General features: G+C 38.8%; 1 protein-coding gene across 1 annotated transcript; it reads right to left on the reverse strand.

Annotated features, from left to right (window-relative positions):
• Positions 1-54,596: 54,596 nt before the first annotated feature.
• Positions 54,597-57,493, reverse strand: LOC138881968 (uncharacterized). Its single transcript, XM_070162268.1, has 5 exons — positions 57,410-57,493; positions 56,956-57,084; positions 56,300-56,669; positions 56,091-56,252; positions 54,597-55,324 (listed from the first exon to the last, which is right to left on the reverse strand). Exons 1-5 carry the CDS (start codon positions 57,491-57,493, stop codon positions 54,597-54,599), a joined length of 1,473 nt encoding a protein of 490 aa, XP_070018369.1.
• Between the last annotated feature and the right edge of the window lie 14,596 nt (positions 57,494-72,089).

Genomic DNA, 72,089 nt, shown 5'->3' on the forward strand with positions numbered 1-72,089 from the left:
GACCTAGGTAACCTAGTGCTCTGATACCAACTTGTCACGACCCGGAATTTCCACCATCGGGACCATGATGGCGCCTAATATCACACTCGCTAGGCAAGCCAACATTAGAGTTTTACTAACCATTTTCCTTTGCGTTACATTTATTAAAAATTAACAAGATAAAACAAGTAGAAGCAAATGCGAAAGTAAATAAATAACCCTTTTGTCTATATACCATTATTGTTACTACCTAGAATCTGGTGCCTCAATCCACAAACATACTATAAACATTTGCAAACATCGGCCTGAAAGAAATTAGAACTATTTTGGAAGTAGAGAAAAATAGTAATATATAGAGATGTAGAAGGGGACGCTAGGGCCTGCGGACACCAGCAGGACTACCTTGGGTCTCCTAGTCTGAAACGCCGGCAACCGACCTCTCGATCAGCCACTACCAGCTCAAAAATCTGCACAAAAAGTGCAGTGTGCAGTATCAGTACAACCAACCCTTTGTACTAGTGAGTGCTGAGTCTAACCTCGATGAGGTGGTAATGAGGCTGTGGCAGGGCAATAACTATATAACCTACATACAGTGTATAACAAAAGCAGAAAGAAGTGCAGAATAAAATAAAGAAATAACTTGCAAGGAATGAATACGGAACTCCAGTGTCTTATAATTATCCAGCTACAACGAATCCTCAAGTGAAACACAAAACTACATAATAACTTACACATTAGAAGAAAAACACAAAAACACATAACCTGATGCGGTGCGCATCTCGATCCCACCATATATCAATATCAACATAAATATACACCCTTATTACTCCATATCGATCTACCCTTATTCCTCCTGTTGCAGCGTGCAACTCGATCCCACCATACAATAAAAATTCACCCTTATTCCTCCTATATATATCACCTTTATTCCTCATATTGCGGAGCAACCCAATCCCACCATATAATAGAATTTCACCCTTATTCTTCCTCAATATATCACCTTTATTCATCCTAATCCGGAGTGCAACCCGATCCCACCATATCAGTACTAATTTCAAATGCAAGAACAGGAATTTCACAATTTAACTCAAAATTCCCCACAATAAGCAAACGGAAAGCATGTACATTATGAAACTTTACACAAACAATACTCAGCGAGACCAATCCAAAATATACCGTAGAACACCAATAAACCAGCTTAAACCGATAATATGAACCAATGAAACTACGGGATATCCAATACCTTTAGCAATGAAAAGCAATATCTAACAAGTAGCAATTAAACATGGAAATACCAGTAAAACATGTAACAATTAAGGAAGGGAAGACAATATAATAGGAACGGGAAGAAACAGGTAAAACAGGTAAATTGGCGACGCATAGGTACTCGTCACCTCACCTATACGTCACTCACATGAATTTTCACATACCAATTACGTCAAGGATCCCTAATCCCTCTAGTCAAAGTTAGACACAACACTTACCTCGATCCACATGCCACTTACTGCTCAATTGCCGCGTTTCCTCTAGATTCCACCTTCAAACCACTCGTATATAGCCATAATTAACTTAATAACATCAAATATTGCTAAAGAAATTAATTTCAATACATAAATATAGGTTTCACAACATTTCTCCCAAAAAATCAAAAATCGACCTCGACCCCGCTTGGTCAAAACCCGAGGTTCGGACCAATATACATTCATCCATTCACCCCCAATCCCAAATATATAATTAGTACCGGAATCCGACCCCAAATCGAAGTCTAAATTTCCAATTTGAAAAAAAAACCCAATTCTCCCAAAATCCCTAATTTCTACCATGAAAGAACAAGGTTTAGGACTAGAAATCTAATGAATGATGATGGAAATTGAAGGAAAACCTATGATTTGGTTTTGAATTTTCCCCCTTCAAAAATCGCCCTAAGTTGAGTTCTAGTCAAAGAGATATGAAGTTTTTGAAGAAATTCCGTCTGGTTTGTTTTAAAAACACTAGATAGGCCTTCTTCGCGTTTGTATGAGGCCTGTCGCGATCGTGATACACAGCGGCCTAAGGCCTTCGCGTTCGCGAGCCTATCTACGCGTTCGCATAAGGTAGCTCCCCCCTGGCCTTCGCATTCACGAGCCAGGGGTCGCATTCGCGTAGAAGAGAACTAACCCTCCCCTAGGTCTCGTATTCTTCCCGTTCGCGATTGACAGGTCTTGTTCGCGAAGGGTAATACCCCATTGCTACGCATTCACAACCCAGTGTACGCGTTCTTGTAGAGAAAAACCACCCCTGCCCAGTTTTTCCTTCGTGATCGAGAGAGTGCCTTCGCAATCGCGAAGCACAAAGTATCAGTACACCTGACGCAGCTACACATATCAAATTTTTTTCTAAGTCTAAACATCTCGTAGCCTATCGGAAACTCACCCGAGCCCTCGGGTATCCAACCCAAACATGTACACAAGTCTTAAAACATCATACGAACTTGCTCGCGCAATCAAATCGCCAAAATAACACCTAGAACCACGAATTTAGCACCAAATTGAATGAAATTTTTAGGAAAGTTTTAAAACTTCTAACTTTACAACCGGACATCAAAATCGCATCAAAACAACTCCGCTTATCACCAAATTTCACAAATAAGTCTTAAATATCATAATGAACCTATACCGGGCTCCGAAACCAAAATACGGACTCGATACCAACAAGATAGATTATTAATCAAATTCTTAAAACCATTCAATTTTCAATCTTTCAATTTTCATCAAAAATTTATTTCTTGGACTAGGGACCTCAGAATTTGATTTAGTGTATACCCCCACATCCCATACTTCGATACGGACCCACTGGGACTGTCAAAATATGAGTTCAGGTCCGCTTACCAAGAATGTTGACCGAAGTCGACTAAATCAACTTGTAAAGGCAAAATTATTATTTTTCTCAACTTTTAAAATAAAAGCTTTTCGGAAACACGTCGGACTGCACATGCAAATCGAGGAGGGATAAAATGAGGTTTCTAAGGCCTTGGAACACATAATTTAATTTTAAATCATAAGATGACCTTTTGGGTCATCACAGGATGGGAGAAGCTAATTTTTTATGTGTCGGTCCTAGTCTGGTGAAGTGAACCTCGCTTCGCTGTTCGGGACTTTTTGGTTTCTTCTACTTTGTTCCCGGTCTGGCGAAGTGAACCTCACTTCGCTATCCGGGACCTGGATACCAAACTTATGCTTCCTCCAGACTCTTCCATTTTTACTTCACTTTGCGTGCAAACTTTTCAAATCACTTACAATTGATTCCTACACATATAAATACCGTTATTAAGCTCGATTCACAAATATTCACACCGCATTTAACAAGATCAAGGCATAATGTAAGGAAAATTACATGCAAAAATATGGATTTTTAGCCAAACATCACCATCCCACACTTAAGCTCTTACTCGTGCTCGAGCAACCTAATACCTTGCTAACAAAATAATGCAATGCAAGAAATCATACAATGGAGGAACATTTATCAATTCAACACACTACACCTATGACCTTGTGTGATGACCCGGCCGGTCATTTTGAGAGTTGTAGCTCCATTATCCCATTTATTGCTCATTTCATGCTTTACAATTGTTATGTGACTTTCCAGAGTTGTTGGTTCGGGTCCGGAGAAGTTTCGAAATGAGTTGAGACACTTAGTCTCAAGGTTGAAAGCTTAAGTTGAAATGGTTGACCAAATGTTGACTTATATGTAAACGACTTTGGAATGCAGTTTTGGTGGTTCCTTTAGCTCCATTAAGTCATTTTGGACTTAGCGTGTCTGAATTATGATTTGGAGGTCTTTAGTGGAATTAAGCTTGAAATGATGAAAGTTAAAAATTTAGAAGTTTGACCGAGAGTGGACTTTGTATTTACCGAAATCAAATTGGAGTTTCGGGAGTTGGAGTAGGTCTGTGGTGTCATTTGTGACTTGTGTACAAAATTTAAGGTCAATCGGACGTGATTTGATAATTTTCGGCATCGTTTGTAGAAGTTGGATTTCCTTAGTTTCATTAGGCTTGAATTGGGGTGTGATTTGTGTTTTTGATGTTGTTTGATGTGATTTGCAGGCTCGACTAATTTCGTATGATGTTTTAGAACTTGATGGTATATTTGGTTGAGGTCCCGGGGGGCCTCAGGTGAGTTTCTGTCACGACCCAATTCCCCAAACCCGGTCGTGATGGCGCCTCTCGTGAAGACAAGGCCAGCCAGACCAAAATAGGCCACCTTTTTAAACAGTTAAATACCATAAGTAGTTCTAAAACGTGATATAATAACCATAATTTGCGGAATTAATGATAACAACAGTAGAAACCATCCCGACACAGCCCAAACCGGGGTGTCACAAGTCATGAGCAACTAATAGTTCCGGATACCAGTCTACTAGATATGAAATCCGTTACAGAAGTTCAAGAACATGAAAATAGTAAGATAAGGGAGGCACGGGGACTGCGGACGCCAACAGCTACCTCGTAGTCTCCGAAAATACTACCTGGACTTGGAGGATCAGCACTCAGGAGTGGACTCTGCGATGCCTGAATCTGCACACACGGTGCAGGGAGTACTGTGAGTACTCCGACTCAGTGAGTAATAATCATAAATAATGGCTGAAAGCAAGAAAACACGTAAAGGCACAAAGCAATTCTATATCAAGCAGTAAAATCACTTATGGCAGTAAATCCATGAAGAAATGAAATGAAGTTCCTTTAAACCAAGTAAAACAGGTAATTTAGCAGGTGAATAACAAGTAGAAATCCGCCCCTCGGGCACAGTAACAATCACTCAGAATAGTGTCAGCCCCTCGGGCTCACTCTCGGTACAATATCAGCCTCTCAGACTCACTCTCAGTACAGTATCAGCCCCTCGGGCTCACTCTCAATATAGAAGCAGCCCCTCGGGCTCACTCTCAAATCATTATGGGTACCCGCGCTCACTGTGGGGGTGCAGACTCCGGAGGGTCCCCTTACGGCCCAAGCGCAATATCAAGCCATCTCATGGCAATAAAAAGTATCTTAGGCCCTCGGCCTCATATCGCTCAACATATCCTCACATATGTCCCTCGGCCTCACTCAGTCCAAAAATCATCACAAGCCCCTCGGGCATTTGTAAAACAGTAGTTCTCTGCCCAAAACATCATTTAGAAATATAATTTAAGTTCAAATACGAATAAAAGTGGCTGAGTTTGTAAAACAGTAAATATCAATAGGACTGAGTTCAAGTAATAAGTCAGACAGTGAGAAATTAGTGATAAAAATCCCCGGAGGGTTCAAATAGTTGGCACGAAGCCCAAATATGGCAATCAGCCCAAATCATGACGATAACAAATAACTTTCAGTCAAATACGCGGCAAAATCATCAATCGGGACAGACCAAGTCACAATCCCCAGTAGTAAAAGACCCCACGCTCATCACCCAGCGCGTGTCTCACCTCAATACAGCACTACAATGTGCAATCCGGGGTTTTAGACCCTCAGGACATTATTTACAAGCATTACTCACCTCGAACCGGCTAATTCTCTAGCTCGCGACGCCTTTGCCCCTCGAATTAGCCTCCACGCGCGTCGAATCTATCCAAACTCAAAACGAATACGTCACAATATGCTAAGGGAACAAAGCCCAATGAAAACAATCGAATTATCACAAAATTCTAGAAATTGGTCAAACCCGACCCTCGAGCCCACATCTCGAAATTTGACAAAATTCACAAACTGGAATCTTATACTCTCACGAGTCTATCCATACGAATATTATCAAATTTCGATACCATTTGGTCCTTCAAATCATTATTTTATATTTTTGAAGGATTTCATAATTTTCTTCCCAAATTTCATCCCAAATCACAAATTAAATGATGAATGCAATGATAGATTCATGTACTCTAGCCAAATCTGAGTTAGAATCACTTACCCCAATGAATTTCTTGAAAAACCTTCAAAAAATCGCCAAAATCCGAGCTATCTAGGTTAAAATATCAAATAAAACCCAAAACCTCATATTTATAGAGTACCCCACAGATTTCCACCTCCACGGGCCGCACAAAAACGACCGCGGCCGCACAAGCTTTCCTCTGCAGTGACAGGCTTTAGTATTTTAGCCATAACTTTTGCTACATATGTCCAAATTGCAATATCTGTACCTTTATGGAAGTTAGACACGAAGGGCTACAACTTTCATTTTTGAATTGTCTCAAAATTCCCTGTAGATCAAAAGATGTGAGCTTCCGAAGTAGGACGAACGGAATGTTCTTCACCGCGGCCGCACAACATTTTGTGCGGTCCGCACAACACCTACTGCGGCTGCACTTCATTTTGTATGGTCCGAACAGCACATACCGCGGCCGCACTTCTTTTTGTGCGGACCGCGCGGGTGAGTTCCGAGGCCTGCAACCCTTCTGGACCTACTATAGCTATGATTTTCGGCCTAAAACATCCCAGAACTCCCAAAACTTCAAACCAATTGTACCAACACATCCCATGACATCGTTCAAACTTGTTCAAAACTTTGGACTGCTCACAACAACATAAATCACCAATTTAACATAGGATTCAATCCTAAGAACTCCAAGAACTCTTAAATTATGCTTTCGATTAAAAAGTCTATCAAATCTCGTCTGAATGACCTAAAATTTTGTACACACATCCCAAATGACACAACGAAGCTATTGTCACTCTAGGAATTTCATTCCGAACCCTATATCAAAATCTCGCCTATCAACTGAACATCCAAAATATCAACTTCACCAATTTATGCCTAAATCTTCTCTACAACTCCAAAACCCATTCCAATCGTGCTCCTAAGACACAAATCACCTCCCGAAGCTAACTGAACCATAGGAACTCACTTCCGAACCTTCTAACACATAAGTCAACATCTGGTTGACTTTTCCAACTTAAGACTTCTTAAAAGAGACTAATTGTCTCATTTCTTCCCAAATCCTCTCCGAACTCGTACTAATCAACCCGATCACATAAAACACGAATAACGAAGCGTAAAGAAGCTAAAATAGGGGAAAACGGAGCGGTAACTCATGAGACGACTGGTCGGTTCATCACATCCTCCCCAAATTAAACAAACATTCGTCCTCGAACGAGTCAAGAAACATACCTGAAGCCTCAACCAGGTGAGGATATTTGCTTCGCATCTCCCGCTCGGTCTCCCAAGTAGCCTCCTCCACGGGCCGACCTCTCCACTGCACTTTCACTGAAGCTATATCCTTTGACCTCAACTTTCGAACCTGACAACCCAAAATTGCTACTGGCTCCACATCATAGGTCAAATCATCATCCAACTGAACTGTGTTGAAGTTCAAAACATGAGACAGATCCCCAATATACTTCCGGAGTATAGAAACATGAAATACAAGATGCACACTCGACATGCTGGGTAGAAAAGCTAGCTCATAAGCCACCTCCCCAATCCTCCGAAGCACCTTAAAAAGCCCAATGAACTGCGTACTCAACTTTCCTTTCTTCCCAAATCTCATAACACCCTTCATGGGTGAAACCTTCAGCAAGACCTTCTCACCAACCATGTAAGACATATTTCGAAACTTCCGGTCTGCATAACTCTTCTGTCGCGATTGCGCTGTACGAAGCCTCTCCTAAATCACCTTCACCTTCTCTAAGGTATCCTGAACCAAATCTGTCCCCAATAGCCTAGCCTCGCCAGGCTCGAACCAACCAACTGGAGATCTACACCACCTCCCATACAAAGCCTCATATAGAGCCATCTGAATACTCGACTAGTAGCTGTTGTTGTAAGCAAACTCTGCAAGGGGTAGAAACTTATCCCATGAACCTTCGAAATCAATAACACAAGCACGCAACATGTCCTCTAATATATGAATAGTACGCTCGGACTGCCTGTCCGTCTGAGGGTGAAAAGCTGTGTTCAACTCCACCTGAGTACCCAACTCTCGCTGAACAGACTTCCAAAACTGGGCAGTAAACTGAGTACCCCGATCTGAAACGATAGAAACTGGAACACCATGCAGCCGAACAATCTCTTGGATATATAACTCTACTAACCGCTCTGAAGAATAGGTAGTACAGATAGGAATGAAGTGCACGGACTGGGTCAGCCGATCCACAATCACCCAAATAGCATCGAACTTCTTCAAAGTCCGTGGAAGTCCAACAACAAAATCCATAGTGATCCTCTCCCACTTCCACTCAGGAATAACCATCTGCTGAAGTAAGCAACCCGGTCTCTGGTGCTCATATTTCACCTGCTGACAATTGAGACACCGAGCTACAAATCCCACAATATCTTTCTTCATTCTTCTCCACCAATAGTGCTGCCTCAAATCTTGATACATCTTCGCGGCACCCAGATAAATAGAATACTGCGAGCCATGGGCCTCCTCCAGAATCAACTCAATTAGGCCATTTACATTGGGCACACAAATTCGACTCTGCATCCTTAACACCCCATCATCACTGATGGTCACATCTCTGGCATCATCATGCTGAACTCTATCCTTAGGACAAGCAAATGCGAGTCATCATACTGGTGCTCTTTGATGCGATCAAATAAGGAAGACCGAGAAACCACACAAGCCAACACCCGACTAGGCTCCGAAATATCCAACCTTACGAACCGATTGGCCAAGGCCTGAACATCAATTTCAAGGGGTCTCTCCCCAACTGGAATATATGCCAAACTCCCCATACTCACTGCCTTTCATCTCAAAGTATCGGCCACCACATTGGCCTTCCCGGATGGTATAATATAGTGATATCATAATCTTTAAGCAACTTCAACCATCTCTGTTGCCTCAAATTAAGATCCTTTTGTTTGAACAAATGCTGAAGACTGCGATGATCAGGGAACACCTCACAAGATATGTAATACAAGTAATGCCTCCAAATTTTCAATGCATGAACTACGGCAGCCAACTCCAAATCATGAACGGGATAGTTCTTCTCATGGGGCTTCAAATGACGAGAAGCATACACAATACCTCTACCCTCCTACATTAATACATAACCAATCCCAACTCTCGAAGCATCACAATACACGGTATATGAACCTAAAGTTGATGGCAAGACCAATACTGGAGTTGTGGTCAAAGCCGTCTTGAGCTTCTGAAAGCTCTCCTCACACTCGTCCGACCACACGAATGAAACACCCTTCTGAGTCAGTTTGGTCAAGGGCGATGCGATAGATGAGAATCCCTGAACAAACCGGTGATAATAGCCTGCCAACCCAAGAAAGCTACGAATCTCTATGGCTGAGGATGGTCTAGGCCAACTCTAAACCACCTCAATCTTCTTTGGATCAACCTAAATACCCTCGCTGGACACCATGTGCCCCAAGAAAGCCACTAAACTAAGCTAAAACTCACACTTGGAGAATTTTACATAAAGTTTCACCTCCTTCAATCTCTGCAATACAACTCGCAAATGCTCTGCGTGCTCCTCCTGACTACGGGAATACACCAGGATATCATCAATGAATACTATAACGAACGAATCAAGGTAAGGTCGGAACACGCTGTTCATTAAATGCATGAATGTTGCTGAGGCATTGGTTAGCCCGAAAGACATCACAAGGAACTCATAATGACCATATCTGGTCCTAAAAGCAGTCTTAAGAATATCTGACTCACTGATCTTCAACTGGTGATAGCCCGAATGGAGATCAATCTTGGAGAACACTCTCTCTCCCTGAAGCTGGTCAAATAAATCATCAATGCGAGGCAAGGGATACTTGTTCTTAATTGTTACCTTGTTCAATTGCCTATAATTGATGCACATTCTCATTGTCCCATCCTTCTTCTTCACAAACAAAACCGGCGCACCCCAAGGTGACACATTAAGCCGAATGAACCCCTTATCTAGGAGTTCCTGAAGTTGTTCCTTCAATTCTTTCAACTCCGCTGGTGCCATACGATACGGTGGAATAGAAATGGGCTGAGTGTCCGGCACCAGGTCAATACCAAAATCAATATCCCTATCTGGTGGCATGCCCGGCAGGTCTGCAAGAAAAACATCAGGAAAATCCCTCACAACTGGGACAGAATCAATACTAGGAGTCTCAGCTCCAACATCCCTCACAAATGCTAGATATGAAAGGCTACCTTTCCGAACCATATGTGGGGACTTCAAGAAAGAGATCACTCTACTAGGAACATAATCAGTCACACCACGCCACTCGATATGCGGTACACCCGACATAGCCAAAATGACGGTCTTAGCATGACAGTCTAGAATAGCACAATACGGAGATAACTAATCCATGCCCAAAATGACATCAAAATCCACCATGCTCAATAGTAATAGATCCACTCAGGTCTCCAGACCCCCAATAGCCACCACCCATGACCGGTACACATAGTCTACAATAACAATATCGCCCACCGGGGTAGATACATTAACAAGTAAAGCAAGAAACTCACGTGGCATACCCAAATAACGAGCAAAATATGATGACACATAAGAAAAGGTGGAACCGGGATCAAATAATACAGAGTCATCTCTGTGGCGGACTGAAACGATACCTGTAACGACAGTGTATGAAGCAATGGTGTCTGGCCTGCCTGGAAGTGCATAGAAACGGGCTTGACCGCCCCCCGATCGACCTCCCCCTCTAGGCGACCCCTGGCTGCCTGACCTCCACCCCTAGATAGCTGGGCGGGTGGTGAAGTAACTGGAGCAGAAGTCGAGGGATGACCCCTCTGCTGGGACGAACTAGCAACACGACGAGGACACTACCTCTACACATGCCCAAACTCTCCACACTTAAAACAACTCCCAGGTGGTGGAGAAGGGGACTGAAGGGAACCCCTTGCACCGGAGTGACTAGCTGACGCACTCGGCATAGAAGAACCCTGAGCTGATGGGGCACGAGATGAACTCTGAGCTGGGAGGGAACTAAGTGATGACTGGCCCTGCTGAGTGCCGTGACAACCATGACCTGAAGATGCCCTATGATAACCTGGGCGGGCTGACTGGACAAGCCTAAAAGAACAACCTCTACCATGCTGGAACTGGCCCCTCGAAGGAGCACCACTGTAAATGCCAGATCCTCAAGGCCTCTTGTCCTCCCGATCTTGATGGCGAACCGTCTCAACTCGCCAGTGATATCAACCACCTCCTTGAATATAGCACCCAACACTCTCTCTCTAGTCATCAGAATATGGAGATGGTAGTTAAGGCCATCAACAAATCTCTTGATCCTCTCACGATCTGTCGAAACCATCCAGACGGCATGACGAGCCAACTCAGAAAACCTCGACTTATACTGTGACACAGTCATATCCCCATGTCTCAACCACTCAAACTGTCTACGCAGCTCCTCTCTACGAGACTGCGGCACATACTTCTCCAAGAAAAGAACAAAGAACTCATGCCAAGTAAGGGGCGCCGCTCTAACCGTCCTATGCCTCTCATATGCCTCCCACCAAGTGAAGACAGGCCCATAAGACTGAAAGGTAGTAAATGCCACACCACTAGACTCAAGAATCCCTGATGTACGGAGGATCCGCTGGCACTTATCCAAGAAACCCTGGGCATCCTCGCCCTTTTCTCCGCTAAATGTCGGAGGCTGGGGTCTACCAAACCTCTCAAGATGACGATGCTCATCATCCGGCATAACTGGTACAACAAACTCTTGAGCTGGTGCAACTGGCTGGGCTGGAGGTGCCCCCGGCGTCTAAAGTCCCTGCACTACCTGCTCAGGTGTGCGAGTAGCGGGGGTCTGATTGCCTCCCTCGGCCTGTGAAGTAGCTATTGCGGTAGTGGCTAAAACTGCCTGAGCCAGGCCAGTACAAACTGATAAGATCTGTGCCAAGGCCTCCTGAAGACCCGGAATCACGATGGGCACAGCTGGTGCCCGAACTGGTGCTACTGGAGCATCCATAGCTGGAGCCTGATCCGGAGCTAAGGCAGCTGGTGGATCTACAGGTGTTGCCCTCGCTGATCTGCCTCTGCCGCAACCACGACGGTGTCCACATCCTCTGGTGGTCTCAGCTGGTGGCATTGGTGGTCGTCCACCTCGTCCGGTATCTCGTGTCCTCACCATCTGTGAGAGAATGGAATAACAGAAGTTTAGTACTTGGACCAACAAGTTCGCACGAAAAGAATTTCAAGAATATGAAGTTTTTCCTAAAGGTTCTGCAGCCTCTCGAGGATAAATATAGACGTCTCCATACCGATCCGCGAGACTCTACTAAACCTGCTCATGACTCGTGAGACCTAAGTAACCTAGGCTCTGATACCAACTTATCACGACCCAATTCCCCAAACCCGGTCGTGATGGCGCATCTCGTGAAGACAAGGCCAACCAAACCAAAACCGGTCACCTCTTTTAAACAGTTAAATACCATAAGTAGTTCTAAAACGTGATATAATAACCATAATTTGCGGAATTAATGATAACAATAGTAGAAACCATCCCAACACAGCCCAAACCGGGGTGTCACAAGTCATGAGAAACTAATAGTTCCGGATACTAGTCTACTAGATACGAATTCCGTTACAGAAGTTCAAGAACATGAAAATAGTAAGATAAGGGAGGCACGGGGGCTACGGACGCCAACAGCTACCTCGTAGTCTCCGAAAACACTACCTGGACTAGGAGGATCAGCACTCAGGAGCGGACTCTGCGACGCCTGAATCTGCACACATAGTGCAGGGAGTAATGTGAGTACTCCTACTCAGTGAGTAATAATCATAAATAATGGCTGAAAGCAAGAAAACACGTAAAGGCACAAAGCAATTCTATATCAAGCAGTAAAATCACTTAATAGTCACTCAGAACAGTGTCAGCCCCTCGGGCTCACTCTCGGTACAATATCAACCCCTCGGGCTCACTCTCAGTATAGTATTAGCCCCTCGGGATGGGTACCCGCACTCACTGTGGGGGTGCAGACTTCGAAGGGGCCCCTTACGGCCTAAGCGCAATATACAACCATCTCGTGGCAATAAAAAGTATCTCAGGCCCTCGGCCTCATTTCACTTAGCATATCCTCACATATGGCCCTCGACCTCACTCAGTCCGAAAATCATCACAAGCCCCTCGGGCATTAGTAAAATAGTTCTCAGCCCAAAACATCATTTAGAAATATTATTTAAGTTCAAATACGAATAAAAGTGGATGAGTTTGTAAAACAGTAAATATCAATAGGACTGAGTTCAAGTAATAAGTCAAACAGTGAGGAATTAGTGATAAAAATCCCCAGAGGGTTCAAATAGTTGGGACGAAGCCCAAATATGGCAATCAGCTCAAATCATGATGATAAAAAATAAGTTTCAGTCAAATACGCAGTAAAATCATCAATCAAGGCAGACCAAGTCACAATTCCCAGTAGTAAAAGACCCCACGCTCATCACCCAGCAAGTTTTCTCACTCAATACAACACTACGTGTGCAATCCGGGGTTTCAGACCATCAAGACATCATTTACAACCATTACTCATCTCAAACCGGCTAATTCTCTAGCTCGCGACGTCTTTGCCCCTCCAATTGGCCTCCACGTGCATCGAATCTATCCAAAATCAGAACGAATACGTCACAATATGCTAAGGGAACAAATCCCAAGCAAAAACAATCGAATTATCACAAAATTCCAAAAATTGGTCAAACCCGACCCTCGGGCCCATATCTCGAAATTTGACAAAATTCACAAACTAGAATCCTTATACTCTCACGAATCTATCCATACAAAAATTATCTAATTCCGATACCATTTGGTCCTTCAAATCATCATTTTATATTTTTGAAAGATTTCATAATTTTCTTCCCAAATTCCATCCCAAATCACGAATTAAATGATGAATTCAATGATAGATTCATGTACTCTAGCCAAATCTGAGTTAGAATCACTTACCCCGATGAATTTCTTGAAAAACCTTCGAAAAATCGCCAAAATTTGAGCTCTCCAGGTCAAAATATCAAATAAAACCCAAAACCTCATATTTATAGAGTACCCCACAAATTTCTACCTCTGCGGGCCGCACAAAATTGATCGCAGTCCGCACAAAACCAGTGTGGTCCGGACAAAAACAACCGCGGCCGCACAAGCTTTCCTCTGTAGTGACAGGCTTTATTATTTTAGCCATAACTTTCGCTACAGATGTCCAAATTGCGATATCTTTACTTTTATGGAAACTAAACATGAAGGCTACAACTTTTATTTTTGAATCATCTCAAAATTCCTTGTAGATCAAAAGATATGAGCTTCCGAAGTAGGACCAGTGGAATGTTCTTCACCGCGGCCGCACACCATTATGTGCGGAACGCACAACACCTACCGCGGTCGCACTTCATTTTGTGCGGTCTGAACAGCCCATACTGCGGCCGCACTTCTTTTTGTGCGGACCGTGCGGGTGAGTTCCAAGGCCTGCAACCCTTCTAGACCTGCTACAGCTATGATTTTCGGCCTAAAACATCTCGGAACCTTCCCGGAACTTCAAACCAATTGTACCAACACATCCCATGACATCATTCAAACTTGTTCAAAACTTCGGAATGCTCACAACAACATAAATCACAAATCTAACATAGGATTCAAGCCTAAGAACTCCAAGAACTCTTAAATTATGCTTTCGATCAAAAAGTCTATCAAATCTCGTCCGAATGTCCTAAAATTTTGCACACACATCCCAAATGACACAACAAAGCTACTGTCACTCTTGAAATTCCATTCCGACCCCTATATCAAAATCTTTCCTATCAACCGGAACTAAAATATCAACTTCGCCAATTTATGCCTAAATCTTCTCTACAACTCCAAAACCCATTCCGATCGCGCTCCTAAGTCACAAATCACCTCCCAAAGCTAACTGAACCATTGGAACTCACTTCCAAGCCTTCTAACAAATAAGTCAACATTCAGTTGACTTTTCCAACTTAAGCCTTCTTAAAAGAGACTAAGTGTCTCGTTTCTTACCAAATCCTCTCCGAACTCGAACTAATCAACTCGATCACATAAAAAATGGATAACAAAGCATAAAGAAGCTAAAATAGGGGAAAACGGAGCGGTAACTTATGAGACAACTGGCCGGGTCATCATAGTTTCGGATGGTTAACGGATCAATTTTAAACTTGGAAGACTGCGGAAGAATTTCTACTGTCTAGTTCTAATTTCCTTCTTCGCGTTCGTAATGGGAGTCCCGCGTTCGCGAAGGGTAGCTGGTGGCAGGTAAGGATTTTTTCTTCATGTTCGCACAGAGGGAGCCACATTTGCGAAGGTCTGGGTAGTTGGAGCATCGCGAACAGGAGAAGGGGGACGCATTCTCAAAGAGGATAGGATGAAGCTAGGACCCCACGGGTTTGGTCTATGCATTCGTGCAAGGAGGATCGCGTTCGTGAAGCTTGGGGTCAGCAAGTCATCGCGTTCATGAGTGGTGCCTCGCGTTTGCGTAGAAGGCTTTTCGGTAGCAGATTTGATTGTGCCACGCAAATGCGAGAAGAAGGGTTGCATTCTCGAAGAAGGGTCTCCTGGCAGACTTAAATATTTTAAAAATGAGGGTTTGAGTTCATATCACAAAATTGATTTTAGGAGCTCGGTGGAAGATGATTTTTGGAGAGATTTACAAGTGGGAGATACTGTTAAGTGACTCTTACCTAGTTTTGGGTGATTTCCATGCTTATGTCTTTGATTTCATAATTAAATTAGTGATTTGGGGTGGAAAACTAGAAAAAAATGGAAGAAAGTTCTTTGGCCGAATTTTGAGGTTTTGATCGAGATTTTGATATCAGATTTGAGTGATTTTGGACGGGTGGACTCGTGGTTGAATGGGTGTTTGGATTTTGTGAATTTTACTTGATTCTGAGACGTGGTCTCGGTGCCGAATTTTGAGTTGACTTTCTAACTTTTGATTAAGAGCTTAGTCTTTTATTATGGAATTGACTCCTTTAGCTCGTGTTGATTGTAGCCAATTGTTTGTGACTAGATTCGAGGCATTCAGAGGCTGTTTCGCGAGGCAAAGGTGTGTTGGAGTAGAGATTTGAATGGCTTGAGGTAAGTAACAGTTCTAAATTTGGTTCTGATGGTATAAAACCCCGTATTATGTATCATGTAGCTGGTTTAAGGTGACGCACACGCTAGGTGACAGGTGTGTGGGCGTGCACCGTAGAAATTGTGACTTAGTAAATTTCATGGATTTGTATAGTTGAAAAATCTGTTGTTATCCCTATATTCTCCATGTATTATAGAAGTTGAACAACAAATCATGTTTAAACTATGTGTTGGCGCTATAGGGACCCACATAGGTTGTGTACATGTTGAATTATCTGCTAAATTATTATTTTGTACTCAGTCACAGTTTTACTTGCATATTATATCTTAGTCTCTATTGTTCTTCATTGATACATTATATCATTGTTGTTTAGGCTTATTATCATGATTACCGGGAACCCGAGAGATTGGAGATCTTGATGACTGCATGATGCCGAGGGCCTGATGGTGAGTATATTTATGGGATCGGACTGCACGCCGCAAAATGTTTTATTTATTTATGCCATGATTGGCTTGTTGTATCGCTTAGGCTAAAGGAGCTCCTCTAGAGTCTGTACACACCCCCAGTGAGCACAGGTACATAATGAGTGCGAGTTCTAAGCGCGAGTGCCGAGCAACTTGGAGAATTAAGAGACTGTGAGGAATGAGTGATTGTGAGGTTGGAGTGATTGGGAAGACTAAGTGACTGTTGCCCTAAGATTATGCACTTGATTTCATTACTGTTGTACTTCAGCTGGCATATATCACTGTCATGTTATTTTCAGGAGATATTATATCCTGTTTTAATTGAAATTGACATGAATTAACTGTTTTGGCTTTAAATGACAAACTTGGAAGCATGCCTAATTTTTCTATATTATATTGTCTCTAAATTGAACTGCATCTGTGGAGCTCGTCACTACTTTCAGTTTATTATTTAGTCTTGTTACTTACTGAGGTGGTTGTACTCATGCTACACCATGTACTTCGTGTGCAGATCCAACGCAGCTTGATCGTTTGCAGATTTCAAGGTAGATGCCCGACATTTCGCAGACCTTGACGCACCTTCCCTATCTTTCAGCTTTATGTATTTAGTTTCAATTTTTCATAGTTTGTATTCTCAGACTTGTGTTGTATAGACGCTCATGTACTTGGTGATACCCCAATGTTGGGACTTTCTGTATTGGGTTTTGACCTTCTATCCAGTTTTTTTAGAGTTTGATGATTTAAACCTATGTTATTTTATTTTTCATTTAAAAGTGTTGAATATTTAAAAATATCAGCTTGCCTAGTACCACGTTAGGCTCCATCACGATAGGTTAGTTTTGGGTCGTGACACCATGGTTGATACCAATAATTAAACCATTGTATATGCATTCATACCTTCCCCAATTTTCTCATGTTTGAATAGTGATAAATAATTTAAACACTCAAACAACCTACCCATAACCACCCAACCTCAAAGATCGACTCGTTTCCAACAAGCACTCTCAACTCGTGCACTCACCCAACAAGAGATTCTTAATAATTTCACCTAGCCGTAATGGGAGCATGTGCCTCTCCAAAGAATAAGAGAGTATTTCACCCACACATTCAAATATGCATTCGAATATAATTTAAGGACATCACATACATGAACAAAGAATCATTCACTCTCACAAAGAAACTCATGTGTACCCTCTAGTCGTACCATAGGCTTGCTCATAGTGTATATCTCCACTAATCTAAGCTCATAAAGTCTAGGATCAATTAGGACTTTACAGGTTGTAATGGAGGCTGCGAGACAGGTAGGGTCTATTTTGGTATAGACTAATTCTTCTAAGCACTTTAATACACTACTTTTAACTTTCAAGTGCACACTCTTCATGACCAACTCGAGTCATGCCACGAAACCGTACACAAGTTAGCCCTTTCTCTTTAAACAAATCTATACATTTACTAGAATGGATCAACATGGATAGGATCTATATTTTCTATTTTTATTTTTTCTCTTTTTATATTTTGTTTGATTTTTTTTCTTAATGTTCTCCCTAAATTTAAGTGTGTCCGGCTAATGATCTTTCAAAACATGTATGCACCTTTTGGCCTTTCTATGGTTCTACTCAAAAGCTACCCCAACTCTCACCTTATTCTTCAGCAACTTAAGTGACTAAGAAAAAAATGGGATTCGGCTTGTAATGTGGGTGCCAAAGATAAGTTTTATAGGCTCAACCGGGCTATCTAAGGATAATTTTATTTGTGGTGGCATAATAGCTCAATGAACAATCAAAACAACGCCTAGATGATCTCCTAGACTTACCACACTTAATGATTTCACTCTAACTGACACATGGGGCAAGTTCTAGACTAACACAGGATAACACAACATACAATCAATACCTCATCTCACACAATGCACATGACCCATTTAGGACGGTTCCATTCTAACTCCCAAGTCAAAGCAAGTAATCACATAGTAAAGAAATATTAAGCAATAAAACACTACATAAACAGAAAGTCAATAAACTAAGAGAAGACGTTATAAACAAATTGTTCAATTTATCTATGGCATCAATTTCCATCAAAATATATTAGGGGAAGTAATATGCATGCTAGGGCCTAACCATGCTAGCATCAAACAAGTCAAAGGTCACATAGGAGCAATTAAGTTTTCTTCCTTTTATTTCCTAAAAAAATATCCGGGTCAAGATACATCCCTTGGAAAAGAACCGATGCCCAAAGAAAAATCAAGGGAGCATACTACCAACCAATGACTAACTAAAAGAAAGAAAATATGTTCCAATTTTGCATTTGATCTTAATCCCTCAAGAAAGCTGTCCAAGAGATCCATCGTCGGGAAAAGTCCAAAAATTTTCTGATGTTTTTGAATTTTTGATTTTTTTCCGATAAAAGCTAGTAAAACTAGTACTAAAACACTACACTACTAATTCTACTAACTAGGAAATAAAAATAAGAAGTTAAAAATTAAAGACAAGAAGTTAATGTTAATACAACTATACCATTTTAATCTGACAGACCCCAGCCCACACTTAAAAGGGTGTAGTGTCCCCAATGCACAAATAAAACAAAAAATAATGAGGGTGCACAAAAAACTCTTTGAAAGGCCGAAGCAATCGCGACTTACAAGGTACTCATACTTCCCCCAGGTATGGTCCTTTGTGCGGGCACCCCACACTTAGTTCTCACCATCTAGCTCGCTTTTGCACTCATCCAATGTCTTTGCTTCCTATGCTATTAATCCACAAAATAGAAACAAACACTACAGATAAAATATTACAAAAGTAAAAATAAAATAAAGCAGTAAAGTCGGATTGCCTCCTAAAGCGTCTGATTTAATGTTGTCGCACGACTTGAACCACTTTTTGTCTCCATCTCGAACTTGTGAATTGAGCCCCCAATTTGTCTTAAAGCTTTTTGCTATGTTCTCGGGGTGGTGGGACAAACATAATCCAGCCAAGTAACCAATTCCACATTCTACACTTCTTGGCCTTCAGATGAGGTATGTAATTATTTCTCTCTGGCACAATAAATTCCAGAATGTAAGCGCCTTGTTTCTCATCCATTGGCTCCTCGAAATGCTCAGATGACTCATTTTTATGTCACCATCCAAACACAATATTGAAAATTGCATGGAATGAGGACCAGTGCATTCCAATTCTAGAATCGTTTCACTATTTACATCCTCATATGTACATACACTAGAGTCTTCAAATATAACATTATCGAATTCCTCACATGACTTCAGTGTGCTTTCCTCAATATGGACATCATCACTAAAAGTATGGTCGGATGATTGACTCTCCACTTTTAGCTCCACAATTTGGCGTATAAGCTCTTTTTCTGCTTCACACAACTTAGAATTATTTTGTTGGGCGATAGATGCAGCAAACTTTGCGCTAAATTGAGCTTCCAAGTCGTGAATAGCAGTGCCAAATTTTTCGATCTCTTGCCTCAGTTCAGCTCTTCCTTCTATTAAGTCTTTCATCCCATCTGTAATTTTCTCTCGTTGAGCCTCATATATTCCTAATCTCTCAGCTTGTTCTAATAGCCAAGTTTGGATCATAATCTCCTCTTCTTCACAATTTTCTTCTTGCTGGAACTCACTCTCTTGTTCAATTTGAATCTCTTCCTGAATATCTATTAAGTCCGCATCTTGTTGATCATCAAGTGTTTCAACCAGTTCTTCTACTTTGGCCTTCATTCTCTTCATTGTGGCCTTGAGATCTTCCCTGCCTTTTCGATATTATTCTTTTTTCTCCACTAATTGACTCAACATGTCCTTAAACTGAGCATCATATTCCATAGCTTCTATATCGTTGCTCCTATTAAACTCAAAACAATTATCAGAAACATCATAAATAGGGCTCCAAGAATGATAAAAGAATTAGAACAGCCATTCTAATGGTCACCTTGACTACCACACATATTACAAATATTTCACTCATAAGATTAAGTGGTGCACCAAACCCGTTCCCGAAAATAGTTTGGAAATTTTTTCACCAATGGGGTCCTCCACAATATGGACAAGGATCATCAAAGTAAGAACAATCATCATTCAAACAATTTCCATTCCAAGATGCCATGTCAAAATAAGAAAAGAAAATACTAACTAAATGAGAAAATTAAAAACTTGAACAAAAATCAATTAAAGCTTAACTTAGATAAACAATCAATAACTAAGTTCCTGGAAATGGCGCCAAATATTTGTTGGTTCCCCACATATACGCAAATACATGCCTGTCAAGTAATAAAGTGACTCGAAATTCAGATGTCGAACCCACAGAGACTTAGGTTAATCGTTAACTAAGCTAACTAAAATCAATTAACTGTCCATGATAATCAAAAATGTAGTTTACTACTATTGCGAAAATTATACAAGTAATTAGCTAAATTATCAAGGATGCAAATGTATGTTTCTAGATTTTACTCATAGGAGATGAAGACTCCAGGGTTGTGGTCGGTTTATCAATCCTATTATGTTCAAACCACACTTCTTAATCTAGATTATCAATGGTTGCTAATTGACCGGGTTGTTTATATGAATGGCACGTTCCTACAATACTACTCACCAATCATAATATTAATCATATATTCCGATGGTATTTAGTCTATCATGAACGAATATAATACGGTATTCAACTAAGTAAGACTATTAGGTATATTCCTATCCTAATCACGAAGTCATTTCTCGAGCCACTGGTTTAGAAACAAGCTCTCTTTAATTCTATTCTAATCTAAACATGGCTTTCCCAAGCATAGCATAGATACCAGGGTGAATTGGTAGTTACTACAATTCACAAGTTAAAACTAGAATTAAAGAAACAACAAAAGATGATAGTCGGAATTAATGAAGATGTAATTAATAAACGTTAATAATCATGTCAACCACAACCCTAGAAACTAGAGTACTTAGCCACTCATGTTCGTAGTAACAATTTTCAAGTGTTTTGCATAAAATAATTATAATGAAAAGATGAAGGAATGAAGAACGCGATAATTTTCTCTTCCAAAAGTTATCCCACGTGATATTCTTGCCTCTAAATAATGTTCTCAAAGTCTTCCCTCCTTCCAAAATAGTGTCTTCCCTTAAAAAAAAGCACGTTTTCCGATGTATTTATAGCGGCTAGGGTTTGTATAGGGCGAATTGGGCTTATCCTAATTCGGATTGGAGAAGCTAATTTTTCATGCTTCGGTTCTGGTCTGGCGAAGTGAACCACGCTTCGGTGTTCGGGACCTTTCTGGTTTTTTTTGTTCTAGTCCCGGTTTGGAAAAGTGAACCTTACTTCGCTGTCCGGGACCTGGGCACCAAACTTATACTTTTCCAGATTCATCCGTTTTTACTTCACTTTGCATGCGAATTTTCTAAATCACTTTCAATTGACTCCTACACATATTATTATTAAGCTCGAGTCACAAATATTTACATCACATATAACAAGATCGAGGCATAATGTAATAAACATTACATGCAAAAACATGATTTTTAGCCAAACATAATTACATTACATACATAGAAAATAATGTTAATTGACTAGGAAGAACTAGTTTGTATTAATACAAAAAGGCACGAGATATTTTATTACTAATTCTCATGACTTAATATGAATTGATATGAGTTGTTGTAGTTGTTTAACCAAAAAATAAAATTTTAGTCAAAGCTAGAATTTAGAAGAACACGGGTTACTGATAATCAAAAGAGTGTATAGAAAGAAGTAATTTAGGTAACAAGAGAGTAATCAAGAGAAAAACAAGTAAACCAAAGTTTATATCAATAGTCTTTCGTGTCCTTACAATTGATCAGATGTCCCCCTTTTATAGATATCTTGGGGATATACGTTTTGCCTAAATCATAATGAGGCTATTATGAGTAATTAAAGACATTTAATACTACGTTACATAATCATTATATTTAATACAAATTCTCTAACGTATTCCACATTTAATGCCTATTAGATGTTGTATCTGCACTCTTTTTTATTGTCAGATTCATTCCTTTTGATTCTCTGACATAAATGACTTAGATAGGTACGGGTGTTGGGTTATCTGTATTCCTACCTGTGCCTCTTCCTCTGCCATTTGCTCGTATTTGTTGCAACTCGTGCCTCTTGGCTAGTTGTAATTCTTTGACCATTTGACCAGTCTACGTGTTTCGACACGTATTCGATACGTCACCTTTATATTTAAATACAATTTTTTCCAATACAGATAGTCCTCCCACTTTCCATTTATTCATCAGTTGAATATTTGGGAAGTGGATTTCATTAAAAGAGAATTTTTGTCACCATTAATGCTCATACACGTGTCTTTTTTTCATTAGTTCTGCAGTTTTGCAGCCCTTTTTCAAGGCTTTTTACGGCTCCACTATTCACGAAGTGCCAGTTATCATTATTATGGTACTTCTATCACTGCACTTTTACCTTTGGCGGTGGCGTATTAATATAAATATAACTTCTCTCCTTGTCTTTTACCACATAAAGCTTATTGAACACTTAATTCCTCACATTCTTCTTCTTCGCCATGTCTTCACCAAATCCTAACCCTATGTGAGATCCCATTATTGATACCTTCCCTAACGCCCCCATTAGACATAGAAGGGGAGGTAGACTTCGTAGCTTAGGATCTACTCGCGGTGGTAGTTCATCTATACCTTCACCTAGTTCTGGTCCTTCTTCCAGAACCAGAGGTTCCCTTTCTCACAGATCTTCTTCTAGGGATAAAGAACCTTCTGAACCATTACGTGAACCTTTAGTAGATGAAATAGTACCTACAGAATTATCTTTTTACCATGATAGGGAATCTCTTAGAAACCAGGTTTCTGCCTTAGATCGTACTGACACTTACCCCACTCAAATTATAGAAGTTCTAACTCCTGTAGTTCGCAAATACTGCCATTGGAGTAATGATTTTTTCATTATAATCCCTAATCCAAATCAGAGAATTACTTCTTACTTGATTAGGTTCTCTTTTGTTTATACACACCCTTTCACTTTAGGGTTCAAACCAGCTATTGCCCCAGTTATTCTTGAATTTTGCCGTTTTTTTAATGTTTGTTTGGGTCAAATTGGCCCAATCATATGGAGGGTTGTTGCCTGTTTGAGGCATCTAACCAATTTGGCTGATGTTTCCTTTACTTTCCTTTACCTGATTCATCTTTACTTCCCTAGACTTTTCCGTAATGGCGTTTTTACCCTAGTGGTCAGAAGTAAGAGGGTTTTAGTGAGCCCTGAAGATGACAAAGACCGTGGCTGGTATGCCCGATTTGTTGTTGTCCCTACTGTTGGTTTAGTGGGTGAGAATGACGTTCCCTTCCCTGATAAGTGGAATTTTGCACGTAAGTCTTTTATCCATCTCGTACCTTTTTCCTTCAAGTTTATCAACTTCTCTAATTTTTGCTCCTCCTTTTTTTAGCAACCATGGGAGTGGTGGAAAATATTCCCAATTTTCGTGGTTGGGTAGATAAATTGCTAAAGGCCTCACCAATAGATGGTAGGTCTTAGAAAACACTTTATAACCGCTACGGTTGGAAAGTAAAGACTCATGCTAAGAGTTTTTATTTCATCTTTCACGCATGTATATATTTTTCTTTATGATTCTAACTTCCATCATTCTTTTATTAGGATTTGTTATTCGAGGAGTTACTGCTGAAGCAGTTGCGGCCTCTCGTGTCTCTTCGGGAACCCGTACTTCTTCGGGAACCCGTATCTCTTAAGAAAGAGCCCGAGAAATAGTCTTGGGTTCTTTTTCTGCAAAAATGAAAATTGTTGAAGAAGGATACTCTGAAGAAGAGGAAGATGGGGGTTCCCTGGTAATGAGGCCACGAGCTAGGAGACGCATCGTCTCTGATGACGAAGTTGAAGTTTACCCTAGTCTTTCTGTTCCTCTTACCGAACCTGTTGAAACACCAATAATAATATAATTCTTGACGATGACGTCACTCCCCATGATACCCATGAATCTATTGATCAACTTTTCTTTAGTGGTTTTGGCAGTGGAAGTGTAGGACCTGTTTTAGATGAAATACCCTTATCTTCTTTCTCAACTTCCGTGCATGTGATTCCTTCCTTACCAGCCCCAGTTGTTTCTGTTCCTTCTTCTACTGTTTTCACTTCCTCAACCGCTCCTCCTTCAACAACTCCCCCCCTATCATTCACCATACGGAAGCGGGCTCTTCAAGTAGAAGTGCCGCTATGAGGAGGGTAACCATTGAAGTTCCTGCTGATAGCAACCTTTTGAGGAAGTCAGGTCAGGTAGACGTATGGCTGGAACCTTTAATCGGTCCAATTGAAAAAGCAAAGCTGGATAGCCATAGTTCCTTGACTCTAATAAATGATATCGTGCATGCCACTTTGAAGGTACTTTCCTTCTCTCCCTTCTTTACCTTAAAAAAATTTATCTTCGGGATTCTTATATTCTTATTTCTTTTCCTTTTATTAGGCCAATCTTATCGGCACAGAAATGATGAGAAGTTCCTCTCTTGGAGAAGGTAGCACGTGATTCTCAATTGGAGTCGATCAATTGGAAGGAACAATTTGAGAGTGCACAAATTGATATGGAAGATTTATAAGAAGGCAAAAGTACCCTAGAACAGCAGGTGCGGGCTTTAACTTCAGAGTTAGCAGTTGCAAAGGCTTCCTCAAGCCAAGCAGAAAAAGACAAAGAACGTCTCGAATCTTCCTTCTCAGAGCAACTATCTAGAGCCAGCAAAGAGAATAGAGAGTTGAAGGCTCTTTTGAGTCAAAAAGAAGTTTACGTTGGGGAGCTCGTGCAAAGCTTAACTCAAGCACAAGAAGACCTTCGAGTTTCGGCTGACAAGGTTCGTGCGTTAAAGAGCTCCCATGCCTCTCTTCAAGCTTCTTAAAATTCCACCTTGGCTGAAAATGAAGAGCTAAAGAATGAGATTGCTGATTGGGAAAAGGATTATGAGACCCTTGAAGAAAAATCTGTTGTTGAGGTAAGTTGGGCATTTTTGAATTCACATCGAGATACCCTAATTGAAGCTGGCCAAGAAAACTTCAACCTGGAGTTGGAGTTAGCTAAGATCAATGAAACCATTGAAAAAGCTCAGCAAACTCAGGACTTCCCTTCTCCCGTGGTTGAAGCTCCCATAAATATTGAAGCGAATACGGGTATCTTGACTCTTTCAAGCCCAATCGAGCTTGTTGCTGCAAGCCAAGTTGAAATCACATCTGTTGATGCGCCTACCCAAATTGAGCCCACTGCTATTGATGCTCTTGCTTTAGTTCCACAAACTTCTCAGTGACCAGTTTTAATCATTTGAATAATTTTGTTTTTTGTTTTTATTTTGGAAAATTGTAATCAAACCCTTAGCTTCATTTGAGGGTTGGATTTGGAAACACAAGTCCCCAAGTCTTTTATGGGCAGTTTTTATAAACAATTTCATAGCTTTATGACTAAGTTCGTACTTAGTCTTCAGTTTTTAGGTATTAAGAAGTTTTCATGTTATTATCTTAAACTTCTGTCTGCTTTATTCTTACATTTATTTTTAAGGAATTATAGAATAATTTGCATTTTTGTTCTTCGGAAATGCTTCTGTTAATCTCATGATTAACTAATTAAACATGAGTTTTATAAAAGAGGGCCCTTTTATATTTCGACACTTAATGAAGAAGACGTCACAACTTCATAATGGTGTTATCATACGATAAAAGAAATAGGAACACACATGTTTCTTTGAAATAACTTTGACAAGTTTTGAGTAATACTTTACATGTATTTGAATTACATCTATAACTTTATCGTAACTGTTTTTCTTGTAACAGATTCTTTTCAAAAGAAGAATAATAGACACAGGGTTTTTTCTTATAACTCGTTTTAGTACATAGCCTTTACACTAACTATAGTGAGGTTTTTCTTTGGCCTTAGCTCGTGGCTTCATCTCGTGACCTTGTGACTTTTACTCTGCACTTGGCTCTTTTAGGCTTGATTTTTCTTAATCTTCTTTGCCTTCTTTATACACAGATATGTGTATATTATGTAGTCCCCCAAGTGTTTGAGTGTTGAAGTATGAAGCCTCGAGCACTTGATAGATTCTCTCATTTGGTCCTTTTCCTGAAAAGGAAAAACATACGGGACTTGGAAACGCGATTTTAGATGAAGACTGCTTAACCCGTATGAATTTCTATCAGAATAATTGTAACCCTAGGCCAGGAATTTTAGGTTATTTTGTGTGCCTTACAGGTCGTGACTCATCATTTAGTACGGGTTAACTTTTTGCCTATCATCTAAAATTGTTAGTAAAATTTTAACAATTCAAAAATTATTTGAAATAGTGATACCTGACCGTGGGTATTTCTAAGAAATAGTATCTCTTCAAATGAACAGCATTCCAATGTGAAGGTATTATCTTGCCATCCATTGTCTGCAGCTCATATGCTCCCTTACCTGCAATATCACGAACTCTATAGGGTCTTCCCATGTTAGACCTAATTTACCCGCGTTAGCTGCCTTTGTGGATTGAAAAACCTTTTTAAGCACAAAGTCCCCCACTTTGAAGAATCTGAGGCGTGCTTTTCGGTTGTAATATCGTTCTATGACTTGCTTTTATGCTGTCATTCTTATCAATACAACTTCTCTCCTCCCCTCGAGTAAATCTAGATTGACCCGCATCTCCTCGTCATTAAATTCTTGTGTCGCCTGTGTGAACCGCGTACTTGGTTCCCCTATCTCAACTGGAATTAAAGCCTCAGCTCCATAAACCAATGAAAACGGTGTTTCTCCTGTACTTGTTTTTGCACTTGTGTGATATGCCCATAAAACTCCAGGTAACACTTCGGGCCAGTTACCTTTTGATTCCTCTAATTGTTTCTTTAAATTATTGATAATAATCATGTTCGTTGATTCTGATTGCCCAATACCCTCCGGATGATAAGGTGTTGACGTAATCCTTTTAATTTGTCAACTTTGAAAGAATTCTGTGGTTTGTGCTCTAATAAATTGAGGACCATTATCACACACGATCTCCTTTGGTACACCTAATAGGCATATGATATCCGCCAAAGAAAATCTTTGACTTCCTTTTCTCGCACCTGTTTAAATGCTCCTACCTCCACCCATTTAGTAAAATAATCAATGAGTACGAGCAGAAATTTTACCTGTCTTTTTGATTGTGGTAATGGACCCACGATATCCATTCCCTATTTCATAAATGTCCATGGGGCAATGATCAGATGTAATAATTCCGCAGTTCTATGCATATTGTTACCGTACCTTTGACATTTATCACATTTGGCCACGAAACTTTCTGCTTCTTTTTCCATTTTGGGCCAGTAATAACCTACCCTAATTAAGGTTCTTACCAATGACTTTCCTCCTGCGTGATTCCCGCAATGTCCCTCGTGTATTTCTTTTATTACATACTCCATTTGTGAAGGTCCGAGGCATCTCGCTAGGGGACCACCGAACATTTTACGATACAGATTGCCTTGCTTTAAGAAGTACCGAGCAGCCTTCTTTCAAAGCGCATGAGCTTTCTTCTTATCATCGGGGATGGTACCATACTGCAAAAAAGCAACAATCTCGTTCCTCCAATCCCAAGTTAAATTATTAAAATTTACCTCATTCTTATCAGGATCGAGAATAGAATAAAATAAATGTATAACTGAGGCATTTGCATCTCTTGCCACATCAGCTGCAGATGTGAGATTAGCTAGAGCGTCTGCTTCAACATTTTCATCCCTTGGTATTTGTATGACTTTCCAGGTTTGAAATTGCTTTATCAATTCCCGTACCTTTTCTAAGTATTGTTGCATCCTTGCTTCCCTAGCTGCATAAGTCCCCAGCATTTGATTAACCACGAGTTGCAAATCACTCTTAATTATAATCTGATTTATGCCAATATCTCGTGCCAATTCTAGACCTGCAATCATAGCCTCATACTCTGCTTCATTGTTAGTTATAGAATGACATTTAATAGCTTGTCGAATGGTCTCACCCGTAGGTGGTACCAAGACAATCCCTAAACCTGCACCTTTTACATTAGATGAGCCATCAGTGAATAAAGCCCAAGTTCTCGGGTTAGCCCCATTGAATACCTGTAATTCTTTTTGTGCTTCTAATTGCATCTCTTGGCTAAAATCGGCCACGAAATCAGCTAACACTTGTGATTTTATAGCAGTTCTAGGTTGGTACGTGATTTCGTATTCACTCAACTCTATTGCCCACTTAGCTAACCTACCTGATAGATCATGCTTATGTAATATATTACGTAAGGGGTAGGCAGTTACTACGGCGATAGGATGACACTGAAAGTAAGGTCTTAACTTTCTAGATGACATGATTAATGCAAGTGCAAGTTTTTCTAACTGAGGATATCGTGTCTCCGTATCTAACAAAGATTTACTAACATAGTAGATAGGGGATTGTTTACCTTGTTCTTCTCGAACCAAAACAGCGGTTACTGCAACTTCTGAAATAGCAAAGTAAATGAGTAGTCTTTCCCCAGCCTTTGGTTTTGCCAGCAAAGGTGGATTTGATAAGTACGTTTTCAAATTCCTGAGTGCCTGTTGACATTCCTCATTCCATTCAAAATGATCCTGCTTCTTAAGGGCTGAGAAGAATTTAAAACACTTCTTTGATGATTTAGAAATGAATCTTCCCAAGGCTACAATACTCCCTGTTAATCTTTGAACTTCTTTCTTGTTTGAAAGTATATCAGGGATTTCCTCAATGGCCTTGATCTGTGCAGGATTTACTTCAATACCACAGTTAGAAATGAGAAAACCCATAAACTTGCCTGATGCAACGCCAAACGCACATTTTTCGGGATTTAACTTCATATTAAATTTGTGCAAAATTAAAAATGTGTCAGATAAGTGTGATAGGTGATCTTTTGAATACTAGGTTTTAACAAGCATATCATCTATATATCCATAGTCTTTCCTAAATGCTCTTGAAACATTTTGCTAACTAACCTCTGATACGTTGCACCTGCATTCTTCAGACCAAAGGGCATTACCTTATAACAGTAAGTCCCCCTGTCTATTATGAATGAAGTTTTTTCTTCATCTCCCGGATCCATTTTAATCTAATTATAACCTGAATATGCATCTAAAAAACTTAATAGTTTGTGACCTGCAGTTGCATCAATCAATTAATCTATGTGTGGTAGTGAAAAAGAATCTTTTGGGCAGGCTTTATTAAGATCTATGTAATCTACATAAACCCGCCACTTACCGTTCTTCTTTGAAACTACAACAGTGTTAGCTAACCAGTTAGGATATTTTACCTCACGAATAGAACCAATTTTTAGCAATTTTTGGACTTTTTCCTGAATCAGTTGATTCTTGAAAGTTCCTTGCTTTCTTTTCTTTTACTTGACAGGAGGGTACGATGGATCTTCATTTAGTTTATGGGTCATCACCTCCGGGGGTATTCCTGTCATGTCAGAATGGGACCAAGCAAAGCAATCCACATTAGTTTTCAAAAATTCAATTAACTTACCTCTCATACCTTGGCTAAGATTGGCTCCAACATAGACTTTTTTATCAGGCGATTGAGAAAATAACACGATAGGCTCTAATTCCTCTATTGTTGTTTTGATATTTTCATTCTCTTCTGGTTCTTGAATGGTATCAGGCCTTGAATCTACATCTATTTGCCCTTGTTCAGTTGAGGTTTGTGTTGTGGTGACCTCAACTGTCTTCTGTGATTGCTATTTACCTTCATTTCTTGTGCTTGTATCTTCAACAGAGTTGATATCCCTGACTGTATGTTGATCTCCCCGAATTTGACAGATTCCTCATGGCGATAGAAATTTAATAACTTGATGCAAGGTTGAAGGAACATCATCCATTTCGTGGATCCATGGTCTCCCAAGAATCATGTGTAAGCCATCTCTATATCTACCACCTGGAACTTTGTATCTTTAACGACTCCTTCAGCGAATGTGGTGAGTGTTACCTCTTCTTTCGTGAGGACACTAGAATTATCAAATCCAGATAGAGTATGCGCCTTTGGTATCATTTTATCTTCAGCTTGCATCTCACGTAATACTCTCAATAAAATAATGTTCACGGAACTACCTGGATCAATAAAAACTCGTTTCACATTAGTATTATGTATAATTAAAGATATTACCAATGCGTCGTTATGAGGGGTTAATACGCCATCTGCATCATTGAATGTAATGTTGTCTTCCTCTAAAACATGCCGCACCCGTTTCCCTTGGGTAATTGTTACTTTGGAAATTTTGTTAGCTATTGTATATGATATACCCTTGACATCTTCACCCCCACTTATAACGTTGACAGTCTTTTTGGGAGAAGGTGGTTTTGGAGGCTCCTACCTGTTCTTCATGTAAGCTTGCTTGCCTTTCTCACTGAACAACTCAGTAAGGTACCCTTGTTTTAATAAATGATCAACTTCACTTTGCAAAAACCTGCAATCTGTTGTTTTATGTCCGTGGTCATTATGAAACTCGCACCAATGGTCAGGGTTGCGTCTGTTTGGGTTCGATCTCATTTCTTTTGGCCATCGTATCTTATCTCACATACTTCTCAAAACAGCTACGAGCTCGGAGGTGCTGACGTTGAAGTTGTAACCACCGAATCTCGCCTTCAAATTTCTATCATCATCTCGTGACTCGTAGTTATTTCGCTCGTTCCTGAATTTTGATGAAGAACCCGATTCTCTGTTTCTTGATCTGTGATCGTACCTTTGATTATCATGCTTTGATCGTAAGTCTTTTCCCGCAGGTCCCATGTAAGACTCGTACTTGTTCTTACCGAATCTTTTTTCGGTCTCCGCACATCTCGAACTTACCTTTTCTTCTTTTTGAAGTCGTGGAACAGTATCTTCTTCTATCCTCAGCTTCGTGCTATACCTGTTGTAAACGTCATTCCATGTTGTAGCTGTGAATTCATGAAGGCTTTCTTTGAGTCACCTTGTAGCTTCTGAGCTTTTTTCATACAAATTGCTTGTGAAAGCTAAAGCTGCCCAATTATCAGGTACACGTGGTAATGTCATTCTTTCACGTTGGAATCTGTCCACGAACTCTCTAAGCAGTTCTGAGTCCTCTTGCTTGATTTTGAAAATATCCTTCATTCTTTTCTCTACTTTTTGAGCTCCCGAGTGTGCTTTGATGAAAGAATCTGCAAGCTCAGCAAAAGAATTTATAGAATTTTCGGGCAAAAGAGAATATCATGTTAGCGCTCCTTTGGTGAGCATTTCACCAAATTTTTTGACTAATACTGATTCAATCTCCTGCTTAGTCAAATCGTTGCCTTTTACACCCGTTGTGAATGCAGTCACGTGATCTCGTGGGTCTATCGTTCCATCATATTTTGGAATATCAGGCATTCTGAACTTTTTTGGAATTGAGAGTGGAGCAGCACTAGGCTTCCAAGGTTGTTGTGAATATCTATCCATATCTACCCCTTTGATTATGGGCGGCATCCCAGGTATTTGCTCTATGCACTCACTTTGCTTCTTGAGCTGTTTCTGCAAGGTTAGTACCAAGTTTTGTAAATTTGAATTAACTAAATTACCTGATTCTCCATCATGCGATTCACTGGGGGTTTCACCGCTGCCTGAATTAACAAGCCCGGAACGAGGGTTCTCCAGAGTGTTGTTATTTGAAGTAGGTGTGGGGGTGCAGCAGGTAACTGGCTAACCAAGGCCTGAACGGCTTTATTGACATGTGCGGTAATAAGTTTTTGCAAAGCCTCATCCATAGCTTCAACTTTTTCGAATTGAGCCTGTCAATCAGTATGAGATCCCTCAGGAGTGCCTTCACGAGATCGCCGAGGAGAGCCTTGTGGAGAAATAATCAGTGCGTTATTATCCTGAGGGTCTCTCTTAAGTTGTTGGTTTATCTAGTTTTCTTGGTTTCCTTAGATGTTGTCATTGTTGTTCGACATAGTTGATGAAACAAGGAAAATTAAGCAAAAAGAAAATAGATTATCAGATTCCCGGTAACGGAACCAATTTGTTTAACCAAAAACTAAAATTTTAGTCAAAGCTAGAATTTAGAAGAACACGGGTTACTGATAATCCAAAGAGTGTATCGAAAGAAGTAAGTTAGGTAACAAGAGAGTAATCAAGAGAAAAACAAGTAAACCAAAGTTTATATCAATAGTCTTCCATATCCTTACAATTGATCAGATGCCCCCCTTTTATAGATATTTTGGGGATATACGTTTTGCCTAAATCATAATGAGGCTATTATGAGTAATTAAAGATATTTAATGCTACGTTACATAATCATTATATTTAATACAAATTCTCTAACGTATTCCACATTTAATGCCTATTAGATGTTGTATCTGCACTCTTTTCTATTGTCAGATTCATTCCTTTTGATTCTCAGACATAAATGACTTAGATAGGTACAGGTGTTGGGCTATCTGTATTCCTACCCGTTCCTCTTCCTCTGCCATTTGCTCGTATTTGTTGCAACTCGTGCCTCTTGGCTAGTTGTAATTCTTTGACCATTTGACCAGTCTACGTGTTTCGACACGTATTCGATACGTCACATTTATATTTAAATACAATTTTTCCCAATACAATAGTATCCATTAAATGCGAAAAGAATAAGTTGTATGGTAACAAGGATATTTTGTATTTTATGCATATCTAGATCATGTGCGAACGTTCTCTTTTATGTTTTGATTTTTTGTTTGATCAAACACTCTCAAGAAAATTAGGCGAATCAAAAACTACAAAGTAACCAACTAAATCAGCTATGTCCATTTATAAGTAATTTATTATAAAATTGGTTAATTCATACAATATTATAAATATTAGCCAATTAGCCATTGTAGTCAAAAAGGTCAAATTTTTGCATTCTTTTGAGTGGGTATTGTTAGAATAGATTGAGTATATCTTAAAGAGCTTGAATCTCAGTTTTGGGATGACTTTGTGGAGTTTTGAGGTGGTTTGAATTGAAAATTCGAAGTACAAGATAAACATGAAAAAAATGATATGTGTATTACACTATATATTATTGGTGTATAACATATGTATCATTATTAAATATGTATCACATTATATCAATATATACCTGTGTGATATACATGCGTGATACATGTGTTACAGGAAAAAAAATTGAACTCAATTTTAGCTACTAATTTTGATACCACATCAGTTCAAATCACCTTCAAAGGAAGGAAATATTTTGTATATTGACTCATCTATATATTTTCAATGAATTTCAACCATATTCATTAAAAAGATTCATTAGCAAAATTAGATGCAAGACGGGAAAGGATATATATACACTTTCCCATCTTGCATCTAATTTTGTTAATCATGCTTAAAAATATGGAAGGAGATCTTTACGTGTGATTCTTGGAGAGAAAGAACCTTATTTATTTGGTTTTTCAATTTTTATATGTGTTTGGTTAATTTTGGTAAGTCTATGATTAATGGCTAGAGGTTGATAAGTTGAAACTTATTTTGGACATTTCTTTGAGAATCCCTTTCAAAATAGGAAATATTACACATTAGAACAATCGGGCTCCCTACTTTTCAATTTTATAGCCCATATTTTAATTTACAATCAACTAGCCCAAAAATAATAGGCTAAGATTCAACATTCAACTCCAATAAGTTCTCAAAATTACTATTTAATATTTAAAAAAGATTCCTCAAACTTTTAAGTTAATTTTCAAATCAGTAACTAAGACTCAAATATTAGTTCAACAAACCTAATTCATCTGGGTGGTAAAAATTATATTTTTAACAAGCTTAAATATGTGGGTTTAAATTTCAAATATGATCTTCTGAGAAATTTGGAGTGAGTATTATTTAAACTTGTTAGAAATAGTATAAGGAGGTTGTATGTAAAATTTGAAGTCAATTAATGGAGATTTGGACTGGTTTTGAATAAGAATTGCAACTGAAAATTGTGAAAGAAGTTCGTCTACAGACGCTTGTATAAAGGTGTATAAAAATGTATAATAATACATAGGATATGTTTCTACATTCATATACACTATTATACAAGATTATACATAATATACAAAAAACTAACTTTGTTTTCTTTCTTGCGTCTTTTCTAAAATTTTGCTCAAATCTACTCCAAATCACCTCAAATTTAAGTTTTGAACTCCTTTTGATATTTTCAATCAATTGGAACAACACCCAATTTAAACAACTAACAAATTCAAAAAAAAAACTCATTTTCAAAAGCAAAGCTTTGAATGATCTTCAATTGTGGACTTATACTCTTCAATTTTCTTACGTTGCAACCAGGTGACATAAGAGGAAAAGCAGAAAATACACGGCCCCTTGAAGCATATGTAGAAGAAGAGAGAGTGAAAGCAATGGTTGTGAGAACACATATTTAACTCCATAGCTTTTAGAAGCAATAGTTGTAAGAATACAGATTTTGAATTTGCTAGTGTTTTCAAAATATGTACAACCTGAGCTAGTGTAACGACCCGACCGGCCGTTTTGAGCTCTAGCGTGTCGTTCAGCGATTTGAGGCCATGAGCAGCTTCACTTAAGGTATTTTGACTTACGCGTGGTCGGAATTAAAAATTTGGGAAGTTCAGAGTTGATTTGGAAAGAGAATTCCCATTTCGAAAGCCTTAAACTGGAAGAGTTGACTAAGATTGGATTTTTTGAGTAAACGGCCTCGGAATCTAGATTTTAAGGTTCCAACAGGTTCATGTGATGATTTCGGACTTGGGCGTATGTCCAGATCGGATTTTGGGAGACCTGGGAGCATTTTGGCACCTATTGTGGAAGTTAGCATTTTTGGAAGAATTTCATAAGTTTGGGTTGAAGTACATTTCAGTGTTATCGATGTCCGTTTGGGATTCTGGGTCTGAGAATAGCTTCGTTTGGTGATTCTGGTTTTGGGAGCGCGATTGGAAGTGAATTCGGAGGTTTGTAGGTTATTTTGGAATCGTTTGGCTAAAGATAGAAAATTGAAGGTTTTGAAAAGTTTGACGGAAGTTGACTTTTTGATATCGGGGTCGGATTCCAATTTCGGATGTTGGAGTAGGTCTGTAATGTCAAATATGACCTGTGTGCAAAATTTGAGGTCAATCGGACGTGATTTGATAGGTTTTGACATCGAATGTTGAAGTTTGAAATTCTAAATTTCATTAAGCTTGGATTGGAGGGAGATTCATGGTTTAAGCGTTATTTGATGTGATTTGTGGCCTCGAGCAGGTCCATGTTATGTTATGGGACTGGTTGGCATGATTAGATGGGGTCCCGGGGGCCTCGGGTGGATTCAGGATGGTCAACGGATCGAAAATGGGAAATAAGGGATGGCTGAAGTGCACCTGTTCTGGTGTAATCACACCTGCGCAAGTTTGACCACAGGTGCGTGATCGCAGAAGAGAGAGAATGGTCGCAGGTGCGGTTTGGGCGAAGAAGGGCAGCGACTGCAGGTGCGGAGATTTACACGCAGATGCGGGTGTACATCTGCACTGAGGGGACCGCAGAAGCGGATTTTGGACTTGAGCATGGGACTGCAGAAGCGGCACATGCGCTGCAGAAGTGGGGCCACAGAAGCAGTCTATGCACCGCATGTGCGAAAATGCTGGAGGCAGAAAGGTTTCTTTAAAACGGGGGTTTGTCCATTCTCTTCCACTTTACTCTTGTTTGGGCGATTTTTGGAGAGCTTCAAGAGAGGGATTTCATCATCAAACATGAGGTAAGTTAATTCCACCCCTTGTGAGTTAAATACATGGTATTATTACGGATTAAAGTATGAAAATTAGTAGAAATTTGAGATTTTGGTTGAAAGACCTAGAATTTATATTTTTGGGTTTTGACCACGATTTTGGTCTGCGATGAATCTAATATCCTCTCCTTTTTATTATCTTGAGCCGAGAGTCTTTCGGAAACAGCCTCTCTATGCCTTCGGGTTCGGGGTAGGATTTGCATACACACTACCCTTCCCAGACCCCACTTGTGGAATTTTACTGGGTTGTTGTTGTTGTTGTTGACCACAATTTTGGGCATGAAATTGAGAGAAAATTATATGATTGAGTTCCTGAGGTCATGGGTAAGCTTTATCTTCAAAAAGAATTGAAATCCGGGCACGTAGGCCCGAGGACAATTTTGTCAACTTTTCGAACGGAGTTGGTATTTTATATAAATTGAATTGTTATGAGTATTAGGGTATATTTTCATTGGTCTGCCCGTTATTTGGCTAGTTTTGGCGCGTTGGGGCATCGTTTTGAGTCGTCGGAAGGTCTTGGAGGCCCGGTTATGGAACTTCGGAGCGAGGTAAGTCTCTTTTCTAACCTTGTAGGAGGGAATTGTCCCCATAGTGAAATAATTGGTTATGTGCTTCTATTTGTGGGGGCTACGTATGCACGAGGTGACGAGAGTCCGTGCATAGCTACTATTATGTTTAAGTCCGGGTAGGCTAGGACCCAAAAACATGCTATACTTGGAATATTTGTAATCTTATTGACAGTTTGACTTGCTTAAATCACATCGAATTAGTAAATAAATTTCTAAAAAGATTAAACTTTATTTTCTTAAATCGTTAAAAGAGAATTGGCTTTTTTGGGTAAATGTTCCCTGATAAATTCTTAATTGGCTGTTTGAATGTGTGTATCTATGTGTGCCCGCGTCGCATGTATGATTCGCGAGCGGGGTGCTTGTTTATTTATGTTGACCGCGTTGCATGTATGATTTGCGAGCGGGGTAATAGATGTATCTATGGTTCGCGCCACTCGATCATCTGCCAGTACACATTTTATTTTTATGTTGGATCGGACCGTACGACCTCGGCATGATATGCGCATGCTTGTATTGCTTGCCTGAGATTTATAAATGTTGATATTTGCCTTTCCTGGCCGGAGATAAATTGATAAAGATGATGAAAAATAAATCTTTGGAAATCCATTATTATTTGAGAAGTTGTTTATGTGCTTTCACGCTTTATGAGTTTAGATTTGCTTTATAAATCCATTTCCTCATATTTTCAATATATTATCATTGGACCACTAGTAAGTGTCGAAGTCCATCTCTCGTCACTACTTCTTCGAGGTTAGACGGGATAGTTACTGGGTACACGTTGTTTTCGTACTCATACTACACTTGTTGTGTATTTTGTTGCACAGGTTCATGTGTGGCTAATGGCCTAGTTGGGCGCAGCGGCATAGTTGATGCGGGGACTTAGGTGAGTTGCATCTTGCAAGACGATCCGCAGCTCGCAGAGTCTCCTTTAGAGTATTGTACTGTATTTTTATTTCTGTCCAATTTGTATTCCGGACAGTTATTGTATTTTATTTCATTCCCTAGTAAATGTTCATGTACTTGTGACACCGGATTCTGGGATGATTATGGGGTATTTTGTATTAACTTCTTAACATTTATATTTACTTTGAAATGATTGTCTTTTACTAGTAAAATTAAAGGAAAATCATAGTTTTCAAAATTATTAAAATGAGAATTTAATTAAGTATTTATGGTTGGCTTGCCTGACCGCGGTGTTCGGCGCTATCACGACCCTTAGTGGATTTTGGATCGTAATAGCTAAGTCGGGTAAAACTTAAAAACATAAACCATTTTTTATTATGGTGTGAAGTCTTTTGTATTTTCTTGTAATTCTTTCTTCAAAATATCATAAATTGATTCAGGTAACTTAAACTTTGCAATACAAACACATCGAGTTCCTTGACGCATAATTCCTCTATTTTAATTTTTTTTTTTTTGCTAACAATTCTTTTAAATTATCTAGCATTAATGTAGAATCTTGCGACTTTTAGGGTGTGTTTGATATGAACGAAAATATTTTTCGAAAAATATTTTTTAATTTTTCCATATTTGATTGGCTTAAATGTTTTGAAAAATATTTTCCTTATGTGTTCATTTTTCTCCAATTGGATGAAAATGTTTTACTTATCATGAAAAACATTTTCCAAAACTCCTTCTCAACCTTCTCACCTTATTCCCCACCCTCACCAATCCACCCTACACCTCCCCAAATGATCTTTTTTATTTTTTTTTTGTAATTTCAAATTTCTGTCTTTTTGTTTTTTTTCCCCACCCCGCACAAGAAAAAGTTTTTTTTTTACTTTTTTTTTTGTAATTTATATATTTCTATCTTTTCGTTTTTCTGCACCACCCACCCCACCCCCAACTTGCCACCTCCCCAACCCCGCACAATTTTTTTTACTTTATTTTTTTGTAATTTAAAATTTCTATTTTTTAGTTTTTCTGCAACCCCTCCCCCCACCCGGGAAAAAATTATTTTTTTAATATATTTTCAGTTTTAGTTTTTTCATCTTTTGGTTTACAGGTTCGAAATTTTATAAGTTCCAAAGTTATGAGTTCGGAGGTTTATGTCTTTGGAAGTTTACGTGTTTAGAAATTATAAATTTTACGGGTTCGAAAGTTCACGGTTTCGAAAATTTAGTGGTTCGGAAGTTTGTGAAATTTATGGGTTCGGAAGGTTGTTGGTTCGAAAGTTTATAGCTTCATGTTTATTGTATCTAAATTATTTATGAATACTCTTGAGAAGTTATTTTCCTTAATTTGCGTACCAAACACCGAAAAATGAATAAAATTACTACTTATTTCCAAAAAAAATATTTTCTTGGAAAATATTTTCCGTTATACCAAACACATCCTTAAACTTATTTTTGTAAACGTCTTTGGAGAAGAATTCGTTTACACTTAAAAGTATTATTGTCAATAGTAGTCATCACTTAACAAATACTGCTGTGATTACTTTGATGAGCGATAATTGATCTTTTACAGTTAACTGGAACGTGGAAGAATGATATCTAGTTATCTATAACTATTGATGACAATCAAAATTTAAGTAGAAGTTGGGAATCAAACAGGAAAGTATAAATTATCCCTTTTTATTTCTTCTTTTGGTGTCTGTAATCTGTTCACCGCGCTTTTCAATTAATTAGTTACTGTATCACGGATTTATTCAGAGTTCTTTTAATTGCGTAATAAAAATGCTTGTAAACGTACTTGATGCATTATTATAGAAGTTTATTTTGATAAGGAAATAAACAAAGGCCTTAGATTTTGTATTTACTTAGAGATTTTTTTTTAATTATTATAGGAATTAAATGAAATGAGAAGATATTCCTAAAATTAATTAATTAGAAGAGTGTAGTGGATTGTAATTATTGCATTAATGATTAATAAGTCAAAGAATTATTATTAAAAAAAATAAAATAGAAGAAAAATAAGTATATCAAAAAGGAAGAGAGTGTTATAAAACCAAATTTGGAAGGATTTCTCCAAAGTTAATTTGTTTTCCCTTTTGGACAAGATTATTCCGAAATCTTTGAATTGACTAATACAAATCATACTGCATAGAATTCACTAGAAGAGATACACTTTTTATCATAAGTTTCTTCATTAATTGCTACGCTAACCTAAAATTTCCGATTCACCGTGAAAAGTAAATTCAGAGAGAACTAGCTTAGTTAAATTGCTCAGGAAATAGGTCAGATTAATTGTATCATGATGGCAGTCAGAATGGATCGGTTATGATATATGTGTCACGGTAAATATTTATTTGTACCATGTATTTATATCAACCCAATTAATTTAATTTTAGTAGTTAAAAATTTAAGTAAAAATACACATATATCTTGCATTTAATATTTTAATATATTTAATCAATGCAAATAAGTTTTTACCGTTAAATCTCTATCGACTAACTCTCACTTGAAAGTAAGAGGAAACCTCAACGTGGACGTACACATCATGCCTACTTTAAGATTTACGCGAATCCAATATACTTCCTCCGTTTAGATCGTCTTAGTTTGATTTGGCAAAAACTTTAGTAAAGAAGAAATTTTTTTGAGATATGTGATCTTAAATAAATCATAGCATTTGTGTGATTGTAAAACTTTTGAAACTTGTAGTCAAAAACTTGTCAAAACATTTGTATTGTTATAAATATTTCTTATTAGGGAAATATTGAAAGTGACAATCTTCTTGAAACAGACTAATAAGAAAATAGTGTCAATTTTTTTGAAACAAAAGAAATACGTAGTATTTTGCCACAACTATTTTTCGGCAACCTGATAAGCAAATAGGAACGGAGGGATTGTTTTGAAATTTTTTATATACGGATTGTTCTTTTATTTCTTTTTCTTTCTGATTTCATACAATTTTTATTGGTAGAAATTTCATGGAAGCTGCATGCCTAGTGTATCTCCAGATTTTGATGCAAAGAATGTCTTAATACAAAGACAGAATAGTGGCGTACGCATGATGTTACATAAGCAATATTATAATTATTTGAAAAAATGGATAAATCAATAAATCACTATAATAATAAGCGGTGGTGTTATTTTTTATACGTACCCCAATATTTTCTTTTTTCTTATAAATATCTAGTAAAAAATTTCCATCAAACAATATCTCGTAATACTATTGTTTAACCAATAGTGGAATTTCAGTCAAATCTTTAATTTAGAAGAACTCGGGTTACTGATAATCAAAAATGAGAAAGGAAATGATTTTGCTAACAATCAGATAAGCAGAAGAAAACAAAGTAAACCCGTGTATTCAGATAATATTTCTTGTCCTTACAAATGATTAGTTCTCTTCTTTTTATAGCTATCTCAAAAATATACGTTTTGCCTTTGTCATAATAAGGCCATTATAGACAATTAAAGGCATTAAATGCCACGTTACATAATCATTGTAATTTAATACAGATTCTCTAACGTTTTCAGTATTTAATGCTTATTAAATACTGTATCTGTACTCTCTTGTGCTGTCAGATTCATTCTCCTTGATTTTTGTATTTAAATAGATGTGAGTGTTGAGTCTTTTGTATAACTGCTCGTGCCTTTACTTGTGTCTCTGCTTGTATCTGTTGTAACTCGTGCATATTTGTCAATCATTATTCTTTGACCAACCTACGTGTCATGACACGTCATCTTTCAATCACTTTAATATGTAAACTCAATTTTTCCCAATACAGATTCTTAGTCTAACCTTTTTTGTTGCATCAACCATGTCAAACATTAATGACAACACCCAAGGAAACCAACAACTCCAGGGAAATTCACGGGATGATCACTCCCCAGTCCCTTCTCCACAAAGCTCCCCTCGGCGGTCTCGAGAAGGCACTCTTGATGGATCTCATGCAAATGAAAACGCTCAATTTGAAAATGATGAAGCTATCAATTAAGCTTTGCAAAAACTAATCACTCAACAGGTCAATAAAGCTCTTGAGGCCTTTGTTAGCCAGTTACCTGTCGCACCCACAACACCCACTCCAAATGACAACACTTTGGAGAACCCTCGTTCTGGGCTTGCCAATTCAGGCGGTGGTGGAATCCCCACCGAGTCACGAGATGGAGAACCAGGTAACTTAGTCAATTCTGATTTACAAAATTTAGTACTAACATTGCAGAAACAGCTCAAGGAGCAAAGTGACCGCATAGAGCAAATACCTGGCGTACCGCCCGTAATCAAATGCATAGATATGGATAAATATTCATAACAATCTTAGAAGCCAAGTGATGCTCCCCTCCCAATTCCAAAGAAAATTAAAATGCCCGATATTCCAAAATACGGTTGAACAACTGATCCACGAGACCACGTGACTGCATTCATAATAGGCATAAAAGGCAACGACTTGACCAAACAGGAAATTGAACCAGTACTGGTCAAAAATATTGGTGAAACACTCACTAAGGGAGCATTAACATGGTATTGTTATTAATCTAAAAGTTTCATAAATTCTTTTGCTGAGCTTGCATTCATTTATCAAAGCACACTCGGGAGCTCAAAAAGTCGAAAAAAGAATGGAAGATATTTTCAAAATCAAGCAAGGGGACTCAGAATTGCTTAGAGAGTTCGTGGATAGGTTCCAGCGTGAAAGAATGACGTTACCGTGCGTACCTGACAATTGGGCAGTTATAGCCTTCACTAGTAATTTGAATGAAAAAAGCTCTGAAGCCACGAGGCGACTCAAGGAAAGTCTTCGTGAATTCCCAGCAACAACGTGGAATGACATTTATAACAGGTATAGCACAAAGCTAAGGATAAAAGAGGATATTATCTCACGATCTCAAAAAGAAGAAAAGATGAGTTCGAGACGGGCGGAAACCGAAAAAAGTTCCGGTAAAAACAGGTACGAACCATATATGGGTCCAGTGGGAAAAGATTCACGGTCAAAACAGGACAATCCAAGGTACGATCATAGGTCGAGGAATAGAGAGTCGGGCTCGGCATTAAGATTTGGGAATGATCGAAACGCGGAAGAGTCACGGGATAATGATAGAAACTTGAAAGCAAGATTTGGCGGTTATAATTTTAATGTAAGCACTTTCGAGCTCGTACCTGTTTTAAGAACATGGGTGATAAGGTACGGTGACCAAAAGAAATGAGATTGAATCCAAACAGGCACAACCCTAACCATTGGTGCGAATTTCACAATGATCACAAGCATAAAACGGCAGACTGTAGGTTGCTACAAGGTGAAGTCGATCATCTATTAAAGCAATGGTATCTCACTGAATTATTCAGTGAGAGAGGTAAGCAAGCATACATGAATAATAGGCAGGAGCCCCCAAAACCACTTTCTCCCAAAAGGACCGTTAATGTCATAAGTGGAGCTGAAGACATCAATGGTGTAACGTACACAGCAGCCAATAAAGTTTCCAAAATCACAATTATCCACGGGAAGCGGGTACGACATGTCTTAGAGGAAGAAAGCATTACGCTTGATGATGCAGATGTGGATGGCGTATTATCTCCACATAACGATGCACTGGTAATATCTCTACTTGTACATGATACTAATGTGAAACGAGTTTTGATTGATCCAGATAGTTCCGTGAACATTATTCTGCTAAGAGTACTACTTGAGATGCAAGCCGAAGATAAATTAATATCAAAGGCGCATACTCTGTATGGATTTGACAATTCCAGCGTAGTAACGAAAGGGGAGGTAATATTTACTACATTCGCAGAATGAGTTGTCAAAGATATAAAGTTTCAGGTGGTAGATATGGAGATGGCTTACAATATGATCCTTGGGAAACCATGGATCCACAAGATGGATGTCGTTCCGTCAACCTTGTACCAAGTTATTAAATTTCCATCACCATGGGGAATATGTCAAATCCGTGGGGATCAACATACATCCATGAGCATCAACTCTGTAGCAGGTTCAAGTACGGGAAATAAAGAAAAATAGCAATTACAGAATATAGTTGAGGGTACCACAACACAAACCTCAACTGAACAAGGACGAACAGACGTGGACTCAAGGCCATATGCCATTAAGAACCAGAGGAAAATGAAAATATCAAAACAACGATTGAAGAACTGGAAGCTGTAATATTATTTGTACAATGGCCTGAAAGGAAAGTCTACGTAGGGGGCAATCTAAGCCAAGACATGAAAGGTAAGTTGATTGAATTTTTAAAAAACTAACGTGGATTGTTTTGCTTGGTCCCACTCTGATACGACAGGAATACCACCAGAGGAAATGACTCACAAATTAAATGAAGACCCGTCGTATCCCCCTGTCAAACAAAAGAAGAGAAAGCAAGGAACTTTCAAAATCAGGTAATTCAAGATGAGATTCAAAAATTACTAAAGATTGGGTCTATCCGTGAGGTAAAGTATCCTAATTGGTTAGCCAATACTGTTGTGGTACCGAAGCAGAATGGTAAGTGACGAGTTTGTGTAGATTACACAGACCGTAACAAAGCTTGTCCTAAAGATTCTTTTTCATTACCACATATAGATCAACTAATTGATGTTACTGCAGGACATGAATTGTTAAGCTTTTTAGATGCGTATTCAAGATACAACCAGATCAAAATAGATCCAATAAATGAAGAAAAAACTTCATTTATAACAGACAGGGGGACTTACTGTTATAAAGTAATACCTTTTGATCTCAAAAATGCTGGTGCAACATATCAAAGACTAGTGACCAAAATGTTTCAAGAACATTTGGGGAAAATAATGGAGGTCTACATAGATGACATGCTCGTTAAAACTCAACATTCAGGGGATCATATATCGCACTTGTCTGATACGTTTCAGTTCTTGCAAAAATTCAATATGAAATTAAATCCGGAGAAATGTGCATTCGGTGTTGCATCAGGTAAGTTTTTGGGTTTTCTTATTTCTAACCGTGGTATTGAAGTGAATCCCACACAGATTAAGGCCATTGAAGAAATTCCTGACATGCTTACAAGTAACAAAGAAGCGCAGAGGTTGACAGGAAGAATTGCAGCCTTGGGGAGATTCATTTCTAAATCATCAGAAAAGTGCTTTAAGTTCTTTTCAGCTCTTAAAAAAGCAAGATCAGGTCGAATGGACTGAGGAATGATAGCAGGCACTCAAAAATTTGAAGACATACCTATCAAATCTGCCATTGCTCGCAAAACCAAAGGTTGGAGAAAGGCTGCTCATCTACCTTGCTGTCTCAGAAGTAGCGGTAAGTGCTGTTTTAGTCAGAGAAGACCAAGGTAAACAATCTCCGATCTATTATGTTAGCAAATCTTTATTAGATGTGGAGCCGCAGTATCCTCAATTAGAAAAGCTTGCACTTGCATTAATCATGGCATCTAGAAAATTAAGGCCTTATTTTCAGTGTCATCCTATTGTTGTAGTAACTACTTATCCATTACGCAATATATTACATAAGCATGAGTTATCAGGTAGGTTAGCCAAGTGGGCTATAGAATTAAGTGAATATGACATCACATACCAACCTAGAACCGCGATAAAATCTCAAGTGTTAGCAGATTTTGTGGCTGATTTTAGCCAAGGAATGAAATTAGAAGCAGAAAAAGAATTACAAGTGTTCAATGGATCTAATCCGGGAATTTGGACCTTATTTACTGATGGTTCGTCTAATGTGAAGGGTGTAGGCTTAGGAATTTTTTTGGTACCACCTACGGGTGAAACCATTCGATAAGCCATTAAATGTTATTCTATAACTAACAATGAGGCAGAGTATGAAGCTATGATTGTAGGTTTAGAACTAGCACGAGAACTTGGCATTAATCAGATTATAATCAAAATTGATTCGTAGCTCGTGGTTAATCAAATGTTGGGGACTTATACGGCCAGGAAAGCACGGATGTAGTAATACTTAGAGAAGGTACGGGATCTGATTAGGCAATTCCAAACCTGGAAAGTTACGCAAATATCAAGAGATGAAAATGTCGAGGCGGATGCCCTTGCTAATCTCGCATATGCGGCAGATGTGGCAAGCAATGAAAATGCTTCTGTAATTCATTTGTTTCATTCAGTGCTCGATCCAGATAAAAATGAGGTAAATTTTAATAATATAACCTGGGATTAGAGGAACGAGATTGTTGCTTTTTTGCAGTATGGTACCGTCCCTGAAGACAAGAGAAAAGCTCACGCGCTTCGAAAAAAGGTTGCTCGATATTATTTAAAACAAGGCAATTTTTATCGAAAAATGTTCGGTGGTCCCTTAGCAAGATGCCTCGGAACTTCTCAGACAGAATACGTAATGAGAGAAATAGACGAGGGGCATTCTGGAATCACGCCGGAGGAAGATCACTGGTAAGAACCATAATTAGGGCAGGTTATTATTGGCCCAAAATGGAAGAAGAAGCGAAACATTTTGTGGCTAAATGTGATAAATGCCAAAGGTATGGTAATAACATGTATAGACCTGCGGAGTTGTTACATCCAGTCATTGCACCGTGGTCTTTTATGAAATGGGGGATGGATATCGTGGGTCTGCTACCACAAGCAAAAGGACAGGTAAAATTCTTGCTCGTACTCACTGACTATTCTACTAAATGGGTGGAAGCAGGAGCATTCAAACAGGTGCGAGAAAAAGAAGTTAGAGATTTCATTTGGCGAAATATCATATGTCGATTCAGTGTGCCAAAGGAAATCGTGTGTCATAATGGCCCTCAATTTATAGGCGCACAAATCACAGAGTTCTTTCAAAGTTGGCAGATTAAAAGAACTACATCCACACCTTATCATCTGGTGGGTAATGGACAAGCTGAGTCAACAAACAAAGTCATTATCAACAATTTAAAGAAGCGTTTGGAGGAATCCAAAGGTAATTGGCCAGAATTGTTACCTTGTGTTTTATGGGCATATCGCACAACAACAAAACAAGTACGGGAGAAACACTATTTTCATTGGTTTATGGAGCTGAAATTTTAATTCCATTTGAGATAGGAGAGCCAAGCACAAGGTTTACACAAGCATCAGAAGAGTCTAATGACAAAGAAATGCGCATAAATCTTGATCTACTTGAAGGAAAAAGAGAAGCTGCATTAATAAGAATGGCAGCACAAAAGCAGGTCAAAGAACGATACCACAATCGAAAAGCACGCCTAAGATTCTTCAAGATTGGGGACTTCATGCTCAAAAAGGTTTTTCAATCTAGGAAGGCAGCCAATGCGGGAAAATTAAGTCTAACCTAGGAAGGACCCTACAGGATTCATGGTATCACAGGGAAAGGAGCATACGAGCTGAAAACGATGGATGGCAAGATACTACCTTCACATTGGAATGATGTTCACCTGAAGAGATACTACTTCTAAGGAATACCCACGGTCAGGCAAAAGGCTAGCCCGTACTAAATGATGAATCACGACCTGCAAGGCACGTGGAATAAATTAAAATTCCCGGTCTAGGGTTACAACTATTCTGATAGAAATTCAGATGGGTTAAGCAGTCTTCCTCTATAATCGCACCTTAGAGTCTCGTGTGTTTTTCCTTTTCAGGAAAGGGCCAAATGAGAAGAACAATCAAGTGCTCGAGGCTTCATACTTCAATGCTCAAACACTTGGGGGACTATATAATATACATAGGCATGCGTATAAAGAAGGCAAAGAAGATTGGGAAATAATCAAAGATCAAACCTGAGAAGTTCACTCATTGAATGAGTCAAGTGCAGAGCAAAGTCACGAGCTAAGGCCAAAGAAAAACCTTATCATAGTTAGGGTAAAGGCAATGTACTGAAACGGGTTATACATAAAAACCTTGTGTTCATTTTCTTTTTTGAAATCTGTTATAAGAAAAATAGTTACGAGAAAGTTATAGAAGCAATTCAAATACATGTAAAGTGTTATTCAAAACTAGACAAAGTTCAAATAAAAACTTGTCAAAATTATTTCAAAAAACATGTGTATTCCTATTTCTTTTATCGCATATTAACACCATTATGAAGTTGAGACGTCTTCTTCATTAAGTGTCGAATATAAAAGGGCCCTCTTTTATAAAACTCATGATTAATTCAAGTATTCATGAAATTAAGAAGCATTTTTGAAAAATAAAAATGCAAGTTATTCCGTAAGTCCTTAAAAATAAAGGAAAGAATAAATAAAATAGAAGTTCAAACAGCAACGGAAACTTCTTAATTAAAAAAGTTTAGACTAAGTATGAACTTAGTCATAAACCCAAAAGTTGTTTATACAAAGTGCCCCATAAAAGGTCTGGGGACTTAACGTTTTCAACAAACACTTAAAAATACCAAGGGTCACAATCATATACCAACGAAAAGAAAAAAACATCAAAGGAATTCAAACAACATAAACTTTTCACTGAGAAGTTGAAGGAACAAAAGCAGGGGCATCAACAGCAGCAGACTCAACTTGACTTGAAAGAGTGGGGATACCCGTATCAACTTCAACATTTTCAGAAGCTTCAGCCATAGGAGAAAAAAAATCTTGGTCCTGCTGAGTCTTCTCAATAGTCTCTTTAATCTTGGCTAACTCAGATTCCAAGTTAAAATTTTCCTGGCTAACTTCAACGAAGGTATCACGGCGAGAATTTAAAAACGCCCAACTCACTTCAATGGCAATTTTATCTTCAAGGATCTCATAATCTCTTTCCCAATCAGCAATTTCATTTCTTAACTTTTCACTTTCAGCTAAGGCAGATTCATAAGAAGTTAAAGAGAAGCGTGGAAATTTTCTAAAGAACAAACCTTATCAGAAGATACCCAGAGGTCTTCTTGAGTTTGGGTCAAATTCTGCACAACTTCACCAGCATAAGATTCTTTTTCACCCAAGAGAGCCCTCAACTCTCTAATCTCTTCACTTGCCTTAGAAAGCTGCTCGAAAAAAGAGGTTTCAAGACGAGCCTTTTCCTTATCTGCTTGATTTGAAGAAGCCTTTTCAACTGCCAACTCTGAAGTCAAAACCCATACATGTTGCTCTAAGGTACTTTTCTTTTCTTCTAATGTTTCCACGTCGATCTGAAGACTTTCACATTGTTCCCTCCAATTATCTGCCTCCATTTGGTAATCACGCACTAACTGCTCTGAGAGGGTAACTCTTTTCATCATCTCCGTGCCAATTAGATTAGCCTAAAAAAAGGGTTAAGAAAAAAATGAGAACCCTCAAGATAGAAAAATGACAAAGTAAAAGTTTGAAAAAGGAATACCTTTAAAGAAGCATGCATTATATTTTTCATCAAGGTCAAAAAACTATGGCTATCTAGCTTAGCTCTTTCAATTGGACCAATTAAAGGTTGTAGACACACGTCAGCTTGACCTGATTTCCTTAAAAAGTTACCTTCAACAGGGACTTCAATGGTAACTTGCCTCATAGCACCACTCCTACTTGAGGAACCAACTTCTGTGAAAGGAATAGTTGAATGAGGAGTAGTCGGGGGAGGAACTATGGAAGCAGTCATAATAGCCTGGGGAGGAATAGTAACAGCCACGACTGGTGAAGGAGGAATCAAAGGAACGGGAGAAGAAAAGGGAGCAAGAGGTGCTTCATCAGAAATCGGACCAAAATCTTCACCACCAAACCCGTGGTTAAAAGATGCTCAACTGAATCATGAGCAGCAGCGGGAACATCATCATCAGGGATCGTCACCGGGGCTTCAACAGACTCGGTAAGAGGAACAGAATGAGGGGGAGATGCTTCATCATCAGAAATGATTCGCCTACGAGCTCGTGGCCTTTTTACCAAGGAACCCTCATCATCTTCTTCTTCTTTAGAGTCTTGGTCACTAGAAACTTTTCTTTTCGATGAAGAACCCAAGATTATCTCTTGGGCCCTTTCCAAAGAAATACGGGAAGTTACAACCGCCTCAGCACTAATCCCTCGAACAACAAATCCTGATAAAAAGAAGGATTAAATTAAGTTCTGGAAAGGACAATAAAGAGTTAAAAGGATTAAATTAAGTTCTGGAAAGGACAATAAAGAGTTAAATAAAAAACTCTTACCATGAGTTTTCACTTTCCAATCAAATCAGTAGGAAAGATTTTTCCAAGATCTACCCTCTATTGGGGTTGTATTTAATAACTTTCCTACCCAAACACGAAAATTGGGAATTTTCTCAACAATTCCCATAGTTGCTGAAAAAGAAAAGGAAAATTAGAATAATGATCATCAAAATTGAGGAAAAAGGTACGAGAAAATTATTTTAAAAAAAACTCACGTGCAAAATTCCACTTCTTGGGGAAGGGAACATTTTCATCATCCACTAAACCAATAATGGGGGCAGCAAAAAACCTGGCATACCAGTCACGGTCTCTGTCATCTTCTGGGCTAACCAGAACTCTTTTGCTCTTAGCTACTAAGGTAAAAACACCTTGGCAGAAAAGTCTAGGAGAGTACAGGTGAATCAAATGGGCAAAAGTGAAAGGCACGCCTGCCATGTTAGTCAAGTGCCTCAAACAGGTAACAACCCTCCACACTATAGGTCCAATTTGACTCAAGCAAACGTCGAAAAAACGACAGAATTCGAGAATAACCAGATCAATAGCAGGTTTAAATCCTAATGTGAAAGGGTACGTATAAACAAAGGAAAATCCAACTAAATAGGAGGTGATTCTTTGATTTGCGTTGGAAATTATGATAGGAAAGTCATGACTCCAATAACAGTCATTACGAACTAAAGAAATCAGACCCTCTGTGATCTAAGTTGGATAGATATCAGCATGATCTAAAGAAGACACTTGATTTCTCAGAGACTCTCTATCATTATAGAAAGATAGTTCAGTAGGAACTATTTCATCCACTGTAGGTTCACAAACAGGTTCAGAGGGTTCCTTTTCTTTAGAAGAGAACCTTTGTGAAAAAGAGCCTCTAGTTCTAAAAGAAGAACTGGAACTAGACGAAGGAAGAAAAGAATCACGTAGGGATGAAGACCCTAAATTACGAAGTCTACCTCCTCTTCTGCTCCTTCTGGGGGCATTAGGGAAATTATAAACTATGGGGACCCTTCTAAGGTTAGGGTTTGATGAAAACATGATAGTACGAGGAAGAAGCAAACAAAAATTCAAGAATTGAATATTCAGAGAACTTTATGTGAGAAGGACAAAGGTGAAAACTATATTTATATTAAGAAGTAACCGTCAAAGGAAAAGGTGCAATGGTGGAAAGGTCATAATGAGAACTGTCGCTTCGTGGTTAGTGAAGCTGTAAAAGAGCCTTAAAAAGCGTTGCAAAGTCGCAGAACCAATAAAAAGGTGTCACGTGTAATAGGCATTAAATGAAAGTGACAATTGAAGCTTGATTCTATCATAACATTTATGGCGGCAAGTATTTCCGCTTCAATAAAATCAACTTCCCAAATATTCAATTGTTGAATAAATGGCAAGTGGGGGGACTATCTGTATTGGAAAATATTGAGTTTACATATTAAAGTGATTGAAAGATGATGTGTCATGGCACATAGGCTGGTCAAAGAATAATGATTGGCAAATAGGTACGAGTTGCAACAGATACGAGCAGAGGCACAAGTAAAGGCACGAGCAGTTATTCAAAAGACTCAACACTCACATCTATTTAAATCCAAAAATCAAGGAGAATAAATCTGACAGCATAAGAGAGTACAGATACAGTATTTAATAAGCATTAAATACTGGAAACGTTAGAGAATCTATATTAAATTACAATAATTATATAACGTAGCATTTAATGCCCTTAATTGTCTATAATGGCCTTATTATGACAAAGGCAAAACGTATATTTTTGAGATAGCTATAAAAAGGAGAGAACTAATCATTTGTAAGGACAGGAAATATTATTTGAATACACGGGTTTTCTTTGTTTTCTTCTGCTTATCTGATTGTTAGCAAAATCATTTCTTTTTACTCATTTTTTATTATCAGTAACCTGAATTCTTCTAAATTAAAGCTTTGACCGAAATTCCACTTTTTACTTAAACAACTACATGATATAAGGTGCATACGCTCCTGGGACAGAGCCAGAGACAACCAGATATTCTTTTGGGATGGTTGCACAGTTGAAGATAGGCAAAAGATAGAAATATTTACATTTTCTTTTGGTGGTAAAGAGAGTTAGAAAAGAAGAGGAAAGAAAATATAATGGTGCATGTTTTGGCATATTACTCTCGTCTTGGAAAAAATGAATGCAGAATGCCTATTTTTTGGGGTTATTATATATGCATACACTTGTATGAGCCCTGTTCAATGATTCCTTCCTTTCTTTAATGAGCTGTTCCTCTTTGTCATCTTTCATTTAAAGGGGTCATCATAAATTTGTTCAACACCTGTTGTTTTCTTTCATAAATGTCGTCTACCTTCCACTCTATTTTTTTTTTAATACAGAGAAACAAGGGAGAAGCTAGAAAAAACAATTGCTGTTTACATTTTCTCAGCGTTGTTTGTGCAAGAATCCATTTTTTCGAGTATTTTATGTTTGTGTAACTCTAAATCTATTGTAATATAGCTGGTATAGCATTTTATTAGTTCATGCATACAACTGAACTAAAAAACTATAGGGAAGTTACACGTTTGGCTGCTCGCAAAAAATATTTGCATTCGCTAGTCAAGCTAATATACATAAATTTTATATATAGAGAGAGGGGCTATTTTTTGGAGACATACGGCTATACAGTGTAAGAATCCTAAAACTAAACGGGGGCATTTGCATCTATATCCGTTTTTTGGGTCACGTTTTAACTTGTGAAAAATTTCAAACGTACCCACTTTTTCGCGTAACTTCAGTATACGGGGCTGAAGTAGCAAAGGCAATCACGCAAAACTTCATCATTCTAGTAGACGGGACTGAAGTAGCAAGTGTGCTGAAGTTTTTGTTTGTAATTGCTGAACTTAAGCATAGTAGCTGAAGTTTTGTTCTCTATTTGCTGAAGTTTTTGTTTGTAATTGCTGAAATTTTTGTTTTTGTAACTGGCGAATTTCAGCTCTAGAGGTGAAGTTTTTGTTTTGTAACTGTCGAACTTCAACTCTAAAGCTGAAGTTTTTGTTTGTAACTGGCGAAGTTTTTGTTTGTTACTGGCGAACATCTAATATGATTCTTTTTATCTAACTTGGTTTTAGTTTTTCTTGTTTCCTCAAGATTTAATGATTCTTTTTTTCTTTCAAAACTACCATACCAAAATCAACACCAAAACAAAATCTAAAAAACCATCTACTATTTCAAGGATCTCACTCGTTATAAATTTTCAATTTCTTGTAGAAAAGGAAAATTTCACTCCTTTGGGTAGTAGGAGTCGGAGTATAAAAATTAGTACTAGTTTAACAGTTCATGCAAGCATTACGAAGTTGTCTGCTTTTTCCAAGTGGTGAAAAGGTTTGTGGAAATTAAGATGGCGAGTTTGTCAAGCATCCCTTCAGCCTCGTCAATGTTCCAGGCCTGGTGATTGAGGGCAGATATAACTTTGAGGAGGAGGAGGAGAAAGGGACTGAAATTGTTTAAAAAGTGGGTACAAGTTAAAACTTTTTAAAAAAATGGGTATAGGTTAAATGGGGGCGACCAAATAGGGCGCCCCGTGCAATTTTTATAACTAAATGCATGTGTTGGACCAAGTGGTGGTTGGGAAAATGACACTCTATAGCCGCTCTCAAAATAATAGCCGAAAAATATATATTTATTGTATATTTTTGTGTATATATATTTTGTATGTTATATACAAAAATTATACAAATTTTATAAAAAAATTCGGCTATAGAATGTAAATAGTTTCTGGTGCGGGTTAAAAGTGAAAAAAGAATTTATACTTGGTCCTTTCTCCCTTTTACTTGTTATATTTTTGGAAAATAAAGTTGTAGATAAATAAGTGAAAAACAATATCTACAATTTCTTAACAATGAAAATACTGGAAATATGGAGTTAGAAATATCACAATCACACAATTTGAATTACAATCACACAACTTTAGGTTAGGTTAATGCAATGGTGGTTGAAAAAATATAAAAACAAAGTAGATGATCTTATTCATCAATGCTTGCCTCTATAATCTGCTGGGAGATCTGAAATTAGCTAGTTCAGACGCACATTTAAATATGAAGGTATTAGAAGTTCCACCAAAAGAGTTTCAAGTGGTCAATCTTATGATCAAACTTGTGATATAACTCTCGATTTCCATTATTATTAATTAACTTCATGGTAATTAGTTAGAATAACTAGGTGATCTGATGGACAAAATCAAGCAGAAATTTAATATTAAAATGATTAGAGATGGAATAAACCTTCTCCACTGGATGCACAAACTAAACGTGCAGTAAAGGAAAAATCCAAGTAGATATATAGTGGCTATAATATAAACGGCCAAGTTTGAATTTGAAGATAATCGAAGAGAATTTGGGTTTCCATTATGTAGAAAACCCTAAGTCGATGTAAACAAGAGATTCAACTGTACAAATTAGCCTATCAACATTCATATATACTAATAAAGAATAATGAATGACTATGTAATGTAAAGTGGCTATCTATACAATAAATTTACAAGGCACATGTTTGTATCAGACGAGTGGGCCTGGATCTATTTCTATTGGGCCTGGAGGGCTTGGGCCATCTATTCCAATACCCACCCCCACCCCCCCACCCCAAGCTAGAGGGTGACAAAATACCCAGCTTACAAAGAAGATGGTGATACTGAATACCAGTAAGAGTTTTAGTGAAAATGTTAGCAAGTTGAGATTGAGTGGGAACATACTGCAAAGAAGTCAGGCCACAAGCAAGCTTTCTCTAGCAAAATGACAATCAAGCTCAATATGCTTGGTCCTCTCATGAGATACAGAGTTCTTGGCAATACTGATAGCTGCTTTATTATCACAATGAAGAGGAATAGGAGCAGAAATGGTGAGACCCAAGTCAGCCAAAGTCTCACTAGCCAAGGAAACACAGCCACAGTCTTCCTCAAAGCCATGTACTCAGCCTCTGCAGATGACAAGGAGACTGTGGGTTATTTTTTATATTTCCAACAAATAGGGCTGCCCCCAAGAGTGACAAAATAGCCATTAACACATTTTCTAGAAGAGGGACAGCCTGCCTAGTCAGAATCTGAAAATGCTTGAAGAGAAAAATCCTGAGTTATGTTGAAGAATATGCCTTTGTCAGGATCTTTGACCAAATATCTAAGGACATGAAGAGCAGCATTCATATGAGCAGTTCTTGGATCATTGAGGAACTGATTGAGGTGCTGAACTGAGAAAGAAATGGCAGGCCTAGTATGCTGCAAAAAATTGAGCTTGCCTATCAGCCTTCTGTAGGAAGAAGGATCAACCAAGACATCACCAAAAGTGGAGGTAAGCTTAATAGACAAATCCAAATGTGTCACCACAGTTGAGGCAGAAGAGCAATAATGAAATTCTGATAGGAGCTCTTTAAGGTACTTGTGTTGATTGACAAGTACATCATGGGGATTGTGAGACACTTCAAGACCTAGGAAATAATGCACAGCCCCTAAATTCTTGATCTTGAATTGTTGATCCGAAAATGCTTTGAGAGTAGTCAACTCAGAATTATCATTCCCAGCCAATAAGATGTTATCCACATATACAACAATAAGAACAGTGGAAGAGCCAGTAAATTTGGTGAATAAGGAATAGTCATTAAGGTTGGAGGAGTAACCCCTGGAGATAAGAGCATGAGATAACTTGGCAAACCATTGCCTGGAGACCTGTTTAAGGTCATACAAGGACTTCTTCAGCTTACACACAAGTGGAAGACCAGAAGAAGAGGAAGAGACTATAAGACCAAGAGGACCTTCATATACACCTCCTCAGAAAGATTCCCATGTAAAAATGCATTGTTAACATCAAGTTAATAGATAGTCCAAGACCGTTTGGCAGTCAGAGCAAGCAAACACTTAATGGTAGTGAATTTGACTATAGGAAAAAAAGACTCAAAGTAGTCTATGCCAGCCTATTGAGTGTCCCCCCTAATTACCAACTTAGCTTTGTACCTTTCAATATTATCATCTGAGTGTTGCTTGATTTCATATACTCATTTGCAAGGAATGGACTTTTTACAAGGAGGCAAAGGAACTATGTCCCAAGTCTGATTGGCCTCTAATGTCTAAAATTCTTTTATCATGGCTTTTTGCCAAGCAGGGTGAGAAACAACCTGATGATAAAAAGTAGGTTCAGACAGAAAAGTAGGTGAAGAGCTGAATGAAAAAGGAATAAAGGGTGGAGCAGGAGCGACATCATAACAAATGTAGTCTTTAAGGTGAGTAGGTGTGATAGTGGGTCTAGAAGATCTCCTCAAGAGAGAAGGTGAAGGAACAAAAGAACTAGGAGGAAGAACTTATGGTAAAGGAGCATGTCTAAGAGGTGAACCAGGAGAAGGAGAAATATAAGAAGGAAAAGAAGAATGAGTAGGTACAGGAATGGAAAAAGGTGATCAAAAAAGGAAGAGGTTGAAGAAGGAAAGAAACTAGAAGGAGAGGGGGTGGAGGGAAAGATATGCTCATCAAAAGTCATATCCCTAGAGTAGAAAAAAATTTTGTTACCCAGGTGTAACTATTTGTAAGCTTTCTTGCCAGAAGCATAACCCATAAACACAGAGGGGATAACTCTGGATTGAAACTTGTCTCTAGAAGGAGGAGGAACAGTAGCAGAGGCTAAATAACCATAGGATCTGAGATGACTATAAGTAAGAGGATAATCAAGTAAGACTTCATATGGTGTTTTGTTAGAGAGAACTGTGGAAGGAAATTTGTTTATTAGGTAAGTGGCAGTAAGAACACACCCCTCTCAATATTGGTAGGCAACTTAGATTGAAACAAAAAGGCTCTAGCAGTGTCTAATGGGTGCTTGTATTTCCTTTTCACTATGTCATTCTGTTGGGGAGTGTGAGGGCAAGAAGTTTGGTGGGAAATTCCAAGAGATGTGAGGTAAGAAACATGAGAATGAGCAGACCCAAGTTCAAAAGCATTATTTGTTCTTATAGTTTGAACTGAAATATGGAATTGAGTTGAAACCACAGCAATGAAAGCTTTGATAATAGAAAAGGCATTGCCTTTGCATGAAAAGAGATGAGTCCAAGTGACCCTGCTACAATCATCTACAATGGTCAGGAAATACGTGAAGCCATTGTAGGTGGCAGTATGGTAAAGTCCCTAGATGTCAATGTGAACAAGCTGAAAGGGTTTGGTAGATTGTGTGGAGCTGTCAAGAAAAGGAAGCCTTTATTGCCTGGCTATTGGACAGATTGGGCAAGTGAAAGACTGTTTAGAAGAAAACTTACTAGACAAATAAGGAGTTGAAATCATTTTCAAAAAAGGCATATGTCACATTCTTTGATGCCAAAGAACATAATTTTCATTTATAGAAGTAGCAGTATAATTAACAGGTAAAATAGTAGAAACAGGTACATGTGGAGAAGTAGAAAAAAAATGGTGAAACAGAAACATTTTGAGAAACATTGGCTGGGGAAGCATCAACTGCAGCAGCAGCAGCACTGAATGGCAATCTCAGAATGTATAAATCATGCTCAACCTTACCAATTTCGAATGGCCTCTTCAGAGAAGGGCTCTGTAACCAACAGGAAATGTCAGTAAGCATAGCATTTGAGTTGAGTGAGAAGTTGATGTATAGAAACTAATTTGTAATGAAAAGAGGGAACCAACAAAATATTAGTTAAAGTAACGTTGGAAGACAAAGAAAGAGAACCAAATGAATTTTCTTTTACTTTGTAACCATTTGACAGAGTAACAAGAGAAGGAGAGAGTAATGGTTGTATATTATGAAGAAGGTGTTTGTGAGGTGTCATATGATCGGTTGCCCCTGAATCCAAAATACTAGAACTGAAATTTTCATAGGTGGCATGGCACACAAGATATCTATATAGTCTACTAACAGGATTATTATGCCAACCTGCAAAGTTGTCATAGACTGGAGAATCTTGAGAAGTAGACCGTTGAGATGAAGAACTCATCCGCATTTGTTAAAACAGTGACATGAGATGATCATATGATAAGTATGGATTTTAACCTATTATTTGCTCTCTTTTGCTTGTGTTTTAGGCCAAAAAAGCTTGAAGGTATTTCTGGAAACTAATGAAATATGCTTGCTTGCAGGAATTGTTCAAATTGAGCCAAAGGAACCTTAATCAACTCACAAAGGAATTAAAAGTTGAACAAAAACCAAGGTTGGGAAAAAAGTTCTGAAGCGTGAACCATACAAATATTGTGTGGCTGCGAAAGCCATGATGCGGTCGCGAGCATAATTACGCGGTCCGCATAAGGGAGATTCAGAGAGTGTGAGTTTTGGGCTAAAAGAAGAACGCGGACACCAGAAATGTGCGGCCGTGATTGAAATTACGCGGACTGCGATGACTGAGGTTCAGAGAGCTTACAATTTGAGCAAAAGAGGCAAGTGCGGACCGCATCACTTTTATACGGCCGCATAATCTAGAGCGCGGACGCGGTGGAAATTATGTTCTCCATGAAAGCTCAGCTCAACCTAGATCCAAAATTGAAGAACGCGGACCGCAATCAGAATTGTGCGGCCGCGAAAGTAAGAGTGCGGCCGCGAAAGTAAGAGTGTGGCCGCACTCAGAATTATGCAGCCGCACAACATTCGCGGGGGTATTTTTGTCAGATATTTTCAGCCTAGTATAAATAGAACTTTTTGTAATTTTTAGGTTATGTTATGTATTAGAAGAGCACCTGAGATGGCTGAGTTTTCTGTTTTGGGAAATTTTGTACTAGATTCATCTTTTAACATTAGATTTTCATCCTTTAATCTGGTATTATGAATTTTATCTTCATTTCATCTTTAATTTCTGTTATTTTCATAAGTAGCTAAACTCATAGCTAGGATTGTGACCCAACCCTAGTGTGAGTATTTGATGGGTATTTGATTTTTGGGCTTGAATGTGAATGGTATGGTGATATTTAGCCTAGTTCTTGCTAGAACTATAGAATTAATGGTTGCAAATATTGATTCATGCCTTTATGACTTAGTCTCTACTTGAGAAAGAGGGACTAAGTCTAGGAAAACTAAGCTAATATGGAATTGGGGTGAACTTAAGAAATTGATAGCCCTAATTAAAGGGTTAAACCTAGAGATAGCAATACCCGACTTGAACTAATATCACTTGAATTGCATGAATACCCATTTGGACTTGAAAAATCCAAATTGGGCAAAATCACTCAAACTACCGAGAGGTATAGAGTAAGTACCTGGGTGTGATAGCTATATTACGACCCCAACTAATCAAGCTTGCCCTAGATTCTTTCCACCCGTTAAATATCCATCTAGGTAGAAGTTTTTGCACTACCCTAGTTACCCTAGTCTCTTTAAACACTTGAAAAACAACAACAAAAATATTGTCTTTAGTTTCAATCATTGTTGTCTTTAGAATAACGTTAGAAATAGAAATCAACCTCAAAACTTGTGGAAGTGTAATTAGACTCAAAGCCTATATCTAGCTTAGATATAAACCTAATTCTTAACATTAACTCCCTCTGGATTCGATCCCGACCTAGTTGGGTTAAAACTACATCGACCACCCTCGCTACTCAATAGTAGTGTAGGCTTGGACCCGATCAATTTTTGGCGTCATTGCCGGGGAATTAGACGGTTTTAGCTATATATCTAAGTATTTGTGTGTTTTATTTTTCTTTCCTTCTGTTTTTTCTAATTTTGTGTATGAATTTCTTTTAGGTACCAAATGGCTCTTAACAACAAAGTCCTCGGGAATATGTCTCTGGGGGAGGAGGTAGATGACGAACAAGTGGATGAGGTTCATCTTGAACCTCAAGTACAAAGGAGAGGTCGCCAGCCTCCAGACAACATCCCAAATCCTCCACCACCTCCTCCAAGGGCAGCACACAGGGTGTTGCCTAACGAAGGCTATGCGAATGCAATAGTCCCGCCCTGGATTAGGGCGGGCAACTTTCAAATAACCAATATCATGCTTACACTGTTGGAACAAAGGGGTTTCTTCACCGGATCTCCACACCAAAATACATATAAGCATCTCAAAGGTTTTGTTGACATGTTTTGGGGGAGCAGGCAGACTAATGTATCCGAGGACACATTGAGGTTAAGGCTTTTCCCATTTTCACTAAGGGTGAAGGCTTTGGATTGGCTAGAGAGGTTACCCAACCATTCCATACACACTTGGGATGAGTTGGCCGTGAATTTCATTGCAAAGTTCTTTTCTCTAGGACATATGGCAATGCTAAGGGATGAGATACTTGCTTTTAAACGGGAGCCAAATAAACCACTACATGACGATAATAAAAGAAAGCCCTAACAACGGTATGATCAAAGCTGTGATATAACAAACCTTTTATAGGGGGATCAATACAATTAATCAGTGTGTGGTGAATCAACTAGCCGGGGTAATTTCATGAACACGCCATAGGTCGAAGCTTGTGAAATATTGAATGAGATGGCGGATACCTCTTCGGCTTGGCAAAGTAGATCTAATATTCCTCAGGGTAACCCAAATGTTATTCACCTACATAAGGAGTTTCATGATCATGGACAAGCTATAGCAGAGTTGATAACTACTATGAATTAATTAGCCAAGGCTCAACTTCAACAAGTTCAAGGTCCAAAACAAGTGCATGCCAAGGAAGGAGTGAACATGTTGGTCAACAAAAGAAAGCGACGAGGTCAACAAGTTCAAAACAATCCGGGTCAATTTGAGCAAAGTGGTAGTGAGTACAATGAAGATGATTCATATGATGATCAAAGTGAAGAGGTTCAATATGTCAATAATTATTAAGGTCAACGGAGCAATGCTCTGAATCAACAACAGTGGAGATCATAGGAAACCAAGGCAATTGGGGGAACAACAACAATCCAAACTAGAGCAATCAAGGTCAACAAGGAAATTGGAATGGTGGCAACAACAACAACCAAAGCAATTGGGGGAACAACAACAATCAAAATTGGGGTAATCAAGGAAATCAAGGCAATTGGGGTGGCAGCAATAATAGTAATTGGGGAGGAAATAACCAAGGCGGGTGGAACAACAACAACAACCGGGGGTCGGGTTTTCAAAGGCCTCTGATGTTCCAACAACCAAGCAATACACCTCCCTTTCCTTCTCAAGGCCCGGGTTCTTCTTCCAATGAAATGGGTAGAATTGAAAATATGTTTAAAAAGATGATGGAGAAGACCGCTGACTCTGATGCTCAATTAGCCTCCTACAATTCTTCTATCCACAACTTTAAATTCCAACTTGGCCAAATTTCTCAAGCTTTGAATACTCTCCCTAAGGGGGCACTACCAAGTGATATAGTAGTAAAACCGAAGGGTAGGAACAATACGGGGCATGCTATGGCGGTGACTACAAGAAGTAGGAAAGGTGGAGTCTAGTACCTCAAACTTAAGAAAGACGGTGAATGATGATGTGATAATGCATGATGATGATGAGCCAAGCAATGATGTTCAAGTGAATGATTAAGTGAGGATAGATATTGATGAAAATATGGAGGAGATGCAAGATGATGTGTGAACCCATCTAGGGAACATGTGATAGACATATTGGATCCGGTAGTGCCCAAAGTCAAGGCTCCTTTGCCACGGCCTCCTCCACCATATCCTCAAAGGCTTGTAAAGTAAAACAATGAGAATCAATTCAAGAAATTCATTGATATGATGAAAAGTTTGTCCATAAATGTGCCATTGGTTAAAGCCTTAGAACAAATACCTGGATATGCCGAGTTTATAAAGGACTTGGTAACCAAGAAGCGATCAATGAACTGTGAAACGATCAAAATGACACATCAAGTGAGTGCCATTATGCACAACATGGCTCCAAAGTTAGAAGATCCTGGTGCCTTTACAATCTCATGCACTATTGGTAGTGCTGATTCAGCCAAAGCTTTATGTGACTTGGGGGCAAGCATTAACTTGATGCCCTATTCTGTGTTCAAGACATTGGGGATTGGGCAACCAAGACCCATATCCATAAGGTTGCAAATAGCGGCCGGACAATGAGAGTCCATTAGGGATAATTGATGATGTTCTAGTTCGGGTCGACAAGTTCATACTTCTCACAGATTTTGTGATACTTGACTGTGAGGTTGACTATGAGGTACCAATCATATTAGAGAGACCTTTCCTAGCTACAGAGAAGGCCTTAGTTGATGTGGAAGCTGGGGAACTCACCTTTCGGGTGGGCGATGAAAAAGTTGTGTTCCATGTTTGCAAGTCAATAAGGCAGCCTAATAGCAACGAAATGTGTTCGTTAGTGGATCTTGTGACCATAGTAATTGTTGATGACACAATTGCTATGATTAATGTTGAAGACCCATTGGAAGTTGTGTTATTGAATCATGATGAAGATGAGAAGGAAGGCTTGGTAGAATGTGTCAATGCTTTGTAAGGAATGGGATCATATACATATGAGCTCTGAAAACTTTCCTTGGATCTTGAGAACTAGAAGACTCCACCAACAAAGCTCTCAATCGAGGAGCCTCCAACATTGGAGTTAAATCCCTTGCCTTCACACCTCACAGTATGAATTCTTAGGCCCTTGTTCTACTTTACCTGTTATTTTCTGCGTGCTTAATTAACGCGCAGGTAGAATCCACCCTTGCTCTGCTCCAAAGGCAGAAGAAGGCAATCGGTTGGACATTGGCGGATATTCAGGGTATAAGCTCCGGTTTTTGCATGCACAAAATCATATTGGAGGAGGATGCCAAACCCTCCGTGGAACATCAAAGAAGGTTAAATGAGGTCATGCAAGAGGTAGTCAAGAAAGAGATCATTAAGTGGTTGGATGATGGGGTTATCTACCCCATTTTTGATAGTCCATGGACTTCACCGGTACATTGTGTCCCAAAGAAGGGGAGCATGACTATGATTACAAATGAAAAAAATGAGGTGATCCCCACAAGAACCGTCATCGGTTGGAGAGTATGCATGGATTACAGGAAGCTCAACAAAGTGACTCGGAAAGACCATTTTTCGCTTCCATTTCTTGATCAAATGTTGGATAGGCTAGCCGGACGTGTTTGTTATTGCTTTTTGGATGTGTATTCGAGGTATAACTAGATTCTTATGCACCTGAAGACCAAGAAAAGACTACTTTCACTTGTCCGTATGGCACATTTGCATTCTCAAGGATGTAAGTTGAAACATCTTTGGTTCAAGGGTGACTGAACTCAAGGGTCAATGCTATTAAATTTGTGTGATTTGTATTTATTCTTTTTCGTTAATGTCAATACTAAAATTCTTTTTCGCCAATATCAATACTAACCTATTCTTCTTAAATTTGTACCGATTTTAAAACTACTTATAAATTCAATTGTTATCTGTTTTTGGGGTTAACAAAAATGTCGTACAGCTTCTCTGTACAGAAATAGAAATGGAGTACGTTGTCTATTTCTCGTCAGTTTAGATTAATTTCATACACATTTATATTAATACTTAAAAATGTGTCAGCCCTGCGTAAGATGAGCCTTACAAGATTAAAAATGATAGTGTATCAGTGCAATTTAACTGGTTATATCAAGTTCTACTCTATTTCTTGGTTACTACTTATCATACTTGATTTGAAGAGTGACCTATATATGCAAAAATCTCATTTTGCATGCAGGTGTCCACGTACGTACTACTATGAAACTTATGTATTATATGGACGTGTATATGTATTGTCTGACATTCTAATGCTAGTTTAATTTAATTTTCAACTCATCTAACTTGGTCTCCAAAAATGCATGCGTGTGATGCTCACGAATTATAACAAAAGATATTCTTTTATTCAAATGGTAGGTATTACTTGCTTTACAAGGTGCACCTCCAATAACATAAAATTATGGATTCATCATGAGTGATGTTGATGAAACTCTACTCCTATTAAAAGAGTTATTATATGTGTTATTCAGAATTCTTCTCCTAACCAAGCCCAAGTTAACTGTATTACTGGAAAATAAGTTCACTACATGGACCAATATTATAATGACAAGTGTTATGAAAGTCGAAGCAGTAAAGAAGAATGATGTGCAAAGGAGATATGAATAACACCCATGAAATCAATTATGAAGATATCGTACCTATTAGTTGAATAAGAGAAAATATGTACAGGTCTTTTCATAACTTGTATCCCTTCGAGAAAAAGTTATACTATCAATTGTCAATATTCTTGTTATTCTCTATTGTTGGAAGATGTTATTCTTTCCTAATGAAATAAAGTGGCAATCATCAATAAGTTTACCATTTCTTTATTCTCTCAGTTTTATTTTCTATTATTGTTATTCCTTTTTCATATCAAGCATATTTGAAAAAGTGAAGTAAATTGATTGTTAGAAACCCGAATTACTCTATTTATTTGCTTTGACTACAGAACTATTTTTTGATTAAATAGTAACATCGTTTTGAATTGTCTTTGAAGTCCAATAACAACAAGTTCAATGTCTTTGAATTCCTAATATAAGAAAAGGCTCATCATCAAGTCGAGATCAAGATCCAAACTGAACAAAAGATAGAGATAGGAAGGTGAAAGGTATAAATAGGGAAATAAGAAGAAAATAAGACTTTTTCATAATTAAGAAGATTTATTTGATGGAAAGCAAATGAAAGTTGATATGTCATTGGGACACATATATACATATAAATTATAATGAAGATGCATTTTTGCGAGGCCTATAAATAATGGTCTTCCAAAGGAGAGTTAGCACGAAGCTAAGTACTCCTCTCTTCAACATTTGGCTTTTGTTTACCCTAAAAATTGGATAACAATTAAATTTGGCATTTGTTTATCTTAAAAATTGGATAACAATTAAATTTATAATGTGGTTTTAAGGATACATGATTCCACCTAATACTAATGGATAAATATAAAGATGAACAATAGAAATTGAAAATAAAATAAAGCAAACCAATGTTGCAACATAATTAGGCTCTCGAGCTTGTATGCCCTCGAACAGATTAATCCCAGAATAGTAAAAGATATAACAAACTGATGAACAAGAATGTAAGCTAGGAAATATTATATTGCTTTGATATTTGTCAATGTAAGGTGTCTACAAATGGTGGGTACTCCTCTTTATATAGTAGAGGAGTCCTAATTATGGTATAACTCTAATTACAGAAGTAAATCCCATAATTAGCCTAAACAACTGCCCTTGATTTGATCTGTTCCGAGATTTTCGTCGTGATCTTCGACCGGTTACGGATATCTCGTCTTTCCGTTATTGCGCTTCGTTCGAAGTCTTTCATATATGGTCTCGATCGATGTTGGCCTCGATATCGATGAGCACCTCGATTCTCAAACTTGATACTTTATCTTCATGCTCTGACCTGACCCATTACAAGACTGACCCTCGACGTCACTTCCTGGTCTCAATTAAATGGCAAAATCGGACGAGCCCTATTTTGACCGTATATAGCCTTCGTCTTCACTACTTTTCTTTTCATCGGTAAGTTGATTACTGCTTTCTTCATTTCAACTTATATAAAACTCTTTGATTGGGCATCACGGAGCTTAGGAAAGAAAGGAAAAAATTTAAGATTTGTGAGTTGTGTGCTTAAACATGCAATAACATCTGTGTGGTTATAAAATCATGTCAGTAAGAATAAAATAAAAATTAAACTATATATAAAATCTAGAAAAGTTTTGTTTTATGGAATATACTTATCATGTGACCGGGAGGTCACTAGTTCGAGCAGTGAAAACTGCCTCTTGCAGAAATGCAGGGTAAGATTGTATATAATAAACCCTTGTAGTCTAGTTCTTCCCCGAACCCGTGCATAGTGGGAACTTAATGCACTGGGTGCCATTTTTTATTAGTATCACATGAAATGAATTAGAGAGAAAAACTTCTTATTTTTCTTTTTCTTTAGTCTCGACAAATTAATGTTACTTTATATATATAGAGCATTGATCTAGTATGTTTTTCTTGTGTGTTTTGGAATAAATTCTGGTATTTATGACCCTTTTCTCAGGAAAAAGGGATGGTTCTTGTTGAGGATTTTAAGATGGAAAAGTCTTAAAAAGAAGGTGAATAGGAAATGGAGGGAAAATGAAAATTTTGAGTAAAATTTTAAGTCTCCCTCTCTTGAAACATTGTTCCATATTGGAAGAGGAAAAGGATTTTGGTAGGTATATATACAAGTTCTCTTCTTGTAGCTCTTAAAGAGTTAAGAAGAAGGCAAGCTCGCGCCGTCGTCGTCGCTCGCTCGCTCGCTTCGGCTTTGGATTGTTAATAGTAAATATTAACGTAATATTATCCGTGTTTGTAACGGATATGTTCCAATCCACATATCTGTCCCACCAGTTCTATTAGCAGCCTAGTGCATGCTCCACCATGAGTGGTGGTTGGTCATTCTCTTAATAACTTACTGCACTATAAATATGTGCAGTGCACAAAAACTGAACTGAAAAAATTGTATAAGAGTTGTTAAGAGAAGGCATAGGCAGAAACAAAATTGAGAGTTCACTGTCGTCGATCTCCTCTTCAGTTAAAACTCAACGTTTGGCTATAAATTGCATTCCTTTCTCTCGGAATTTTCATTCGACTTTTGAGTTCTCCACCTTTGTTCTGCATTATTTTTTTAACTACAAACAAAGCAACCGTAAGTGTGATTTGTTGCCGAACTTTGTGTTCGCTGAAAACTGGGGTTTGAAGTACCGCTATACCAGTGTGTAATTCGTTCTATCCTGGGAGGAAATAATCCATAACCTTGGGTACTACGAGGGGATTAAATTCCTTAAGGAAACACTGTGAATTCAGTGGGTTCGAATTAATTACTGTTTCGTTTATATTTACGTTTATACGCTTACTTTTTTTTTCCAAAATTTTTATTTACAAATACAGCAAGTAAGAAGTAGCAACCAACAAGCTTAAGGAATTTAATCTTTATTTTTGTATTTGTGTTATACTTACTGTTTTGGAGATTAAAGACTTCGTGGCGTTTTGTTGGAGATTAAAATCTACGTGATTTTTTACTCCAGTTTTAAAGTCTTTGTGGCGGTTTGTTGGAGATTAAAATCTACGTGATTTTTTTTCCTCAAAATATAAACGTTTGTTTGTGTCATTCTTTTACAGAAAAAATGGCAAATGACAACGGAAACCGAACTGTCACGACCCAATTCCCTGAACCCGGTCGTGATGGCGCCTCTCGTGAAGACAAGGCCAGCCAGACCAAAATAGACCACCTCTTTTAAATAGTTAAATACTATAAGTAGTTCTAAAACGTGATATAATAACCATAATTTGCGGAATTAACGATAACGACAGTAGAAACTATCCTGACACAACCCAAACCGGGGTGTCACAAGTCATGAGCAACTAATAGTTTCGGATGCCAGTCTACTAGATACAAAATTCATTACAGAAGTTCAAGAACATGAAAATAGTAAGATAAGGGAGGCACGGGGGCTGCGGACGCCAGCAGCAACCTCGTAGTCTCCGAAAACATTGCCTAGACTAGGAGGATCAGCACTCAGGAGCAGACTCTGCGATGTCTAAATCTGCACACACGGTGCAGGGAGTAATGTGAGTACTCCGACTCAGTGAGTAATAATCATAAATAATGGCTAAAAGCAAGAAAACACGTAAAGGCACAAAGCAATTCTATATCAAGTAATAAAATCACTTAAGGCAGTAAATCCATGAAGAAATCAAATGAAGTTCCTCTAAACCAAGTAAAACATGTAATTTAGCAGTGAATAACAAGTAGAAATCTTCCCCTCGGGCACAGTAACAATCACTCAGAACAGTATCAGCCCCTCGAGCTCACTCTCGGTACAATATCAGCCCCTCGGACTCACTCTCAGTACAGTATCAGCCCCTCAGACTCACTTCCAAATCATGATGGGTACCCGTACTTACTGTGGGGGTCAAGACTCCGGAGGGGCCCTTTACGGCCCAAGTGCAATATCAAGTCATCTCGTGGCATCATCTCTCGGCTCTCAGCCTCACATCACTCGAGCCACCTCGTGGCATGTAAATGTATCTTAGGCTCTCGGCCTCATATCACTCAGTGTATCCTCACATCTGGCCGTCTGCTGCACTCAGTCAAAAAATCATCACAAGCCCCTTGGGACATTAGTAAAACAGTATTTCTCAACCCAAACATCATTTAAAATATCATTTAAATCTCAAAATAGAGTAAAAATGGCTGAGTAGTAAAATAGTGGAAAATAACATGACTGAGTTCAATTAGTAAGTCAAAACATTGAGGAAATTATAATAAAATCCCTGAAGGGTTCAAATAGTTGGTACGAAGCCCAAATATGGCAATCAGCCCAAATCATGACGATAACAAATATGTTTCAGTCAAATACGCGGTAAAATCATCAATCGGGATGGACCAAGTCACAATCCCCAGTAGTAAAAGACCCCATGCTCATCACCCAGCGCGTGTCTCACCTCAATACAGCACTACGATGTGCAATCCGGGGTTTCAAACCCTCAGGACATCATTTACAACCATTACTCACCTTAAACCGGCTAATTCTCTAGCTTGTGACGCCTTTGCCCCTCGAATTGGCCTCCACACGCGTCGAATCAATCCAAAATCAGAACGAATACGTCACAATATGCTAAGATACAAAAGCCCAAACGAAAACAATCGAATTATCACAAAATTCCAGAAATTGGTCAAACCCGACCCTCGGGCCCACGTCTCAGAATTTGACAAAATTCATAAAACTAGAATCCTTATACTCTCACGAGTTTATCCATACAAAAATTATCCAATTCCGATACCATTTGGTCCTTCAAATCATCATTTTATTTTTTGAAAGATTTAACAATTTTCTTCCCAAATTCCATCCTAAATTACGAATTAAATGATGAATTCAATGATAGATCATGTACTCTAGCCAAATCTGAGTTAGAATCACTTACCCCGATGAATTTCTTAAAAAACCTTCGAAAAATCGCCAAAATCCGAGCTCTCTAGGTCAAAATATCAAATAAAACCCAAAACCTCGTATTTATAGAGTATCCCACAGATTTCCACCTCCGCGGGCCGCACAAAATCGACCGCGGCCGCACAAGCTTTCCTCTGCATTGATAGGTTTTAGTATTTTGACCATAACTTTCGCTACAAATGTCCAAATTGTGATATCTTTACCTTTCTGGAAAATAGACATGAATGGCTACAACTTTTGTTTTTGAATCATCTCAATATTCCTTGTAGATCAAAATATATGAGCTTCCGAAGTAGGACTAGTGGAATGTTCTTCACCGCGGCTGCACACCATTTTGTGCGGTCCGCACAACACCTACCGCGGACGCACTTCATTTTGTGCAGTCCGCACAGCACATATCGCAGCCGCACTTCCTTTTGTTTGGACTGCATGGGTGAGTTCCGAGGCCTGCAACTCTTCTAGACCTGCTACAGCTATGATTTTCGGCCTAAAACATCCCGGAACCTACCCGGAACTCCCGGAACTTCAAACCAATTGTACCAACACATCCCATGACATCGTTCAAACTTGTTCAAAACTTCAAAACGCTCAAAACAACATCAATCACCAATTTAACATAGGATTCAAGCCTAAGAACTCCAAAAACTCTAAAATTATGCTTTTGACCAAAAAGTCTATCAAATCTCGTCCAAATGACCTAAAATTTTGCACCCACATCCCAAATGACACAATGAAGCTATTGTCAATCTCGGAATTCCATTCCTACCCCTATATCAAAATCTCGCCTATCAACCGGAACCGCCAAAATATCAACTTCGCCAATTTAAGCCTAAATCTTTTCTACAACTCCAAAACCCAATCCGATCGCGCTCCTAAGTCAAAATACACCTCCTGAAGCTAACTGAACCATCGGAACTCACTTCCAAGCCTTCTACCACATAAGTCAACATTTGGTTGACTTTTCCAACTTAAGCCTTCTTAAAAGAGACTAAGAGTCTCATTTCTTACCAAATCCTCTCCGAACTCGAACTAATCAACCCAATCACATAAAATACGGATAACGAAGCGTAAAGAAGCTAAAATAGGGGAAAACGGAGCGGTAACTCATGAGACGACCAGTCGGGTCGTCACATCCTCCCCAACTTAAACAAACGTTTGTCCTCGAATGAGTCAAAAAACATACCTGAAGCCTCAAACAAGTGAAGATATTTGCTCTGCATCTCCCGCTCGGTATCCCAGGTAGCCTCCTCCACGGGCCGACCTCTCCACTGCACTTTCACTGAAGCTATATCCTTTGACCTCAACTTTCGAACCTGACGACCCAAAATTGCTACTAGCTCCATATCATAGGTCAAATCATCATCCAACTGAACTGTGCTGAAGTCCAAAACATGAGATGGATCCCCAATATAGTTTTGGAGCATAGAAACATAAAATATCGGATGCACACTCGATAGGCTGGGTGGCAAAGCAAGCTCATAAGACACCTCTCCAATCCTCCGAAGCACCTCAAAAGGCCCAATGAACCGCAGACTCAACTTTCCTTTCTTCCCAAATCTCATAACACCCTTCATGGGCGAAACCTTCAGCAAGACCTTCTCACCAACCATGTAGGACACATTTCGAACCTTCCGGTCCGCATAACTCTTCTGTCACGATTGTGCTGTACGAAGCCTCTCCTGAATCACCTTCACCTTCTCTAAGGCATCCTAAACCAAATCTGTCCCCAATAGCCTAGCCTCACCGGGCTCTAACTAACCAACTGGAGATCTACACCGCCTTCCATACAAAGCCTCATATGGAGCCATCTGAATACTCGACTAGTAGTTGTTGTTGTAAGCAAACTCTGCAAGCGGTAGAAACTTATCCCATGAACCTCCGAAATCAATAACACAAGCACGCAACATGTCCTCCAATATTTGAATAATACGCTCGGATTGCCCGTCCGTCTGATGGTGAAAAGTTGTGCTCAACTCCACTGAGTACCCAACTCTTGCTGAACAGACTTTCAAAACTGGGAATTAAACTGAGTACCCCGATCTGAAATGATAGAAACTGGAACACCATGCAGCCGAACAATCTCTCGGATATATAACTTTGCTAACCGCTCTAAAGAATAGGTATTACAGATAGGAATGAAGTGCGCGGACTTGGTCAGTCGATCCACAATCACCCAAATAGCATCAAACTTCTTCAAAGTCCGTGGAAGTCCAACAACAAAGTCCATAGTGATCCTCTCCCACTTCCACTCAGGAATAACCATCTTCTGAAGTAAGCCACCCGGTCTTTGATGCTCATATTTCACCTGCTGAAAATTGAGACACCGAGCTACAAATCCCACAATATCTTTCTTCATTCTTCTCCACCAATAGTGCTGCCTCAAATCCTGGTATATCTTCGTGGCACCCGGATGAATAGAATACCGTAAGCTAGGGGCCTCCTCCAGAATCAACTCTCTCAGCCCATCCACATTGGGCACACAAATCCGGCCCTGCATCCTCAACACCCCATCTTCACCGATGGTCACATCTCTGGCATTATCATGCTGAACTCTATCCTTAAGGACAAGCAAATGTGAGTCATCATACTGGCACTCTTTGATGCGATCAAATAAGGAAGACCGAGAAACCACGCAAGCCAACACCCGACTGGGCTCCGAAATATCCAACCTTACGAACCGATTGGCCAAGGCCTGAACATCAATTGCAAGGGGTCTCTCCCCAACTGGAATATATGTCAAACTCCCCATACTCACTGCCTTTCGTCTCAAAGCATCGGCCACCACATTGGCTTTTCCCGGATGGTACAATATAGTGATATCATAATCCTTAAGCAACTCCAACCATCTCCGCTGCCTCAAATTAAGATCATTTTGTTTGAACAAATGCTGAAGACTGTGATGATTAGTGAACACCTCACAAGATACGTCATACAAGTAATGCCTCCAAATTTTCAATGCATGAACTATGGCAGCCAACTCCAAATCATGAACGGGGTAGTTCTTCTCATAGGGCTTTAACTGACGAGAAGCATACGTAATAACTCTACCCTCCTACATCAATACACAACCAATCTCAACTCTCGAAGCATCACAATACATGGTATATGAACCTAAAGCTGATGGCAAGACTAATATTGGAGCTGTGGTCAAAGCCGTCTTGAGCTTCTGAAAGCTCTCCTCACACTCGTCTGACCACACGAATGAAACACCCTTCTGAGTAAATTTGGTCAAGGGTGATGCGATAGATGAGAATCCCTGAACCAACCCAAGAAAGCTACGAATATCTGTAGCTGAGGACTGTCAAGGCCAACTCTGAACCGCCTCAATCTTCTTTGGATCAACCTGAATACCCTCGCTGGACACCACGTGCCCCAAGAAAGCCACTAAACAGAGACAAAACTCACACTTGGAGAATTTTACATAAAGCTTCTCCTCCCTCAATCTCTACAATACAGCTCGCAAATGCTCCGCGTGCTCCTCCTGACTACGCGAGTACACTAGGATATCATCAATGAATACTATAACGAACGAATCAAGATAAGGCCGGAACATGTTGTTCATCAAATGCATGAATGTTGCTAGGGCATTGGTTAGCCCAAAAGACATCACAAGGAACTCATAATGACCATATCTGGTCCTGAAAGCAGTCTTAAAAATATCTGACAACCTGATCTTCAACTGGTGATAGCC

Source organism: Nicotiana sylvestris, chromosome 11 (assembly GCF_000393655.2).
Source record: "Nicotiana sylvestris chromosome 11, ASM39365v2, whole genome shotgun sequence".
NCBI lineage: Eukaryota > Viridiplantae > Streptophyta > Magnoliopsida > Solanales > Solanaceae > Nicotiana > Nicotiana sylvestris.

Bases quoted from the DNA above. Each gene is read 5' to 3' on its own strand.
- LOC138881968 (XM_070162268.1), bottom strand. From the start codon at position 57,493: ATGCGGATGAGTTCTTCATCTCAACGGTCTACTTCTCAAGATTCTCCA. The intron at 56,670-56,955 runs GTTTCACCATTT...ATTGACATCTAG, and splicing joins ATGTTTCTCAAAATGTTTCT to GGACTTTACCATACTGCCAC. The intron at 56,253-56,299 runs GTGTGTTCTTAC...TTCCTTCCACAG, and splicing joins GCCTACCAATATTGAGAGGG to TTCTCTCTAACAAAACACCA.